We start from the raw sequence: 72,089 nt of genomic DNA, 5'->3' as shown, positions 1-72,089 counted from the left end.
TGGACCATAAAGAAAGCTGAATCAAAATTTCTAGGCTGAGCAACTGAATGGATGCTGACAATTTTAACCAAACTGAAATGCACTAAAAAGAAAGAATCAAGAGGTCACAGTTTTTGTAAGACACAGCAGCAATTACTTGAAATTTAAAAACTAAATACTTGACATTTAATTTTTATTCAAATAGTTAAATCAATCAGCTATATTTTCTCACCACAATGAAAAGCCATATGAGGCCATATAAAGGGCCTGTTTAATATTCTGTTCCTGGCAACTTCTTTAAGACATATTTGAATGTAGCCACACTTTAAACAGACAAAAGATGGGATATACTCTAGTTTCCCTAACTTCTTGTAATGAAGCCAGACAGCATGCAGCTTATTTCCCAATCCTGATGTCATATTCCGTGTAAAGAGATATTTCTTTAGCTTCACACTCTTATCTCTCTCCTCCCCCTCACTCAGTCTAGGGGAGATGGGCAGAATTACCTAAAAAATCGTTGAGTTTGGAAGGTATGCCAGCTCAAGTCCTCTGTAAAGCTGATGCAAGATGGGATTAGACACACAAGAGGTTTATTGAAGGAAATGCCCAAGAAGGATGAAGGGAAGGGGGCCAGGGAAGGCAGGAGAGAGCCTTCATAATGCAATGCAGGTCTGATACCTGCTAAGGAGAATCAGTAAAATTCTCAGACTGAGGTGTCATTCTGAGAGGTTTGGCAAGGTCAATGGGGCCCTCACATGTAGGTTGCCCACTAAAAAAGTCTGAGGAATGAGTGGCATTAGTCCCTGAGCCTTGCTCAGTCACGGTGTGGGAGCAGCCCTAGGTGCTTCAGAGCAATTGCAGAGTTGGCTCCAGAAAGGGCAGAAATTGGGGCAGTCAGTCAGTTACGCTCCCTGCTGCAGAAAATGTAAGCACTGCATTTTCCTGGTCGCCACAGAAGGAGAAACTGAACATGTGTTATCTGGCACCTTCCCCTCTCCTTTTCTTGGGAACCAAACTCACCACAAGATTATACTCTTTATTGTTCCAGGTCAGGACATAAGATTTACCCTATGGTGGGTAAGGAGGCCTGTTTTTATTTCCAAGGGAGGAAGTATCTGGTACATGGGGCCAGGGTCTTTGTAACAGAAAAGATAATTAATATTTGGGGACTGACATACACCAGGAGTGACTGAGGTTTCTGGGGTAGCTATGATCTATGGCTTCAGTTTTTTAACTTTGACCACATGTAGAAATATTATCAGACTATCTTGAAATGTACAATTATCCAATTGGTTTTTGTTAGTTTGTTTGTTTGTTTCTGCCCTGGCCTGAAAGACTTTAAGCCTTAAGCCTCATGGTATTTTTTCACTTGGTGATCAGAGCTTACAGTGGCTCCTTCTTTGGGGGGCAGTGCTACATGCACTAGGACTAATGAACAGGATGATAGACATAAGGAATGTGGGGTTGTGGGCTTCATCTAAAGATTGATGTATAGCTGACTTGGCAAGTTCTGGAGGCAGGATCCTGCTGCAAGACCTTGGACTACACAGGTGTAGCTTCCTAGGCATGTGTGGCTGAGACAAAGTTCAACTGTAGAAAGCACTCTTTTTATACAGAGGCCCTAAAATAAGACAGGAGGCAGAAATTTGCTTCTATTATGCTGAAAGGATTTATCTCATGCTATATCTGAGGATTTATCTCATGCTATATCTGAGTTTTGCCACACTACACTAGTAAGTGTCTAGGTTTAGATTTTCAATGTCAGTCACAGATAAACAGTACAAAGAAGAAATGCAAAACTAAGAGGCTTTGACTATGGGATGGAAAAGAGGGGCTCCTCAAATAAGATTTTCTGTCTGAAGCTTCCACCATTAAAAATTTCTAAACTTTGAAAAACAGCAGCCAGTTCTCGAATGCAAGATCTGGAAGACATGGCACACAGAGGTGGATAGCTCCCCATATAGGCCTAAAGGAAAAACTAAGCTTTTACTGATTTCTCCCATCTGAGTTTATGAATTCTGGACCAACTGGCATAGACTGGCATTACAGCAAAGCTAGATCAAGAATATTTTATCTGATAGGCAGTTGAGAAACATAAAGTCAATTTATGCTTTGGGTAGATAAAATCTGTAGGAGTTCAGAGAAAAGAGTGATCAAAGAAACCAGGAAAGAACCAAACATTAGAAAATGTTCTAATTGGAAGAAATCTTAGAATTATCATTTGGAACATCTACCAATGTGGAATCCTTCTTAGGTCATCTCTTATTTCTTAATGGATAAAGATCTCTAACTTTTTTTTTAAGTCAAAATCCTTCTTTTTCATACTCCCAACACTAGATCCAGTTTTATCTTCTGGGAAGGCTTCAAAATTTAGATATTTTAATGTTCAGAGATTTTCCAAAGAATGAAGTTTAAAATAAATACATTAACAAAAATGAAAAAAAAAAAGAATATTTTCTCTGTCTTCACTTAGATATCTTTGAGCTAATACTGTGGTCTTCGACAAATAATATTTGGGTAGATGAAATCCTGGGTTCTGGATTCTGGAAATATGATTTTGTCTTGTACAACTGTTCTAGGGACTAGGGATTGGCTCATTTCAAAAGTTACTGTGTGTGTGCCTAGAGCTGATACCATCTGATGTGCCTAGTTATCATTTGGTCTCTTTAAAAGTGTAGCTCACAAAACAAACATTTGGCATTAAGCAAATACAACTTCTGAGGCCCTGAAGGATCTAGAGCCATTGCAGAAGGAGATAGCTCAGCCTGCAGCTTTTCAAAGAAACCCAACTCTGCCAAGCACTGAGCAATGACTCTAGCTGAGACTGAGCAGAATATTAAGTTAAACAGAATGGATTTTGCACTTAAATTTCTTTGGCATTTTACAACACAAGGGCAACAGAATTAGATTTTGGACTTTATTTCATTAGCACTTTTTCTTACACTTGGATTTACGAGCTGGTTCTTTTCTGCTTGCTCCCCCAGATCACTCCGTACACTTTGTGCCCCAGAGCCTGTGCAGGCACCTGGCCCTCTGACTCCCCACTGAACTCAACCATTGGAAAGCACCAGTAGGATAAGAGGAAAACTAGGTCAGGGTGTTTATTCCCTTTGTTCCTTCCCAGATCACCACGAGTTAACTTTCCTCCCTCTATTTAAGGTAGCCCTCTCCATACAATTACTTTCTCCAGAATTTGAGGATCTCTCCCTCCTTGTGCCCCTAAAGACCCAGGGTGTTGTCAAGTACTCCCTCTTGATAACCCCACAACATTGTCCATCCTTCTTTGTTTCCCTATATCCTGTCTCCACTGGTGTAAACAATTCTTTTATTAAACTCTTCTTTATTGCCCAGTTTGAGCGTGCCATCTGCTTTCTACTAGAATTTAATGGATACAGCTTGGAAGGGGAATTAAGTTTACAAGTTTCATTTCTCCCTGGGAATTTGATAATAAGAAGAGGATTGTATTTTTATGACTTGTCATCTGTTCTCTTTGAAGAACCTCTGATAGGCCCTTCTGGATTCGTGGTTGTATACATTTGGGAGGTGAAGTAACATGTAAGTGAACTTCAGCCTTGAATACAGAGTGGCCTTAGAGGAGTTAATTTAATTGGTTATTGTTATGACCTATTTTAGAGCCTTTTGGGTGTAAAATCTATACTGCCTACTAGTGGTCCTAGTAGGTACTCAATGGAGCAGTGACTAGTATTTGCAGAGCAGCCTCAGGGGAAGGGTCATCCTGAGAGACCCCTACTTCCCTTTCCCAGTGGCATGGCTCTAACTTTGGCTGACCAAAGATTTAATAGCTAAACCCAATGGATTAAGGTGCAAAAAACCAGGAAATGTGAGTGGTGAGAGATGCTTATTGGCCATCCTGATATTTCCTTTGATGCAGAGGGAACCTCATTAGTAAAACACTCCTGGCCTCTCTCCACCCCCTCATTCACAATCTCCTAAATGCCTGTAGGTGACTGGTGAGTCCAGAAGGAGAAAGTGAGTATGAAAACCCTTTCCTCTAGGCTGTGCATTCTCTTAGGAAGGTCCTGCCCACAGTGAGTGGGCAGTCTGTTCAGCTCCAGCCACAGATTCCAGCCCTTTGGTTTGTGATGTCTGTGCAGAAAGTTGCCTTAATCCATACAGTTATGACTTTGTGAGGAAATTGGTCTAATTCCAGAATTCAGTACTAAGAAACACATTTGTATACAAATGTAGGCCACCTTCTGACATATTAGCTTTGTGTGGAATAGAGATAATATTTGGACTTCCATCAGCCTTGCTCCCTGGGGAAGAGAGGTAGTATTTATGTGTCCCCCTCAATGATCCCCAACAAATACTAAGTTAAAAGTTTCTCAGACCAAATTCCATATTTGCCAATATAATTTCCTTGTGTTTATTGCACACTGCATAAAGTATAAGATTATTAATATCAGTAACCTACCACCAAAGACTAACTTGTGATTTCATTATTTGTTTCACAAGCCAGGTAGATAATATAATGCCCAGCAAAGATGCAAAGCATTAAATTATATGGCAATCAATGAAATAATAAAAATCATATATCTGCCATTGTTTGGAAGATTTCAATTTATTTAGCTAAAATGAGTATGTAATTCTTAAAAAAACTGAATTATAGTAAATGGTAGAATTTATTTATTCAGATAAACCAGTTTTGTTTCTTCTTCTTTGTCCTCAGTGTGTAGAACAAAGGTCAAAATCTGAGTGTACATCTCTGTGGTTAACTATGAGTACAGATGATGGCGTCTGGTGAAATAGCTGCTGACACCAGGTCAGCTCGAACGATAGAAAAAAACATTGCACTGATAAAAGAGTAAGACCTTCCTTGTTTTGTGTCATGTTTGATATCCAATGGAACACACACAAAAAGTGTTGGTTGACAAAGATATATTATTATGTGAAAACTAGTAGAGTTGAAAGGAGGAAATTTATACTTGAGAGGAATATTTCTGTGTTAAACAAATTGAAGAATTGCCAGAGCAGGCCACTGAAGTTCTATTGACACAACTGTTCAGAAAAAGATAAAGCTGGTGGGGAAATTTCTTAACACAAATCCCCAGGAGCCCAGCATTAGTATTGGTGATTTTGTGACACATCTCTTGTGGATTTCACTTCCTAAACAAATTTTTCACCAATATTTGAGCCGACCTGTGCTTGATACCAAGAATACAAGACTAACTTGTGCCAGAAGGGAAGGTATGTCACAACGTAAGCAGCACACACCAGGAGGAAAATGCTTTCAGTAGACCAGGAGGCAACACGGCCCTGCCAAGAGAACCCAGAGATTCATGGAACGTTATTCTACACATAAACTATGTCTTACAAGGAGAAAACAATATTTGAAGAAGGAATGGGTATTTCATAAATTAGGAGTGTTTTGTGTTTCTGTATCACCCCACACTCATCAACCACAAACTGTCATTGAATACCGTGTCAGGAACTTTGCTAGGCAAAGGAAATACCTGCTCTCAAGGAACAAACAGTCAAGTTGAGAATACAGAACATATTTATGAAAAGGCAAATAACATAATAAAGTAGCAGATACTATACAACAGGTAATAGTGAATAAAGCTAAATATCCCAGTTTTAGGGAAATATACCAATGTCAAGCTATTAGAATTATTTTAACAAGAGAATAGAACAGACCACATCCTTGAGTACTGGGATGGTTTCCCCAGAAAGGAGGAGTGTTCCTATTGTCAGTCATCCAAAAAGACTATTGTCTTTTGTTCCTGTTGTCAGTCATCCAAAATCCCAGAGAGCTGGGATTGGAAGTGGTAGTGTTGGGGAACTTGGGTATATAGGATACTTGTCTCTTTCTGGGCATTTGATGCATGAAGATGACTTAGAATTCTAGAGTGGTTCTAACGGTGAGGTTTGAGCTGTCCCTGGTCAGAGAAGACAGGCTAAAAGTAAGGCAAAGAATGAGCCTATAAGTGACCATAGGTATGAACACAGGTTTGAGCAGTGATTGTTAGGAATTCTCTAACTTAAACCTCTCTACTCCTTTCTTTTATCCATGATGTATTAGTAAAGCCTAAGCAAGAATTATCATGGTCTCAGTTGTATAGTGGATCATTAAGAAAGGCCTAGTGCATGCATTGTGAGAAGGAATGATACAAGTGGGAGCAGTTCCTCCTCTCCAGAGCCTGGAGAAGGATGTGAGTATGAGGGTCGGGAGGGGTAACCTAGGGAGTCAGTGGGGTTGGGCAATGTAGGAGCACCAGGGGGAGTGGCTATCTAGTAAGGATCAGTGGTCAGGAAGGCAGAAGAAAGCCCTAGGATCAAATGAAGAAGACTGAACAGAAGAAACTGAGGTGTTTGTGTCTGAACAGGTGAGATGCAGTACTCTGGGAATGGCCAGAAATAGCTGAGACACATAAATTGATGGGAGATTTTCCATAATAGTTTGCATATAAAGATAAAGTATGCTTTGATTTGATAATAACAGATTTGATAACTTAAGGCTGCACTATTCATAAAGTAACCATCTGTCTCTTTGCCCAAGTCAGTCCCAATTTATACCAGTTGTCACAGTGTAATTATCAATGGTACTCATTTTCACTATCAAGAGTCCCAGCTTGAATAATAAATAATGTGGTTGGTCTAACTAATAAGCACAGTATCAATGACAAAGAAAAAAACCATGCAACTTCAGAAGGGTAGACATTACTGAAGAATGGAGATTTGATCTGAAATATGTCTTGAAGGAAGGGAGGGCTTAAGTAAATAGAGAAAAAAAGTAATGATTTTATAGGAAAAAGAAATGGTATGTGAAAATAAACTCAAATCTGCCATTTTTTGCTGACATATATTGAATCCTTTCCATGTGTCATGTACAGTTTTCTGTGAATTTTATGTAAGAACATATTATTTCTCATAATAACCCTATGAAATAGGTACTATTATTAGTTCTTTTTTAGTGAGGCACAGAGCTTAATTAATTTACCCAAGCTATACAATGAGAAGGTAGTAGAGCAGGAATTAAGTACAGACAACCTGGCCTCTCTACACTGACTATCAGAGAATAATGAGCAGATTTATTTTGCTAAAGTTTCTGATGAGAGAATAGTTGTAGATAAAGTTGGCAAGATGGATTAAAGAGTCTGCAGTGCCTCGATACAGCATTCGTACTTCATTCTCTACACGGTATAGAATTAGTGAAGAGTTTTAAGATATTGATTTGAGAAAGTCTTATTTTCAGAAGATTTATCTTTGACAGCAGCATACAGAAGGACTAAGAATTAGACTTATGAGGTTGTTTTAATCACACTAGTTTAAAATCTCAGATTTATTATGTTTGTTACCCTTACTCTGCACATTGGTATGAGCATAGGTGACACTTTTAAGAATCGTCTGCAGTTGAGATTTGTGGAGAATAAGGTCAACAATCAGAACACAGAAAAAGAAAGTTACCAGAGTGAGGAGGTATATACAGATGTTTGAACATATAAACATTTCTTGTTTAGAGATATGTATCTAAGACAAAGCCCCAAAGCTGAGTGTGAAACCCTGTAGGAGAGGATTAAGTTAAAGATGAAAGGAGAAACAAACAGTAGGACTATGAAATGAGATCAGGGTTTCAGGAAAGATTAGGCATGCTGCTCGTTAGTAAAAGTGAGTACAATGGACAGAAGTTTCAGTTCAAAACAAGAAGGAATTTTCAAACAATTACAACTTTCCAAGTGTGATTCTATGAGTATTTGTTCCCAAACACCTATATTCTAAAGGTTAATCTATTGAATGTTATACAAAAATGGAAAAGAAAAGAAATGTAACTGACACGGTATATATACAGAAGAAACTAGTACCTGTTTAGTAGAAGAAAGAGTAATATACATAGTACATGTACTGTAGGTAAGTTGGTGAGATATGGACAGATAGATCCATAGAATAGATAGATATTAACTAGATAAATGAATAGACATGCAAATGGGCAGATAAGTATTATTACATTGTTTTATCAAATTTCCCAGTCTCCAAAATGTGGGAACCCAATCAAGACTCCAAGCGTTTAAGGGCTATGCCTGAATAATGATTTACATGGTCCATGTACCAGTAAATGGGAAAAGGAAAATGATTGAAGGCTTTAGTAATTATTGCTAACATCTGGATTTGGACAATTAGTGTTTGTTCTTGAGGTGAAAATTGGGTGCTATTTCACATTATTAAAAATCTAGCGAGTATTGGAGTTTGGGGAGATCATTTTCCCTAAAAGGTAAAAAAATAGCTCAAAGTATTCTTTCAGCATGTGAGGAAAATTAATTCATCATGCTTCTTTTATAAGCATCAACATTTGGGGCATCCTACTATATCCAATGTAGTGTTTTTTTCATGTACTGGGATTGTGTATGTGTTTGTGTGTATAATATAAAAATGCAAATTATATTCCTGAAAATTTAAATTATATTCATCTCAAATAGTAAACTTAAAAATGAATTGCTTGAAACTTCTATGAAAGCAAATCAATTAAAATCATAAATATTTACCTACCCTAATATATATGTATGATATATATATAGTTTCACTTCCTTTGCCTAGGTAGTTTATATCTCCTGGTGGCCCAAATGAAAGTTCCAGTACAGAACCAGACACCTGTCTTCTAATGTTTATATATTATTTTGAAAAAGAAAGAATTCTGCAGAAGAACAAGAATAAAAATATTTTCATTTTAAAATCATTTATTTCAGTAGAAAGATAACTAAAGGGTTTTTTAACTTATATTTTATAGGTTATATAATGAAGTCATTATTTCCAGAGAATAATTCTTCTTTCCAATTGCTTGAAACCACTGTCACAATAATTCGATTTAGATTAAAGAAACAATCATAGTCTCCTTTGAATTAAGAGACATATTTCATTTTCCAATACCTCCATTCTCTTCATTTCTTCTAAAATTCATTATAAACCAAATAATTTCATTCAGACCAGGCAACTACCGGAAACACAATCAAGGGTTACAGTATAAATGTGAAATTTTAAATTTTGTCCTTTATCTTTTTCTTGGGAACATTTTACATTAACAGGTAGAAACTTGAGCTTTTAAAATATTTCCCTAAAGTAGTACATTTGCATGAAAACAATATATAGGAAAACTATAGCTTTTCTTCAGGATTAGTATGATATAGCACCATCAAAACATACTTTGTAAGACACAAATGTTATCAAGAAACAATGATTGCTCTATGGTCAAAGGGAGTAATCAAAAGGAAGTTTTAAAAAAACTACAATCCCAGGTGTGTGGATTTTTAAGTCAAGAAAATCAAAATGCATTCTTCATATATATATATATATATATATATATATATATATATATATATATATATATATATTTATATATGTGTGTGTGTATTTAATTTAAGCTATAAGTTCAGAAAAAATGTTCTTCTGAAAATTTACTAATCAAGCAGGACTTTGTAATAAGATGCATAAAGGCCAAAATAGGGCTTATATATTCAAGTAATATATTTAAATAAAAATTTGATTAAGGAAGGGAAAAATAATTTAACTATAATTCTTAGCTCCAAGAATTTCACCAAGCACTGTACATATGTAGTTATCTCATTAACTCTTTCAACAATGCAAGAAGGTTATCATTGCCTGTATCTTATGGATGAAGAAAGTGAGGCTGAAAAAAAAAGGAGTGATTTACTCAAGATCATACAACTAGTTTGTGGCAGAGTAAGAATTTCAAACCAGATATCAATTCAAAATCCTTCTGTTGGGCTTCCCTGGTGGCGCAGTGGTTGAGAGTCCGCCTGCCAATGCGGGTTCGTGCCCCGGTCCGGGAAGATCCCACATACCGCGGAGCAGCTGGGCCCGTGAGCCATGGCCGCTGAGCCTGCGCGTCTGGAGCCTGTGCTCCGCAACGGGAGAGGCCACAGCAGTGAGAGGCCCGCGTACCAAAAAAAAAAAAAAAAAAAAAATCCTTCTGTTATTGACATGAGGATTCTTTAATGTTCTATACAACAATTTTTCTAGAAAACGCACAACAAAGTCAGCACTGAAAAGATGTAGGAAAATATTGGTAGAAGTATATTCACATAGCCATTTAAGAAAGTAATTTTCTAGCAGCTATCAAAATTTTAAACATAAAAAAGCATCTCCTTTCATCCAGTAATTCACTTTCAGGAATTCATCCTATAGAAATCTTGCTATGCACAAGTACGCCATTGTAACACTATCTGTAATTTCAACAACAGAAAAGTAGGATCAACCTAATGTCCAGAAATAGGGAATTATTTCAATATAATACAGTGTGCCCACACCACAAAATTGTACATAGCAATATAAGACTATGGTAAATCTACATGTACTTACATAAAAAGATCTCTAAGATATATTTTTAAGAGTAAAAGGAAAATAGAATATTACAAGTAAAATGGTCTTATTTATGAGCTATGTTAAATTACAGATAGATAGATGATAGATAGATAGATAGATAGATAGGAAGAAAAACATATTGAGAAGATCTTCCTACCATCCAATGATCTTGTGACCATGATTTATCTTTACTCCTAGAAAACAGTTCATGCTACTTGTCAAAGACCAAGAATTAAAATATCTCCCTCACAGGTCTATTGGAGCTCCAGGACTGAATTCACCACTACCATATTCACCATAAAACACATTTTTTGGCATTTACCATTTTAAAGCACTTTCACTTGAATTACCTAATCTGGTCCTCACAATACTAATAATCAAAGTATCCCAGAGCAGTTCAACAAAAACCAAGTTATACTATTCTGCCATTTTATGCTAGTAAACTCATATTTATTCAGTTAACAAGCATTTATTGAGGGTTTACTATGAGCCTGCTTCTCATAATAGGTAGAAACACGAATCAAATTAGACAAAGATCCTACAATGAAAAAAATGAGCAACCAGAGTATATGTGTTGGGAGATGTGGTGAGTTATAAGATATATGCACAAAGAACATAATTTAAGGTAAAAAGTGAATAGGTAGCATCAAAAGGGTACCCAAAAAAGTACAAACTATTGTCTCAATGATCTGCAAATCATGAAGCCTGGGGGTCTTCCGTAAGAATCAAAACTCTGAACTCAAGTTGTTCAAGTGACTTTCTTTGCTTATTTATTCACAATAGTTCTTTTAGGATTGTACTGATCCTACAACACTCTACTGTGCAATATGACCAAGGGGCAAGCACACAAAGTCAGAGACAAGTAAATCAGAGCAGCTGGGGCTGCTCCACTTACTAGCTGTTTGGGAGAGTCATTTAACCTCTCTGAGCCTCTGTATGGTAAACTGTATTTTCTAAAAGTGACCATGTCAACATTTCTCTTCAGAACCTTGTCACTCCTCCATTAAGAGGAAAAGTCAATGTCTCCTCCTCTTGAAATTGGGCATTCCTCATAGTCACATAGTCACTCAATGAACAGAATATGACAGAAGTTAATGCTACAGTGATTTCCAAGGCTACTCATATAAATGATCTCATTCTCTCCCTCTCCCTCTCCCTCTCTCCACTCTTAATACTCACCTTTGAAATCTGTCCACCATGCTCTTAGGAAGTGCAAACTAGTCCATGTGAAAATATCACATGCAGTTCGTCAGCACCTATCAGCATCAACCACTCAACTTGTGAGTGGATGAGGTTTCAGATGATCACAGACCCAGTCTTCAAGTCTCCCAGCTGAGGCCTCAGACCCTGTGGAGTAGAGAGACAAGTCATCTCTATCTGAATTCCTGATCCACAAATACGTGAACCTAATAAATGGTTGTTTTGGTGTAATTTGTAACAAAGATAGAGTAACTGGAACATTCAATTCCCTCATCTGGAAAAACAGGAGGAGAACAGTATTTAGAGTGTTGTTTTGAGGATTAATAGAGCCAATATAAAGCATTTAGTAAACTACCAGGCACACTGCCGATAATAAATGGAAATTACTGTAACCATGTTAATCCCTCTGAAAGATTGTCCGCTCTGCTACATGCCACATTATTTTGCCTCCTCTCTCCACCTCCCTGGTAGAAAAGTCAATCCTCATTCTGAAACTGCACCCCAACCCAACACATATTCCAGAATTAAACCAGTCTTTAGCTTATGAGCAGCTAGGTGCCTTTTAGCAGGCAGTTTGTACATCCCTAATCCCTTGCAGTAAACTTTAACTCTGAAGGTGGGAATTAACAGAGATGGAGTGGATGGAATAGCCAAGAACAGACAATGCAGACAAAAACTCTTTGGTGGTGAATCTACTTTCTAATTATTTTCTGCTGTCACTTAGGGCAGTATGTACTTGTGTGATATCTCACACACACACACACACACACACACACACACACACACATTCACCATTTGAAATGAGCACTTGTGTGATCAAAAATCATGCTGGTTGGTATTCAAAGCATCAGCTTAAACATTTCATTTTTCTGTTCATTCATTCATTCATTTTACAGACCTTTACTTAGCACTTTGTACACTCCAGGAGCTATATAGGTACTAGGACTTCAATGATACATCCTACATGGTCTGTACACTTGAAGATTTACAGTCTAAAGGTAGAACATATACGAGTTCTATTTGGTTATTGCGGAGTTCCTTCTTCTCCCCCAAAATCTTTAATAGTCTGCTTACACTAAAAATGTGTTTTAGTTAAAGAGGTCAAACTTTAAAACAAATAAGTTGTATATTAAGGCATCTTCAATTTATGTTGATATTCTTCTCTAGTAATTTACATTATCTTCATCATTGGCACACCTATGAACCAACACAATATTTCAAGTATATCTGTTTTGTCTTCTCTTCAGTTAATGAACAAAGCTAAATGATCATGGTATTGCCATATGGGTACAAATATTACAATGCACATGTTGTACTCGTGAACATAATAAATATTTGCTAAACAAGGCAATGAAAGTGGGGTTCTGGTAAAAACAGACTTAGTGGAAATAAAAAGAATCTGACAAGCTTTGCACAAGTTCCACAACAGCTGCCTGAGGGAGTCATGTTGCCCATCAGGATCAAATCCCTCTGAGAGGACTTGAATGAGCAATAGCCCTATCAACTGTCATAGTTAATGCTTCCTAGAAAAGCAGCTGCACTGAAAACTACTTACTGCTTAGTAAACTATTCAGTGTTCATAGCCCAAGTGCTAAGTATACATCCTCCCATCGAGCCTATCAAGACTAACTCCATTTTGTCATATATTCCTACTTCATCAAAAGTCCAAGCCCCCATGTCACCCTTTATCTCATAACCAAAGTGCTTTCTACATCCTCATCCAGTTCTCCTCCTTTCTCCTTCTACCTAAACCCCAGATTTTCACATGCCTGGTTTCCTCTCATTGTTCAGGTCTCACATCAATTACCGTCTTCTCAGAGGCCTTCTCTATGCCATTAAGTAAGTCTGTTATGCTGTATTACAGCACTATTGACTTCATTCACAGCATTGTCACAAGTTGTAATTATAACTTATTTTTTTTTTCTTTACTTGTTTCATAACTTCTTTACTTACTTATTTACTTGTTTATCATATCTTTCCAAATTAGGTGATAAGGTCCATAAAAGTCAGGGATAATACTCATATTGCTTACCACTCTATACCAAAAGACTAAATCAGGCACTAGCATGTGGTATGTGCTCAATTAATATATGCTGGATGAAAAAATAAAAACATGAAATACATAAATATCTAACAAGAATGTATCATTATATTAGCAGAAACATATACTTCGCTCCAATTCCACTATACTCATGCAGGTCAACGTCATCTCTTAATTGATTCAAACAACTTTTAACTGGTCTCCTAGCTTCTGCTGCTTCACTACTTCTTTCCCTTCTATTTAGTTTTGCAGCTTTTTTATTGATGCATAATGAACTAAAAATATTATATTAGTTTTAGGCATATAACACAGTGATTTAATATTTTTATACATTACCAAATGATCAGCACAATAAGTCTTGTTACCATCTGTCACCACACAAAGTTATTGCAATATTATTGAATACATTCCCTGTGCTTTTCATTACTTCCCCATGGCTTATTTAAAACTAGAAGTTTGTACCTCTTAATCCCCCTCACCTATGTCACACGTCACCCTACACCCCACCCTTCTGGCAACTACCTGTTTGTTCTCTGCATCTATGAGTCTGTTTTTTTCTTATATTTATTCATTTGTTTTGTTTTTTTCTTTTTTTTTGTTTGTTTTTTTGTTTTGTTTTTTAGAGTCCACATATAAGTAAAATCATATGGTAGTTATCTTTCTCTCTCTGGCTTATTTCACTTAGCATAATACCTTCTAGGTCCATCCATGTTGTTGAAAAGGCAATATTTCATTCTTTTTTATGGCTGAGTAATATTCCATTGTATGTGTATATATATGTGAGGTAATATCTCACTATGGTTTTGATTTGCATTTCCCTGATGATTAGTGATACTGAACATCTTTTTATGTGTTTATTGGCCATCTGCATGTCTTCTTTGGAAAACTCTATTCAGGTCTGCTCATTTTTTAATCAAGTTTTTTTTTTTTAATTATTGAGTTGTATGACCTATTTATATATATTGTCTATTAATGCCTTTTCAGTCATGTCACTTGCAAATATTTTCTCCCATTCAGTAGGTAGTCTTCTCATTTTGTCAATGGTTTCCTTTGCTGTGCAAAAGCTTTTAATGAGATATTACCTCACTCCTGTCAGAATGGCTATCATCAGAAAGTCTACAAATAACAAATGTTGACAAGGATGTGGAGAAAAGGGAACACTTGTACACTACTGATGGGAATGTAAATTGGTGCAGCTACTATCGAAAACAGTAAGGTGGTTCCACAAAAAAGTAAAAACAGAGCTACCATATGATCCAGCAATTCCACTGCTGCATATACATCCGAAGAAAATGAAAACAGTAACTTGAAAAGATTCATGCACCCCAGTGTTCATAGCAGCATTCTTTATTTACAATAGCCAAGATATGGAAGCAACCTAAGTGTCCATCAACTGATGAATGAATAAAGATGTGATACACACACACACAATGGAGTCTTAGCCAAAAAAATGAATGAAATTCTGTCATTTGCAAAATCATGGATGGACCTAGAGAGTATTTTGCTCTGTGAAATAAGTCAGACAGAAAAAGACAAATTCTCTATGTTATCAATTATATACATAACCTAAAAAATAAAACAAATGAATGTATATAACAAAACAGACTCACAGATATATGGACAGAGAACAAAGTGGGGAGAGGAAAGGGGGGAGGGGCAAGATAGTGGTATGGGAATAAGAGATACAAACTATTGGGACTTCCCTGGTGGCACAGTGGTTAAGAAGCCGCCTGCCAATGTAGGGAACATGGGTTCGATCCCTGGTCCGGGAAGATATCACATGCCATGGAGCAACCAGTCCGTGTGTCACAACTACTGAGCCTTTGTGCCACAACTAATGAAGCCCACACACCTAGAGCCCATGCTCCGCAACAAGAGAAGCCACTGCAATGAGAAGCCTGCACACTGCAACGAAGAGTAGCCCCCACTTGCTGCAACCAGAGAAAGCCCGTGGACAACAATAAAGACCCAACGCGGCCAAAAATAAATAAATTTATTTTTAAAAAAAAGATACAAACTACTATGTATAAAGTAGATAAGCAACAATGATATAATGTATAGCACAGGGAAATATACTCATTGTTTTGTAATAACTTTAAATAGAGTATAATCTATACAAAATATTGAATCAGTATACTGTACACCTGAAACTAATATAATATTATCAATCAACTATACTTCAATTCAAAAAAATTATTGAGATTTGTTTTGAGGCCTAACATGTGATCCATCCTGGAGCTTGTTCCATGTACACTTGATAGTATTCTGAAGTTTCTGAATGGTATGTTCTATAGATATATATTAAGTCCATCTGGTCTAATGTGTTGTTTAAGGCGAATGTTTCCTGATTGATCTTCTGTCTGGATGATCTATCCACTGATGTAAGTGGGGTATTAACGTCCCCTACTATTATTGTATTACTGACAATTTCTCCCTTTACATCTGTTCACTTTATATATTTATTCACTTAATATATTTAGGTGCTTCCATGCTGGGTGCATAAATATTTACAAATGTTATATCCTCTTCTTGGCTCAAGCCCTTTATCATTTTTTTTTTTGGGGGGGGGGTATGCGGGCCTCTCACTGCCGCGGCCTCTCCCCTTGCGGAGCACAGGCTCCGGACACGCAGGCTCAGCAGCCATGGCTCATGGGCCCAGCTGCTCCGCGGCATGTGGGATCCTCCCGGACCGGGGCACGAACCCGTGTCCCCCGCATCGGCAGGCGGACTCTCAACCACTGCGCCACCAGGGAAGCCCAAGCCCTTTATCATTACGTACTGCCCTTGTTTTTTGTTACAGTCTTTGTTTTCAAGTCTATTTTGTCTGATATGAATACTGCTATCCCAGCTTTCTTTTCATTTCCATTTGCATGGAATACCTTTTTCCATCCCTTCACTTTCAGTCTTTGTGTGCCTCTAGATCTGAAATGAGTCTATTGTAGGTAGCATATCCACTCAGCCTCCCTATATCTTTTGACTGGAGCATTTAGTCCATTTACATTTAAGCTGATTATTGATAGGTATGTACTTATTACCATTTTGTTTATTATTTTCTGGCTGTTTTTGTAGTTCTTATCTGTTCCATTCTTCTTTTCCTGATCTTTTCCCTTGTGACTGGATAATTTTCTTTAATGTTATGGTTGGGCTCCTTTCTATTTTGCATGTGTGTACCTATTGCAAATTTTGGTTTGCAGTTACCATGAGGTTCATATATATATCAACCTATATGCAGTAGTTTATTTTAAGCTGATAGCTGCTTACGTTCAAATGCATTCTAAAAGCACTACATTTTTACTCCCCTTTCCCACATTTTTTATGTCATATTTTATATCTTTTTATTTTGTATCACTTATGTACTTATTGTATAGCTGATTTTATGACTTTTGTCTATTAACTTTCATACTAGGTTTTTAAGTGGCTAAACCACTGCCTTTAGTATATATTTGCCTTTACCAGTGAGATTTTGTTTTCTTTCATATATTTTCTTTTTCCTAGCTATGGCCTTTTCTTTCCTGCTTAAAGAATACCCTTTAAATTCTCTCATAAGGCCATTTTAGTGGTGATGAACTCCTTTAGTTTTTGCTTGTCTGTGAAATTCTTGATCTCTCCTTCAATTCTGAATGATAACTTTGGCAGGTAGAATAATCTTGGCTGTTAAGATTTTTTTTTTCCTTTTTCCTTTAAATACATTGTGCCACTCCCTTCTAGCCTGCAAGGTTTCTGCTGAAAAATTAACTGATAGCCTTATGGGGGTTCCCTTGTATGTGACTAGTTGTATTCCTCTTGCTGCTTTTAAATTTTTCTCTTTAACTTGTGCCATTTTAATGACGATAAGTCTTGGTGTGAACCTCTTTGGGTTCATCTTATTTGGTACTTTCTGTGCTTCCTCAACCTGGATATCTGTTTCCTTCCCCAGGTTAGGGAAGTTGTCAGCTATTATTTTATCAAATAAGTTTTCTGCCCCTTTTTCTCTCTTCTCCTTTTGGGACCCCTATAATGCAAATGTTAGTACACTTGATGTTGTCTCTGAGGTCCCTTAAACTATTCTCATTTTTAAAAGTTCTTTTTTGTTTTTGCCATTCTCATTGGGTGATTTTCACTTGTCTATCTTCTAGATCACTGATCTATTCTTTATTATCTAATATGCTGTTGATTCCCCATGGTGTATTTTTTGTTTCAGTTATTGTATTTTTCAGCTCTGACTGGTTCTTTATTTTCTAAATCTTTGTTGACGTTCTCACTGTGTTTCTCCATTTTCCTCCAAAGTTCAGGGAGCATGTTTATGACTATTACTTTGAACTCTTTATCAGGTAAATTATTTATCTCCATTTCATTAGGATTTCTTTCTGGGGTTTTATCTTGTTCTTCCATTTGGAACATATTTTCTGTCTCCTCATTTTGTTTCTCTGTTTGTTTCTATGAATTAAGCAAAACAGCTACCTCTCCCAGTCTTGAAGCTGTGGTTCTGTATAGGAGAGTACCCTATGTAGACTGCATGTGTTGGGTGGCTTTGGCAGGCTGGCTGGAGGTGGAGTGGGTGCCAGCTGAGGGTGGGATCCAGGGGTTGCCTTGGCAGGACAGCCAGAGCTGGAGTAGGTGCAGATTAGGGGGGGCCCCAGACTGTACCACATCAGGGCCACCTTGGCAGGATGGCTGGAGTGGGCACACACTTGGAGGAGGCCTCAGAGCACACAATGCCAGAGTCACCTTTGGGGGACAGCTGGAGCTGGTTTGGGCCAGGGGCCTGGGGCACACTGGGATGGCCCTGGCAGGCCTGCTAGAGCACCTGAACCATGTTCCTGCTTATACTATTAAGGTGGAGGGGGAAAACAAAATAATGGCGCCCTCCAGTGCCTCTGGGTCCCAAGAGAATTCCAGCAGGTCCCCTTCTATATGGCAGATGCTCTAGGGTTAGTAAATAGATTTCCTTCATGTATAGTCTAGGTGCCCTTTAAACCACTCTTCTTTCCCCATACCCCAGGACAGGCAAGTCTGCATGCAGACCCCTCAGTGATATACCTCCCTACTGGAGGTCACCACAACAGGGGTGGGATTCCTGCTGATAACTATGTCTCCATCTCTCCTACCTGTCTGTATGTGGTCATTCTATTATTTGTCATGCAGAAGCTGTTCAATCAGCCCTTAGTTCTTCTTCAGGAGTAACTGCTCTGATAAGTAGGTGTAGATTCAATGTGTTGTGGGAGAGGTGAATTCAGGGTCTTCTTACACTGGAACCTATTCCCTTCCCTTCTGAATCTGTTCTCCACATAGTAACAGAAGTGATTTATAAAAAGTAAATTTGAAAACAGAAAAAGTAATTTGAAACTTCTGCTTCAAGAAGGAAAAGTAGATCTTCTTCCCCCTATTTCTCCCATTAAGTACACCTGAAAACTCTGGAAACTGTATATAAAACAAACATGACTCTGGAAAGTGGAGAGAAGGCAAACCAGCTAGGGACATGGAGACCCAAGGAACCACAAGGTGGTGAGTTACTTGTGTTTTCTTTTAACCTCACATATTCCAGATTTGGAGTTGAAGAACTGGCAAACCAGAAATGTCAACAGACATAAGCAAAAAGACAAACAAAAGCCATACTCCTTGGAGGTTTGAGAGGGATAAATATGCTTGGAAATGAGAAGGGAAGCAGGAGCCACAGAGGGTTTTATTAGTGAGGAGAAGCAGCATGTCTCAGTGTTTTCCTTTTCTCTTTTTTTTCAATCTAACTCATCTACTCCTCTTCCCTCTGGACTATATTTTAGATTGCAGATCTCCTTGACACATTTCCATGGCAATACTAGACCATTACTACCTGTCTCGACTCCACCACTATCAGACAGGAATCAGATTTTCAGATGAGATCTGGGGAACAGGAATAAAGGAAATGAGAAGTGGTAGGAGAACGGAAGGGCAGATAATAAGATGCTGAATTAACCTCTTAACTTATAGCAAATATTCAAAGTGTCAGTGGAGAAGGAGAGAGAGGAAACTCATCAATGGTGTGGCATTTCATACTTCAGTACACATTACAAATACTCACTGAGAGTTTCAAACTATTTACTACCACATTGAACTAAATGGGGAAGGTTTTATGGAAGACATGAACATGTGAGAATCAATTGAAAGACGGATAATTCAGTGAATTGCTGGGATGTAAGAAAGAAATTTAGGAAAAACTGCAAAGGTGTCAATGTAATAACTGAACCAAAAAGGAAATTTAGTATTCTTGATTATTGATACATGAATACTATACATGAATATATTATGTATATTATATACATAATAATACTATATATTGTTATGTAAATATATTGAAATATATAATAAAATTTAAGCTGTATTATCATTAAATATTAAGAAAAATATCTAATTGAACATACTTTTTAAGTTTCATTTTTAGGTCCAAATCAGTGCTGAAACAGTGTACTAGGAAACAACTGAAACCTTGAAGCAAGCATTTTAAATATAAATCCATTAGTGCTCTTCATACACTAATGAATTAGTCCATACACTAATGAATTATTCTAATCTAGGCTTTTTGAATTCTCAGTAAATACCTTTGGATAATATTTGCTAATGTTAAAATCAAACCATGTATCTCAGAAACGATATTAAGTGACTTGTATATAATATCAATACCTTTTGTTTTGCTAGTCAATGGATTCCTTTTAAAGCTGCTTATAACTTTTTCTTTAATATATATAACAGTGAAGTGCTAAATTTTACTACAAGGTGGCTCTTCCTAGATTCTAAATTAACTGTATCATGTAAGTAGCACTGAAGGGCTTCCCTGGTGGCACAGTGGTTAAGAATCCACGTGCCAATGCAGGGGACACGGTTTCAAGCCCTGGTCCAGGAAGATCCCACACGCCGCAGAGCAACTTGCTCAAGTGCCACAACTACTGAGCCTTCTCTCTAGAGCCTGCAAGCCACAACTACTGAAGCCCATGCACTGTAGAGCCTGTGCTCCACAACAAGAGAAGCCACCACAATGAGAAGCTTGTGCACCACAACGAAGAGTAGCCCCCGTTCGCCGCAACTAGAGCCAGTTTGGGAAAGGAGAAAAAAATGTAGTATGTACAACTACATGCTCTTTCAATGATTTTTGCGTGTATATGTGTGTGTGTATGTGTGTGTGGGGGGCCGAGGGGTGTTGGAAATCCACGATTTAACCTATTTCACTTGTACAAGAGTATATCTCCCATTCAATGACGGATACAGGATATGAAATGTCAGATATGAAATAATTCACTTAAGGAATGTCTTTATTAGCATTTGAGGGAAGCCCAAAATACAAAACATTCATTCATTCAACAAATATATATTGGTCCTGACTATATTCCAGATTCTGTAATAGACAACATAACAGAGTGGTTAAGAACATAGACCCTGGAGCCAAATTGTCTAGGTTCCAATAGTAGTCCACACACCCCCGTCCCCACTATCTGTGTCCTCTTAGGTGAAATACTTAACTTATCATACCTAGATCTACTCACGTGTGAAATGGGTCTAATAATATAAGGTTGTCATGAGGATCAAATACTCAATATAAGTAAAAAGTATAAAAGAGTGCTTGCTATGTTTAAGTGCTTGGTAAGTATTAGCTATGATTATTAGGCACTGTGGTTGACTTAAATCACATCAGCAAACTCCTTGACACTCCTCCCATCAAAAGTCTAATGTTCTTTTCTTTAGATACGAGCTAGCCTTAGTGATGCATTCACAAAGAGCAGAAGGCAGTGACTTCTGAGGCTAGTTTAAGAAAGCAATACAACCTCAGCATGGCCCACTCTTTCTTAGGATGCTCACTCTTGGAACCCAGACACCATGTTGTGAGGAAACAAGGAACAAGACACAAGGAAAGTCCAGGTAGAGGCGTCTGGCCAACAGCCCCAACTAAGGTTCCAGGCAACAGTGAGCATCGGCTGGCAGACTTGCCTACTAATGAGCCAACAGGTGGTTCCAGTCACAGCCTTCAAGCCGCCCTAGGTGTGGCTGAGTAGAGCAAAGCTGAGTTGCCTCTCCCAAGCCATGTTCCCATTGCAGAGGCATAAGCAAAATAAATGTTATTGTTTTAAGCCACTAGGTTTTGCCAAGTTTAGTCACTCATTAATAACCAGGACAGGCACTGAACCCATAAATAAGAAGACCCAGCTTCTTCCTTCAAAGAATAGTATAGTCGAGTACACAGGGACAGTATGATCTGCTAAGAAAATTTATGGACTTTGGAGTCAGATAATCCAGAGTCCTAACCCTCTCTGCTTACTGCCAAACACCTCCCTAAGCTCTGCTTCTGCATCTGAAAAATCAAGGTAGTAATACTTGCCCTCAAGGATTTCTATATATCCTAGCAAATCACCTCCCTGCCTTGAGATTTGCCTCTCTATTTCTTCTGGACACCAGAGACAGAATAATCTGTCTGAAATTCAAATCTGATCCTGGGTTCTTTTCTCTGTCTTCCCATTGCCCATTCCCGAGAGGAAACTTCTATGCTCCTCAACCTTGCTTTCAAGGTCCTCTGTGACCTGGTCATCCACCTCCTCAGCCTCATCCTGAGCCTTCCCAATTCTATGATTTGAGGTATTTGCTCTGTGGACTTCTTCTATTTCTCTTCTTGCATTCCCTTCTAAAATCCAAAGAATTCCCAGTCAAGTCTCTATGTAGTGTTCCAGCCACAGAAACATGAGCTTGTCTGAAAGCTTGAAGGATGGGGTAGATCTTAAGTATGACGTTCTTAAAGAGGTGAACCAGGAGTTTCATGCAGAATTGCAAAGAAAGCTACCTAAGCATTACCTTTATACACGTTTCCTTCCCCTGAAGGTTTTCCATTCTGAGCAGTTGGCAAAAATCTTTTTCTCCTCATGGCTCTCTTATAGTCAGGTAGCTCCACCCTCCATTCTATCCCACCTCCATCACGTACCAATCCTGGTCCTCAATCTTCCACCCAAGACCAGTAGCTAAAGTAATCCATCCTAGAATGGTTTAGGACACACAGAGAACCTAGCAGTCAGACGTCTAGACTTCTCTCACGTCCTCAGAAAGGAAGGACACATGGAACTTCCTGGGAAAGGCAATCTCAGCTATCCTCTTGGTTGCTTTACTTATATAAAAAAAATCAGCCCATTACTACATTATGCAAAAGACCTAATAAGTAAGATTGACTCCTTTACTTTAAGGTCTGGGGTGCATGGAAAATTGTACATATTCATATACTCATAATGTTTTGCCCCTAATACACTTGACTCTACCATGCTGTTTTTCACCACCAGACCTTAGGAAATACTGTCCTGCCTGGAATGCCCCCCTCCCCACACTTCCAATCCCCATTCCCTTCACCTGTCTAACTTTTAATAATCCTTCAGATCTGAACTTAGATGTTATTTTCTCCAGGAAGTCATCACTGATTATCTACTCCACGGCCTGGGTTGGCCCACTTCCTTCGTATGAACACTCTCTACTTGACCGAGTTATGGTTCTTGCTGCTCTGCATTGTAATCACCTGTTTGGTCTGTTGCCTTTGAACTATACTGTAAATGCCATGAGGGCAATAACTAATTCTGATTTTAATACCACTGTGTCTCTTGGGTCGGAGTATGGCAACCATAAGTGTTCAATAAATATCTGTTGGTGAAAAGAATAAATGAGATAATACATGTAAAGTGACTACCACTGAACCTGACACTTAATCCCCAACTCCAAGTAAAACTGCCTCTCTCTTCTTTATGTTGATCAGGTACCCTGTTGAGAGATCAATCCTAGTGTCTAGAACACATTCATATTTATTGATTTAAATGCCTATCTCTACTTAACTGCTAACTGAAGTTGTTAAGTATGAAGTGTTTATCTTTAAATGACCAGCACTTGGAATTATGCTTCACACACACAAGGTACTCAGCAAACGTGGGCTGACTGAATGAAGGGGGAGACAAATATGAAAACAATTTCAATACAGTGTGATAAAGGCCAAAGTTTACACTAAGGACAAACAGGAGCACAGAGGAAGAAATGCCAGCTAAGCTTGGGAAACGTATGAAAAAACACATGAAGGATTTAAAATGTAAGCTTTATGAATGGACTCTTTCAAAGGAGAGAGAAGCGGCAGCATGGACCAAGGAGAGGAGGCATTTCACATTTACAACAAGTGCTTCATCCGGTATAGGGGCTAAAAAGAGAGAAAAAGAAAACCAGGAATGAGGAGATTAGAGTGGTAGGCAGGGGGCAGATCATAAAGTCCTTTGTGCCAGCTGCCAGGCTAAAGAGTTTTGTGTTTTATCTCATAAATGATGCTTAATAATAAAGGATTATGATGCATGTAGACCTATGTTTCAGAATTCTCACTCTAGTAGCAAAAGTGGAGAATGAAAGTCTGGTGTCAAGGATACCAATGTGGAGCCAATTGTATTGGTCCAGGGTAATATATCGGATGCCCAAAGGAATGTATTTGTAGTGATAAATGAAGAGAAAACAGTTTTGAAAGATATTTTAAAAAACAATTGATAACTGCTTCTGACAGGGTATAAGGATGGAGAAATAAAAATCTGGGACAGGGCTTCTCTGGTGGCGCAGTGGGTGAGAGTCTGCCTGCCGATGCAGGGGACACGGGTTCATGCCCTGGTCCGGGAAGATCCCACATGCCGCGGAGCAGCTGGGCCCGTGAGCCATGGCTGTTGAGACTGTGCGTCCGGAGCCTGTGCGTCCAGAGCCTGTGCGTCCGGAGCCTGTGCTCCGCAACGGGAGAGGCCACAACAGTGAGAGGCCCGCGTACCGCAAAAAAAAAAATCTGGATCAATTCTTAAGTTTTCTGCTTCAGGTGATCTAGTAGTAGGAATGTTGTCACCAAAAAAAGTAGAGAGGGGAGGGGAACATCAAGGTAGAGAGGAGGGAGACAATGAAGAAATAATGACTTTAAAGTACTGATGGGACATTCAAGTAGGAATGTTCAACCAGCTTTTGGGACTAGGCCTAAGTGAAATGCTCCTTCCTTTTCTGTTCTCTTCACGTCTAGAAAAGGAAAAACTGGGATTGGGGGGTCAGCTTTACCATTTTTCCAGCTGGACTGTTGCTGACAGGCAAACACTTCTCATCACTCAGCAGCCACAATGAAGTGGGTGCTTCTCCCTGTGGATCGCTAGAGGGGAAGATACGTGACCTCAATCTGTACTAGACACCACCTAACCTGACTTTCCATAAACCAATAGAGATCCACTGGAAGTATAAGCTGATCTTTATTGAGGAAGAATCCTTGAAAACCATCCCAACCTTTCTCTAAAGCTATACATCTTTACCCATTAATTGGGACACCGTCCAAGTTCTTCTGCCTCTTATTTAGGATTTACACATATCCTCATCATTGATCACCTCTGATTATGTCATTAACTACCCTCATAGAGAACATTATTGATTGTTTTTCAGCATTCATGTTCCATCCTCCCCTCCCAACAGCATCCACATTGTTATGCTGACATACACCCCCTCCCCCATGCAACCCATGTTCTTTGCATAAAGCTTATTCAAAGTCACCTACTTCGGGGCTGGACCTTGGTTGATTTAAGCCAACAAACATGTTCTATTCCCCTGGCCACAGTCACTGCTGCATTGTTGGGTTTCTGACTTCAACTGTCCAATCAGGATAAATCTCAGGAATCTGCTTGGAATATTCAGATGGAAGTTCTTTTTCCCACAAGAATTAACGAGGAGACATATATACTTCATTACTACCATATATACTTCATTACTACCATTACTACCGGCTTTTTAGCCTAACACTACAGAAAACAGAACAGAACCATTAAGTCATCAGATCACCCAACTTAAAATCCATCCTACCTCTGTATTTTCAGGTAATTTCAGGTGTCAATATATTTGATTATTAATGTTTCAGCAAGTGTGAGCCGTATTTTCTATTACTTATACCCCCAAGTCATACCAACCAATTTAGAACCTGGTATTAAAATGTGAAGTGAGCTGAATGAGAGAAGCATGGTCCAGCACATATCCCAGGCTGAGGAACTGGCCATCCTGATAATAAGGTTGAAAAATTGTTGGTTAAACTGTTAGCTGTTGTGATGGGAAAGAAACACTGTATTCACAAATACTGAATTCTCCAGGGCACCTCATCCTCTCTCTTCAGGCCTTCTCAAATATTACCTGGGTGATGCTGGTGGCACATCTCAATAATTCTCTGAACTAGCAGCCCTCAAGAAGAATTTTGGAGAAGTTTGCTGGCTCCACCTACCTGTGTACTGCATCCTTAGAACATGGAGTACTTAGCAACTTATATCCTCATCTTTGGTACTTAGCTGCCATAGGTGATAAAACTCATGTATCAGCCAGTTGCATATATTTATGTCTATCTATATCTACACCCATACCTATAACTATATTTATATACATGCTCATGTGTATATCTATAAAGCATATATATACATATGTCTAAGTCTATATATCCAGCTGCATACATAATAGTACGTTGTTGTAACATTTAGGGTGGTTATAGCAATTAAAGGAGCTCAATGGGTATTTGTTGAATGAATAAAAAATGCCTGCAACGTTTTGCATTCTCAGTAAAGGCTAGACATTATTATCTGTATTTATTGTATAACAGTAAAGGTAGTAACAACAGAAAATCCCAAGGTAAGCTTGCTTATCAATAAGGAAATTTATTACCTCAGATAATTTCAAGACCAGAAGCAGAGCAGACTCTAGGCACAGTAAATTCAAAGGCACCATCATGTCATCAAGATGCTTACCCCCCTTCACTCTGCCATCCTTATACCGGCTCCATCCCAAAGTGATTCCCTTGCAGTTGCAAGATGATGACCAATGGCAGTCAGGACTCTTTGTGCTTCCTTGTTCATAGCTAATTGCGGAGAAGAAGAGAATATTTCCCCCCAAGAACAGAAATTAAACCCTTCCCTTTTTTGGCCTTTCTCTTGATCTTTCTCTTCACTTGCCTATGTGGCAAGCAGCCCTAAGGTGGCTCTGTCCAATTTAAGATAAAAGAAAAATTTTAAAGATATTGACTAGCCCACAGAACCTCTAGGAACTTGGGGACAATGCCGCCAGGAACAAAGCCTAGAATCAAACCATAAAACAAGTCTTGTGAGGATGCTTCTGTCACTGAGCTTTAGATGCTCTACCTCAGACGACCAACACAGCCGGCATGGGAAAGGATTCATCTGATTGGTAATGCAGAGGGCATATTCTGTACCCTAGCTGCAATGGAGGCTGAGAAAGCAAGTATACAGCAATTTAGAATTTTATAGGGGGAAATGGGCTCTGACCTCTCACCCAGATTCATAAGACTGGAATTCCCCAGACTCAGAAAGACACTCAGAGAGTTGGCATCCAATAAGGTCTGCTGCAGAACTGTTACAGGAGCTTCTGTCAACTCAGCCACCCACATGGTATGGAGCTCTCTGGGGAAAAGAGGACTAGGTGAACAACACTCAAAGGGCTTGCTTGTCAAACTGTGTACAGTATTCAAGCAAAAGTGAAAGAAGGTTCTCCGTTTCAATTGGCAGCAGGCTGCCGTCCTGTGGGTCTCCAGTCCAGCAGGGGCAGGTAGCATTACTGGAAGATCTCCAGCTTGCATCCGTGGTGTAAGAGTTTGACTCAAGTGACACTGAATGTCTCAGCTCTGTTAGTGGAAAGGCTAGTGCAGAGCTGTCAATGCAAGCATGACTCCATCAGTGGCAAAAGCAGTGACAGCAGCTCATCCAGCAATGGTGACAGGGAGCAATGACCAAAACAGATTCCCTGGAGCACAGAAGATATCTCTTGGGGAGTTTAAGGGTATGTAGAAAAGGAAAAATTTACAAGAGACTAGAGCTCCTTAAAATGAAGTGGGAGCTTGAAACTAGCAAGATTTGGGTATTAATGTTAACATCCAATGTCTCAGAGACATATGGTTCACATATGCAATTGGAGAAACATCTGGCATCTTACTTCCTGGAATTAGAGTTCTTAGGAAAAGGAAAAGGGCGTGCTTTTGCTAACTGGTTTCCTTTTTCCTCCTACAGAACATAGGAAGCAGCTTTCCTAGAATGCTCTGCCCCCCCCCCAATGTCTACAAAGTTGTTTTCTTCTAGACATTCACATTCTCAGAGAGGTCCGATTTGATGCCTCAATGGATAATTGCTGCACGTCCCCCTACCCCAACCACTCTGATCATATTACTCTATTTTATTGTCTTCAAAGAATATAAATTCCTAGGTAAATTCTTAAAACTTATTTCTTGTTATGTCTATTGTCTGTCCCCACGTAAACATTTATCAAATGTGAACTCCATGAGAAGAGTTGGCTTTGCATATGTTCTTGCTGATAAATTCCTGGAGGCTTAGAACAATAACTGGAACATATGGTAGGCAGGCAACAAATATTTGTTGAATGAAGAGGAAGATCTGGCTCCTCACAGAGTTGAGGCTATTTGTTACCACATAAAAATTAAAACTGTCTGCAAGTCTTTATTTCAATTCAAACAACTTTGTCTCTCATTATTAAGCAATCTCTACATAAAATCCTCTACCTTTTCTGCCTAGGATACTCCTTTTCCCAACTATATCCCTCGCTTCCCATCCAGACACATCCTTCACCTGGTTAATTCCTTCCCAATCATTCTGGTCCACCCAGTCTTTCAATAAGGAAGATGAGAGAAGTAAGAACTCAGAACCAATATCAAAGAGCAAATCAGAATAACAGTAAAGCATCTGAGGACAGAACAGGCACATGAGAACATCAGTGTATCAAGACAAATTATTTTAGGAGCCAAACCTAGGATGCATGAATTATACTAGAGCTAGGTAAGAGTCAAAGAAAAAAGAAATGAAATCATCTGAGCCAGCTATCATACTGTTAAATGAAGTGAGGAACCCAGGAATTCCTGGAACTAAGTCCAAATACTTTGTTTTCAATCTATGTCTTGCCAAGTATGGCCCTCTGAGGGTCTAGGTTCTACTACCTGCAATGACAGAGAAGGAATGGCAGAGGAGAAATCTGAGCTTGGGCTTCAGAGACAGACAGAACTGGGCTTGACTCCTAACCTTTCTGAACAAGATAACTTCTCAGAGAATAACTTTTCATATATAAAGGACAAGCTATTTGGCCTTTCAGAGACTCAATCTGTAAAGGATCAATTATGATAATAGTACCTGACTCGTGGGATTATTTTGAGGGTTAAATACGTTAATGTACATAAAATCGATAGTGCAGTTCTCTGCTCATGGTTCATTCATTCATTCAACAAGTATCTACATACATTACTATTAATATTGTCTATCTTCTTAAAGTAGTTGACCTACCGAGTTGACTCAAGATAATAATAATAGCTATTGTTCATTTTGCCAGGCACTGTACTAAGCACTTACCAAGCAAGATCATTTTTTTATTTTTCACAATAACCCTACGAGGAAGAACTATTATTGTCGCATATTACAGATGAAAAAAGTTGGAAGTAATCCAAACAAAAGACCACAGGAAACCCAGATGATTTAAGCCCTCCCTGAAGAGGCTGATATCCCACATAGGAGATGAACAGGAATCCTGGTATTGATGGATCAGACACTTGCTACTTCTGCCAAGGCTATACTTTTTCCCCTGAAAACTTTTTTTTTTTCCTTTTTGAAAGGATCTCTTGCGCACTGGGATGTTGAAACCTGGCACTGGGACCTCAGAAACCAGAATTCCTTCTCTGTGTTTATCCCAGAAGCTGCAGCATATCTCAAACTTTATTAAGACAAAGACTTAAATGTACAATAAAATCTAATCCATTGGTCTGTTTAATTTCGGTAGTTTAGCTTTTTTTGGTTTTCATCTTATTTTTGCTCTGCATAATGCCTTTTATAGATCTTAACCAGGTTGTGATACTTGTTTGGTTATCTCCTTAAGGTTTCAAATGATACACATAAACTCATAAAGCATTAGATCTGAAGTGGACCTTAGAAATCATCTATCTAGTCCAGTGATTTACAAATTACTCTGAGCAAATGAAGGAATCCTTTCTCTTTAGGCAGAGTTGTTTCACTTTGTTTCATAGAGCAAATTTCCCTTTAATGTCTCTTTGAAACCAAATTCCACTGAGAATGTTTGTATGTGTGTCTGTTTCTCTTAAACCACCAAGCTGATCCAATAAGACAACTTTAGTCACCCATTTTCATTCATTTATTCAGTCTAGCCCCAACATACGCCAGAGGTTCTGCGAGCCAGTGGAGAAGAAAAAGACATGTCCTCTGCCTTAAGGAGCACATGTTCTAGTCAGGAGGGCAGTCATATAGGGCTAACCAGTGGGGGCAAGACCACAGCAGAAGCTTGTAGAGAGGACTGTGGGCACATGATGAAGAGGGATTCAGACAAGCCTTTGCAGAGCAGGTCACCTAGAGCTGAGCCTCAGAAATGGGACGAGAGGAGTAGAATTCCAGGCAAAAGCTGCAAGAAAGACTAGCAAGAGAAAAAAATGAAAAGCTCAGACTAGGAAATAATTGATATAGCTGGACTTTGAGATTCATTGCCTGTGATAGGTACTCAATAAATAGCTGGTTAATTAATTTACTAATTAATTAATCTGGAGGAAATAGACCATAAAGGAGAAAAAAGTCATTACATGAAGAGGCTCATGGGCCTACTCAAAAAATTTGGATTTTATTCTCTAAACTAGGAATTGAAAATGCAAAAGTCTAGAGGGATATTATAGGAAATGTGAATAAGTAAGATGGGCCAGGTATAAAAAAAATTATTATGGAGACTTTACATGAAGTACCTGCCTTATTCAGGTATCATATAAAATGCTGTCAACACATGGATGTCCAATATATAATCCTGGCCCTTAGGCTGCACACATAACAAAGTACTCAAAAATAATGTGATGATTGTCTCCATTCATGTACCAAATACAAATACAATGGGGTCATAGAGGCAGTGCTTAATTCCATCTGAGGAAATCGGGAAGGTATTACTCATGAGATCATATTGGAGATGGACTTGAGGGATGAGTAGGAGCTCATATCTCTATTTCCAGCTACATCCAAAGACCCTTCAATCCAATCAGGTTGGTCTCCGCAGTGTCCCACAGCACCCCACATTGTTATGCCCTTTCTCAAGTTTTTGACTTTGCCTAGGGTGCCTTGCCTGCTTCCTTTACGTATTCAATTCCTAGCAATCCTCAAAGGCCCAATGCAGGCCTTCCTCATGAATAAAATACATGAAGATTTCCCATGGGCCCGTGAGCCATGGCCACTGCGCCTGCGCGTCCGGAGACTGTGCTCTGCAACGGGAGGGGCCACAGCAGTGAGAGGCCCACGTACCAAAAAAAAAAAAAAATGTTAACTGAGAATGTACCGGGGCAAGACACTATTGAAATGGTGAAAGATATTTAGGACACAATGAGTGCAAAAGTGCTCAGAAAAGGGCGTCTTACTATGCATGGTAAGAAGTTTACCAGTTTGGGAGTCAAGAGTTCACTGGCTCTGGGATTGATTACAGGCAGAACTTTTTGCTTCTGTTTTCCTCAGTAGTCTTAGCTCTAAAATGGAGGCTTATCTTCGTGACCATTATGGTCCCTTTCAGTTCTAAGACTGTAACTGTGATTTGGTGAAGAAATTTGGTCTCTGTTGTATTTCCAGTAGGATTTCCACACATGCTTTCAAAATCTTCCTTATGTAATATGATGAGTGGAAAATCACTAATCAATGGTAGCAGTATTGAAGTCTCTTCTTTGTCCCATTATAAATGTCATGTAATTCCTACCCTGGATTTAGGAAATTGCATAGGTCACAAATTCATTGTAATAAAGTTGGCTATCACGCTGCCCTGTTACAACTTTGGTCACTTCCTGTTACTCTAAGAACAGATCACTTGTGGTTCATTTTCTGAACTCTTACAATTTCATGGCAGGGAGAAAATAAAGGGCAGGCGGAGTACAGATCCTGAATATTAAGATTACAGAAACACTGCCTATGGAAAACAGCATACATGAATTAGGGAATTCATGAATATATCAAAGTAATAATTGAAAAAGAGTCATTTTATGTTTTTTAGTTATTATAAATCATTGAGAAGGACTTGCTTGCATTTTATCAGCTTTTACTTTGCACCTTCAGTTTGCCTCATTCCAACTTGCTGTATTAGTTGTACTCTTGATTATAAGCAAAATAACCAACTCTGGCTAGATTTAAGTAAAAAGCAAATCTATTTGAAGAACACTAAGTTACTCATGAACTCTAAGGAAAAGTGGAGAATGGGGAAGAACCAGATCAACTCCAGGGATCTTAGCCGTGGGACTTCATGGACCACAGAATTTCCCTTAGTCTGACTTTAGCTCCTGTGACTTCCAGCCTGTAACCACACCACCCACCCTCAAAATAATTTCTAGAAGAGAGCATCATTTGGACACAACTTGGGTCAAATATCCTCTTCAGATACAATCAACTATGACAAAAAACTTTTGTTATAAAAGTATCATATTACAAACATGGCCACGAGGGCCCCAGTCTTGTAGAAGAGGGACAAGCTTCATAGAAGGGGGAAATGTTGGGATCTAGGAAGCTACCTCAAGAGATGTCTGCCTATTTCACATACTTTTTCTGTTGTGTTTTTTTCTACCTTTCCTCTCCCTGCCCCTTAAACCCACTACCACCAAGTACCACTGTCGATATATCATTGTATAAAATAGTACCTCGAGTGGGCTCAATACATCCTGCTAGGTATATATCTTTTATATAAAATTAAAGTACTGAAAGGGCAGAAAAATGGTCTTTACAAATTAAAGACCTGTTACTTTACAAATTAAAATGTATGCAATTCAGTTTGATTGTGTGCACTGTATAGAGGCATCCAAGCTTAACTATCAATAAAATAGTCCATGCATAGAGATTAGCCATTAGATGTTGTCTGTGATAATACAACTTTTACTCTGACAACCACAGGATATTCTTTCTTAATTATTAAGGATGTTCCTGAGGCCAGAAATAAACCCATGTATATGTGGTCAATTAATTTTTGACAAAGGGGCCAAAAATATATTATACAATGAGGAAAAGACAGTTTCTTCAATAAATGGTGTTGAGAAAACTGTACAGCCGCATGCAAAAGAATGAAACTAAACTACTATCTTACACCATACACAAAATCAACTCAAAATGGATTAAAGACTTGACTGTAAGACCTGAAACCATAAAACTCCTGGAAGAACACATGGGCAGTAAGCTCCCTGATGTCAGTTTTGGCGATGATTTTTTGGATCTGACTCCAAAAGCAAAGGCAACAAAAGCAAAAATAAACTAGTAAGAACTACATCAAACTAAAAAGCTTCTACACAGCAAAAGAAACCATCAAGAAAATGAATGGGAGAAAATATTTGCAAATAATATATCTGATAAGGGGTTAATATCCAAAATATATAAAGAACTCACACAACTCAATAGTAAAAAAGCAAACAACCCAATTAAGAATGGGTAGAGGATCTAAACAGACATTTTTCCAAAGGAGACATACAGATGGCCAACAGGCACATGAAAAGATGCTCAATATCACTAATCCCCAGGGAAATGCAAATCAAAACCACAATGAGATATCACCTCACACCTGTTAGAATGACTATTATCAAAAAGACAAGAAATAACAAGTGTTGGTAAGGATGTGGAGAAAAGGGAACCCTCTTGCACTGTTGGTGGGAATGTAAATTGGTGCAGCCACTATGGAAAACAGTACGGAGTTTCCTTAAAAACTTAAAAATAGAACTATCATATGATCCACCAATTCCATTTCTGGGTATTTATCCAACGAAAACAAATACTAATTCAGAAAGATACAAGGCACTACCAAGTTCATTGCAGCATTATTTACAATAGCTATTATATGGAAACAACCTAAGTGTCCATCTATAAATGAATGGATAAAGATGTGATACACACACACACACACACACACACACACACACACACACAAAATGGAACACTAAGCAGCCATAAAAAATGAAACCTTCTCATTTGGGACAATATGGATGGACCTTGAAGGCATTATGCTAAGTGAAATAAGTCAGACAGGGAAAAAACAAAACAAATACCATGTAATCTCACTTATATGTAGAATTAAAAACAAAACAAAACACCAAGCTCATCAATACAGAGAACAGACTGGGGTTGCCAGAGGTGGGAGGTGTGGGTGAAATGAGTGAAGGGGGTCACAAGGTACAAACTTCCATTTATAAAATAAATCAACCATGGGGATGTAATGTACAGCATGGTAACTATAGTTAATGAAACTATATTACATATTTAAAAGTTGATAAGAGAGTAAGTCTTAAAAGTCTTCATCACATGAGAAAAAAATTGTAACTATCACATTAGAAAAAAATCGTAGTTGTATGGTGACAGATATTAACTAGACTTACTGTGATGATCACTTCACAACATATACAAATATTGAATCAGTACACTGTACACTTGAAACTAATATAATGTTATATGTCAATTATATCTCTTTAAAAATATTTTAAAGAAATATTCAGTTCATTTTCTAAAAGTAAAATCTAGACATTAATCTATACCAGATATTCTGGAAGATAAAAGTTACATATAGTATGTATATCCTGTATGCTCCTTTCAATAATTAGTGAAGGAAGTTCTTTTTGGACAATTCCAATGATTTTTCCTAGATCTTTTTTCTCCTCCTAACTGGGATATCTCTATGCCTTTACTTCATGAAAGTTTAATATTCCTCAGCTTCCTTGATATTAGATTATCAGATTTCCCACATCAAAAGTATCTTTTGCTACCACCTGCAGTCCTGACCACAAGTGAGGAAAATATTGTAAAGCTCCTTTTTCTTTTCTTTCTATACCTTTATTAACTTACAGAAATCATGGATATAACTGCCACCTCACAGCCAAGACTCCCAAGTCTGTCCTGAAAACTACCTCATGTTTTAGTCTACTGTTTCTACAGAATTCTCTTTTTATGTCTCATTCACACTGGAAGAGCAATATTATTAACCCAAAACCACTATTATGCCACAAGCCAGATTAGCTTCCTATGTGCATTTTGAAATTATGACTATCAATTTTTCCGAGTCTTCGTAATATTCCAAAGCCTTAGAAATCATGGAATGATTTTTATATCAAATTGCTCAATTCTAATGATAAACAGACCTGCAGACTGGTCTGAATTTCAGTATTTGACTATCAAAGAACGACTTTCCTGATAATCTTCAGCTCTTTAAATGTGCACGTCTAACAAGCCTAATACCATATTATTTGAGATAAAATTGCTCTCGAGATAGTAAAAAACAAACAAACAAACAAAAAACCCACCACTAACACACTGAAGAATTTCAGGAGTTCTCTGCCAATGAGGAGTTCTGAATTATGTAGGACGAATAGGCTGTAGCGGAGCATTCTATCTTCTCACTCAGAATCAACTGTCATCCCTTAAAGCGCTGTTAACTCTGGAAACTATTCTGTAACCTAGTAGAACAAGCCCAAACTGGTGATGACTACAAGTCCCATGATGCAGAGCAGAAGCCCGGGCCAATGTTGGCCGCAGTGCCTCCAAGGAATTGTAGTCTTCTCATCACCTGTTGGGCAAACTAAGGACCGTAGTCTGCATTTCTCAAAAGTTAATTTATAAAAATAAAGCTGTGGAAAAGAAGTTAAATTCTTACCACAAAACTAGTTTCAACCTAGGTGCCAAAGACCCCTAGTCCCACAACTCCCGCCTGCGCCTCTGGGGGCCGGCGCACTTTGGCGTGACGTCACTTCCTGGAGTGGCGGCCCCGCCCAGCCCCGCCCTCCACCTAGCCGGGATCCTGCGCCCTGTGGCCCGGGCGGAGGCGGGCAGAGGCAGGGAGCAGCTGTTTTCTGGAAGGGGGGTCACGTGAGGCCTCTCGGTGTGGTGGGTGGAGACGGAAAGCTGCGGTTAAGGAGGGTCGGATTTAACCGTCCCAGGGAAGCGCGCCCGAGCTGGATCGCGGAGCGGACTAAGGTAGGGACCGGGCAGCGGGCGCTGTCCTGGGCGCTCGTACAGTGACACCTGCGCCCCCGCGGTTGGCTGGCGGCGGGCCGGCTCCCCAGGAGAGTGGGCGTACGCCGCAGGAGCTCCAGGCCAACCTCAGGCCACCGCCAACTCCACCCGGCGTCTGGGAGGCGCTGGCTGCGCACCGGGCGGCGGAGGCGGGACCGTCTTGGGGCCCCAAGGAGGTCCGGGAGCTGTGAGTCTTGCCATCCACCGAGCCGAAGACCCTTGGCCTGATCAGACACTCCTGGGGTCGAGCTAAGCCCGGGCTTCTGCACTTTGCTCTCGCCACCGACTTCTCTCGCCCACCGTGTTGCTCAGGCTCGGGACACTTCACCTGCCCTTGGTTTTCCAGAGTAGCACTGAGATGTTCGTCCTCAGAGCATGTCGATGCCAAGGCAAAAGTGGAGACACTCTTAATGAGCCCAGTACGTTTTTCTAACGTTTGGGTAGCGCTCACGTCTTTACAAGGTAAATGGCTGTATTGGTCTGAGCGCCCCCCACGCCAGCCCTTTGGCCTCAGGTATTCATTCGAATGGCTGGAGGCGGGGCGACCTTACAGGCGGTGAGGAGGTTGAGATTTCAGACTTTTATTTACTTCTTTTTGGGGAGGCCATCTGGCGGAACCGAGGAGCGGTGAATCAGCAGCTCAAGTTTCCTGAATCTTTGATGATGGGGAAGGTAGCCCAGAGCCACGTGCTGGGTTAAAAATTTTATTGCAGCATCTGTCAGAGTCTGAGCGGCTTGTTTCCTACCTTTCTCACCAGTAGGGTTGCGTAGATGTAATTGGATAGGCAGACCTCTTATGTGACATTTCCCTGGTCTGTAGTTATCTCCATTTCTTAGTTTATTAGTTAACAACTTAGTGGTAAAGCTTTTTTCTTCGTATCATTACGAAATTATTCTGAGGCAAGATAAACTCGTCCTTTTGACAACAGAGCTTACCGAGTATGAGTTTTGAAGATTTGTTACGTACCTGCACTTTATGGCGTAGCAGAATTAGTGATGATCTACAAACTGAAGAATATTTAAACTTTTATTCATTTAATCTTTTTGGACATAAGTTTAATGTTCTTTGGGGTTTATCTGATTAATGTAATTTGACTAAGTTTTTTTAAAAATCCATTTGATCCTGGGTTTAATAAATCGTTGCTTTAAGAACTGTTATTAATCTTACAAGGTGTCTAAGCTTCTGGCTCACTATCATTACTCAGCGTAATTGTTCAGTTTCACTAATTAAATCAGAAGGAAATATGAATAATTCTTCTCCCTTTCTTTCCTTCCCTTTACCCTTCCCTCCCTGTACTGTATTTAGTAGTGTCAGGATCGTAAGCAGAGAATAAAGTTTCTGGACGGTCTTTATCACTTTTCCTCTTTGCAACTCATATAGATGAGATCAGGTTACAATGGTCGTTATAGAAATCCATCACGAAGAAATAAAGTGGGTAAAAAAGGATCAAGGTCAAGAAAAAGGGTGCAAATACTTCTGCTCTCCTTACCTTAAAAACGGGAGTTCTTAGAGATGACATTTTGGGATTAAAGGAAGAGGTTTGGGGCATGTTTTCATTCCAAATAAAGTAATAGAGTGTCACAAAATTAAAAGAAATGGATATGAGCATTTTGGGTTTTTTTGGATAATGCTCCCGATTAAAGACTAATCTTTCTATATGTTCTTCTCATTTTTAGGTAGTGAATTCCTAAGAAGAAAATAATGGATTGCATATTACTAGTTCTCTAATTGTTTGAACACAGAAGTGTGCAGGTTTGTTGCAAAAGCCAAAAGAAGATGGCAACTCCTTATGTCCCAGTTCCTATGCCAATAGGGAACTCTGCTTCCAGTTTTGCAACCAACAGAAACCAAAGAAGTTCTTCTTTTGGGAGTATCTCAACAAGCTCAAACTCTTCCAAAGGCCAGTTAGAAGACTCAAATATGGGTAATTTTAAACAGACAAGTGTACCTGATCAAATGGAAAGCACTTCATCTGTCTGTAGCAGTCCCCTCATTAGGACTAAATTTACAGGTGCAGATTCTTCCATTGAGTATTCTGCTAGACCAAGAGAAAGTGAAGAACAAAATCCTGAAACAGTGAATTTGGAAGATAGACCTTCTACACCTATTATCCTGGGTTATGAGGTGATGGAAGAAAGAGCTAAATTTACTGTGAGTATTGACTTCTGCGGTACATCAGTAGAAGATGAAAAATTGATTAGCCTGTGTTCTAAACTTGTGTTAAGTGATGTTAGCCTATACTTGTAATTTCTTGAACATAAAATTCAAATGGTTTATACCCCTTAAGTTGTCATGCCGTAGTGAACTTTTGCTTTACTTGAACGAATTTTCACAAACCAGTCACAGCTGTGAAACTAGCACACAAATCAAGAACAGACCATTACAACAGCCCAAAAGCCTCCCCCCATGCTCTCTGTCAGTCAATACCCACTCTCCTATTAGCCTAGATTAATTTTGCCTATTTTTGTACTTTATGTAAGTGGAATTATGGAGTATGTACTCTTGGGTATGGTCTCTTCAGCATTATGTTTGTAAGATTCATCCTTGATTTTGCATGTAATTGTAGGCAGCTCATTTTTATTACTGATGCTGTTCCTTTATGTGAATATACTACAGTTTATCCACTGTTTATCTACTGTTAAGGAGCATTTAGATAATTTCCAGTTTGGGACTCTTACAAATACTACTGCTGTGAACCTTTTAGTACTTGTCACTCAGTAAACACATGAACTCGTTTCTTTTTGATAGCTCCCTAGGAGTAAAATTGTTGGATCATCTGCCCAGCTTTAGAAGATACTGATGAACAATGTACCAGAGTGGTTGTACTAAGTTATACTCCTTTAAGTAGTGTATGAGAGTTCCAGTTACTCCACATCTTCCCCACATGTGGTATTTTTCTGTCTTTTTCATTTTAGCTATTCTAGTGGGTAGAATGATACCATATTGTGGTTTTAATTTGCATTTAAGACTTTTTTTTGGGCCATTTGGATATTCTCTTCTGAAGTGTCTGTTTGAGACCTTTGTTCATTTTTCTTTTAGAAAGCCTTTTCCACTTTGATTTGTAGTTTTCTTTGCATTTTGGGCATAAGTCCTTTTTCAGAACGTGTATTGTGACTATCATCTCTCCCTCTGTGGTTTGCCTTTGTTAATGGTGCATTTGATAAACAAGAGTTCTTAGTTTTAATATAGTCCAGTATATTAAATTTCTTTTACACTTAGCACTTTTTAAAATCTGCCTCAGGCTTCCCTGGTGGCTCAGTGATTAGGAAAACGCCTGCCAATGCTGGGGACACGGGTTCGAGCCCTGGTCCAGGAAGATCCCACATGCCGCAGAACAACTAAACCCGTGCGCCACAACTACTGAGCCTGTGAGCCACAACTACTGAAGCCCGTGCACCTAGAGCCTGTGCTCCGCAAAAAGAGAAGCCACCACAATGAGAAGCCCGCACACCACAACGAAGAGTAGCCCCCACTCGCCACAACTAGGGAAAGCCCACACACAGCAGCGAAGACCCAACACAGCCAAAAATAAATAAATAAAATAAATAAATTTATTAAAAATAAATAAAATAAAATCTGCCTCCTCTTAGGTTAAAAATACGTTGTCCTATGTTTTCTTCTAAAAGCTTTATTGTTGAACCTTTCACAGTTAGTTCTGTAAACCATCTGGAATTGCTTTTTTGTCCGTGGTGTGAGGTCAGGGTCAAGACACATTTTTTTTCTCCCTAAAGTCAAATTTTTAATGAAAAGACAACTCTTTCTCCTCTGCATTTACTCTGTTGCCTACGTCATAAGTCAGGTGACCATAAATGTATGGGTCTGATTCTGTGTTCCATTTTTCCCTGCTTTACCAATTCCACACTGTCTTGATTACTAAAGCCTGATGATAGTCTTGACATCTGGTAACTTAATTACTCTAGCTTTGCTGTTCCTCTTCAGGATTGTCTTGGCCCTTTGCATTGGGATTGTATTGAATCTATCTAGGGAGAACTGACATATTTACAGTACTAAGTCTTTGAATCTATGAACCTAAGCCATTTATTTAAGTCTTTAACATTCTTTTAATAATATTTTGTAGTTTTCAGGGCAGACGTCTTACATCTTTTGGTAAGATTTATTTCTGGGTATGGATGTCATTTGAGGTTCTTGACATAATGTTTTCTATTTGTTCTTTGCTAGTTTATATATTTTGGTCTCATATGTTATTATATATTTATGCATCCAGTGACCTTGCTAAATTAAATTCATTTATAAACTTATTCTTTCAAACTGTTAGTTTTTTCTCTTGGATTTTCTTGAAGTAATGATTTCCTATTTATTTCAACATTTCATGCTGTAAATTTATGATAGTATGGAAGGACCGTCAAAAAACAAGTACTGAAATAATTTATGAAGAGGCAGTCTTTAGAGTTCAAATATTGTAAGACTGATGATATGATGGGAAATCTGCATGGACCTGACTTTTTTGCGAATGATTTTTTGGAAATTATAATAAATTGGTGGCTCGTTTCCTTACATTGACCTACCTTCCATACGAAGGAAGGAGCATTCATTGAGGTGACATGTGTGAAAAGTTCATAGGCAAATTGAAGGCAGTGATATATAAATATAAACTCTTTCAAGACAATACAGAGGAAGAAATAAGTGGCAAATATGAAATTAGTCATAGTCGTTTATTTGTTAATTTGACATTTTTGGAGTACCTGTTATGTGCCAGGCCCTCTTCCAGGTAATGTTGGGACAGCAACTCGACTGAGTGAATGAAAGATAGATAAGTATTTTTTTTTTTTTTAATGCTAGTATGTCACATGGTGATAAGTGCTATAGGGAGGAATAAAAGAGGGGAAGGAAATGGAGAGTTTCTTGAAACTGGAGTTGCAATTTAAATAGCGTTGTCAGTCATGGCCTCACAGAAAAGATGTTAGTACTAAAATGTTAGTGTGGGAATATCTGGGGGGAAAGCTTTCCAGACAGGTGGCATAACTGCCAAGACCCTTGTGGCTGACAGGAGAATAAGCGATGGGAAGAGATGTACGAACTGAGGTAACAAGTAAAGGCAGGTGAGTGTGACACCCGGATCAAGTAGAGTACCTAGCCTTTATAAGGCCTTTAGATTTTACTCTGCATGAGATGGGAATCTTGAAAATGTTTTAAAAGGAAAAGTCAGATGATCTGACTTAATTTTTTTAAAGGCTCGCATGAGCCTTTAAAATTGGCTGCTGAATTGAGATTAGATTTTTGTGGGGGAAGATTAGAGGCAGGAGGCGGTTAGGTTCCTGCAGTAATCCGTGGGAGACATGATGGTGGCATGGACCAGGTGGTGGAAGAGGTCCTAAGAAGTGATCAGATTCTGGATATATTTTGAAGGTAGAGCCTTGGGACGTGGTAGATGGAGAAATCAAAGGTGATCCCGAAGTTTTTGGTCCAAACAATGTGAAGAATAGAGTTGCCATTTAACTAGATGGCAAATCTTGAGGGGAAGATCAGGATTTGTTTTGGGAAGTGCTAGGTTTGAGATGTTTGTTAGACATCAAAATGGAGATGTCAGGTATGTGTATGTGCATGTGAGTGTGTACACACATATATGTATTTTATATCTCTATATATATATTCGGTATTGTGTTTAGGGTAGAAGTCTAAGCTGGAGTTACAAGCTTGGGAGTCTTAGGTTTGTAAAATAATTTTGCCTTGGTATATTTCTTTAAATTGATCTCTTAACTGAAGAAAGTATTAGGACAAACTGGCAAGATCTTATATAGAGAGTGTCAAACCTTTGAAAAGTGATTAAAAACAAAAAGTGACTAGGAGGGGTGGTGAGTCGGATCGGGAAAGAGTCATGAGGTGGACTTCTTTGGTAATGTTTTGTTTCTTGCTCTTGGTACTAGTTACATGGTGTGTGTACTCTGTGAAAATTCATTAAGTTATATACTTAAGATTTTGGCACTTTTCTGTATGTATCTTATGATTAGTGTATGCATCTACATTTGTTGTTGTTTACTTAAAACAGGGAGTACATAACAAGATAGACAGTACAAAGTAGTATATACTAAGTTTCAAATAAAGAGTAGAGACAATAACTGCTGTTAGAACATAGAGGAGGCAATGATCAATACGGTCCATAAAGTTTTCATTGAAAGCACTACTTAAACAAGTAGAAAAGTAGGAGAGCTTTCTAGAAAAGATAAAATGAAAACCTCTTTGTTTTTCCTAGAGAAACAGGAGTGTTTAGGGACCACTGCAAAGAGTGGCTGTTAGAAAAGGGCTCATTTTTTAAAACAGGAAAATAAAGTTGGCATGTATTATGTATAGATAAACCTAATTATCATATGAAGTTGACTTGTATCATGCATCAGTTATTCATAGTCAAAAGTTTTGAAGTCAATTTAAATTAGTAACTCCTAAAAAGAATGTTTTCTTTGTATCCCCTTCGTGACTATTTTACATCAGGGCTGTCTGGAGACTTTACAGGGTATCCAAATAATTTTCTTCCTCACCTTTAAATGTAATAAAGATAAATTACTTATGTTTTACTTCAAAACAAAGGGATTCATCCTTACCCTTGCTGACTCCCTTCAAAGCTGAAAAAGAAGTCTGTAAGGGAGAAAAATCAAATGGTAAGGATGATCTGCAGTCCCTAAATAATGAATTGTCTCTAGATCATCCAATAGGATTATGATATGAGTCATATTTGTAATTTAATACTTCCTAGTAGCCATGTTAAGAAAAAGTAAAAAGAAACTGGTGAAATTATATTTAGTAATGTATTTTGTTTAACCTAATACACTTAAAATATAATTTCAACATGTAACCAGTATATAATCATTTGAATGACATATTTTTACATCTTTTTTCATACTAAGTCTTTGAAATCTGGTCTGTATTACACTCACAGTACATGTCAATTTGGACTAGTCACATTTTGAGTGTTCTATAACCACATGTGGTTAGAGTGGAGTTCTAGAGCTACAATTGAAAGTTACTGCACAGCAGACTTTAAGAAAAAAAGTTACTCCTTTTAAGAGAGTTTCACTCATTCGATAGATAGTTACTGAGTACTTTTCATATGTCATGTATATAGTTTAGCTCAAAACACTGTACCGAAAACTACCAGATGTTTCTCTGAGATTCTGTTATAAGTAGTACTTCCAAAATTATACTTATGAAAAATAGGATCTAGCTTTTTCTTATATGCTTTTTAAAATATTGACTTGCTTCAACCAAGTTTTTCTATTCAATAACCTAGATAATTGTACATAATTATATAAATGTAAACTTTAATATGGGTATTTTTTACCTTGTATTTCAGCTTTGAAGATTAAAACATCATCTAATTTATTTGAAAACTTTGCTTGGCAGTTACTGAATTTAAAAATTAAGTTGACTGTATAAGAAGATTTTTCAAAGTTTTTTCAAGCATGATTGATTCTTTTATTCATTTTAGAATATATTAGCATAAAATATATTTTGAAGGCTGATAAGTTTATTTATTATTAGTGTTCAGCAAAAAAGCATTTTGCCTCAAATATGTCAGTCATGTTTCTTAAGAAAAAATCTTGCTTTTGGTACCTACATTAGATTATTTGAACATTTGATGGTCTTTATTTCTGATATTTTTTACATATTGTTATGATCTGGGTTGTCAAATAAAAGTTTTTAAATTATTTGGTTTGAATTTTTAAATATTTTTACATAAATATATTTTAAAACTCTCTGTTTCTCACTCTATCTGCATAGGTATATAAAATACTAGTAAAGAAGAGTCCAGAAGAAAGCTGGGTAGTTTTTAGAAGATACACTGACTTCTCTAGGCTTAATGATAAAGTAAGTACTTTAATAAATCTAAAACTGACTTTTCAGTTTTCAATTATTATCTGTTCCTGGAGTTCTGTTATATTTGTGTTTTTTCTTCCTTGTTAATTATTTGAGCGAAGTCAAGTCTTTGCTATTTCCAAATAAAATTGACTGTTTCATTTAACTGTAATAGTTCAAAGTCCCATCCCTACGCATAACTTCCTTTTATTGGAAACAAAAAATTATTTTTAATATTAAAAATGTGAAAACCTTAACATTGGCAACAGAGATATGTGATTATTTATATAATCTTGTGAGTTTGAAAAGATGTATATGTATAATAAGATCCCCTAAATCATATGACTACAAAAGAACAAGAAAGAAAAATTTAGCACATTGTGTTAGGTTTCTATTGCTGTATAACAAATTATCACAAACTGTGGCTTAAAACTTACCTGTTCATTATCTAGAGATTTGGAGTGCTCAGCTGGGTTTGCTGCTTAAGATCAAACAAGGTCAAAATCAAGCTGTTGGCTTGACTGGCCTCTTACCTGGAGGGTCTGGAAAAGGATCAGCTTCCAGTGTCATTCTGGTTGTTGGCAGAGTTTGGTTTCTCGTGGTTGTGAGACCAAGGTCCCTGTTTCCTTGCTAGTTGTCAGCCAAAAGTTGTTCTTGGCTCATAAAGACTGTTCTTCAGCCCTTGCACATGGCCCTTCCATCTTCAAAGTCAGGAAGAGATGGTCAAGTCCCTCTTGTGCTTTGAATATCTCTGACTTTGTCGTCTGTCACCAGCCAGGAAGAAACTTTTACCCTTATAGAACTCATGTGATAAGGTTAGGCGCACCTAGATAATTTTCCTATCTTAAGGTCAACTGAATAGTAACCTTAATTGCATCTACAGAATCTTTTCCTGTGTAAAAACAAAACACAGAGGCAACACCAAGGGCAAAGGTCATAGGGCCATCTAGAATTCTGCCCACTGCACGTGTGAAATAGACAAAGACGATAATAATAAACCTCAGTATACTAAGTACCCTTAAAAATAAGTAACAGAAAAAAATAGAAAATTCAGCAAATGATATGAATGGGGTAATCCACAGAAGAAATATAAATGACCAATAAATTACTATCACAAGTACTCCAAGAAAAGAAAATTAAACAATTTTTCAAGTTGACAGGCTTTAAATGGTATTATCCATTGTTGGAAACATGAGTCTTCCTAGAGGACACCCTAAAGCTGAGCATAATTTTGACACAATCCCATTTCTGGGATTTATCCTATATAATAAATTATGGATATGAGCAAGATTTAGCCCTAAGGATACTTATCATGATGCTTTATGTATTGTTGTTTTCTTTGTTCATGTTTTATTTTGTTTTTAATAGTTAAAAAATTAGAACCAACCTAAATTTCCAACACTAGGGAATTCACTGAGTTAATTGCAGTAAGAGTTCAGTAGAAAAACAGCAGCTGAGGCGTTCACAGAGCTGGAGAGAAATCAGGTGGGGCAGGTGGGGGTAATTGGTATTTAAGAAACCAAGAGAAAGAGCATTTTTCCAAAAGAAGCAAGTGATTTATGATACTTCTGAGAGGCCAAGTAAGCTGAACTTGGATCACAAATTATTCCCTAATTTTGACATATGTTTAGTAGAGGAATCTTTACTGGTCCTATTCTTTCCCATCTGCCACCTCCCCCCACCTTCTTCCTGGACACTCAGAACTTCTCAAGTTGGTATATTCTTAAAATGTTTGGTGGTGGGAAACTCCATTTATGTGACTTTGCAACTGCCCAGATGCCAAAAAGTTTCTACCATTTCTGAAAACCTCAGTTTGAATGAAAAGATAAAATATAAAATGCTAAACTATTTTAGCCTTAATTAAGGTATTGTTAAGATGACTTTTTGCAACATGTCAAAATACTTAAAAGTATTATTTCTAATATATTTCTACCATTATATGTAAATTTTATTTTCTATTTCTGAGTTCTTCTTATATTCACGATTTTAAAACCTGTAATTCTTTACTTCTGTTTATTTTTTTTAATGATTAAACAAACAAGAAGACCAAAGTAATTCATGAGGTTACCAGATACTAAAGTGGAATTCTTAGCTTTCTTATGAAATTGTTATAATTTTTGTTCATACAGTTTCTAATAGTTTCAATTTTGAGCTATTTCATCCTTTATGACTTCTTATTTTTCTTTTCAGGACTCAACTATTATTTAGTGTTTACGTCCCTTGGTCTCTCTAGATTCATCTTTATTGCCAAAATATTCATCTTAGGCAAGCTGAGATTTAGATAGCTCTTAAGCTTTTGAAGAAAGATGTTAGTAGAAGTTTAATTTAAATCTAGTAAATATCTCCTTGATACTCTGAGTTGGGCACTTAAAATTGATAAGTGTCTGTGTCAGTCTTCTAGGTACCAGAAAGAGCTCCACCCATCACCTGATTTTACTGGCAAGAATCAAAAATGTGTGTCAAGCACCAGCAGCCACACAGTTTAAATGGTAGTTATTATTTCTGTAATTGTTAAAAATAAAGTAACATCTTAGGATCTTTCATTTTATAAAACCAATCATGAAGTATTTGTGAAATGAGAGTTCAGCACTGTGCTAGGAATTTGGTATTATATAGAAACTATATAGATCTGATTCTAACGTTGAAGAGTTTATGTTTTCCATTTATCTATACTAGGAGGAAAAAAATAGTCAATTGACAATATGAAAATTATTTAACATAGTTAAAATAACACTGTTTAGGAAGAAAATTTTCTATAGAACGCTAGTCTTTTTTTTATTCCTCTTTTTTTAATCTCCTGGGTTATAATCTGGCTTCAGCTTCTCTAGGAGTTTTTAAGAGCCTCTTCTGGGAAAGTCAGAGGGCAAAGTCATGAGCAAGATCTGGAACACATAGAGCTTTTCAGAGTTGAGGCATCTGGCAGGGTTGTAGGGCAGGCTGGTGATGAATAATTTGCAGAAATATGGCCATGAGAGTAGGGTTTTCTCTATATTTTACTTAAAAGCTCGCTATTTTCTACTTCCAGGTTGCAGAGTAGGTCAAAGCTGAGTATTTCTGTGAGGTAAAATGATTATTCTCAGTTGGTTCCACACAGCAGAGCATAGGCAGGGAGCAGAACCATTATCAGCTCACTGTCAAGACAAGCCAAGCTCATATGAAAATCTGGGCTAAGCTCAGCCAAGTATTTGATCCTCTCATTAAAAAGAAATTCAGTGGTAATCCTCAACATGTCTGTCTCTTGGGTCACACTGTCCTGGACTGTCCTGAACTGATTGACATCAGGCAGTTCATAAGTAGTGTCCTAAGTTCGCCTTTTACTGTCTTTCTGGGGATTTTTTTCACTTTTTTCTTTTGTTGGACTTTATTTCCTTTATCTCATGTCTTCTTTCTTGAATTACTCTTTCCTTTTAGTAGAACTAATCCCCTAGTAGCTTCTTGAGGAAAATTACATGGGAAGTGATGTCTTTCAGACCCCACATGTCTCTAAATATTCTCATGCAGTTTTCATACTTGATTGAAATGTGGGCTAGGTATAGAATTATAGATTGGAATTTTTTTTTCCAGAATTTTGAAGACATTAAGCTATTTTCATCTCGCTTTTAGTGTTGAGTATTACCCTTGAGAAGCCCAAAGCTATTCTTGCTCCTGATCATTTGTATGTCACCTGTTTTTTTCTTCTTTGGAAGTCTGTTGAATCTTCTCTGTGTAATTAATCTGAAATTTCACAGTGACTTTTTGTAAAGTTCTTTTCTTCTATTATCTTGTACACTCTGTGGGCATGTGGTTCAGATCAGAAAAATGATTTTGAACTGCTTTATTAATGAATTCCTCCCTTCCGTGTTGTCAGTTCCCTCTTTCTGTAACCTTTCTTGTAAAACAGGCATTTGGGCTGGTTCCAGATCTTTTCCTCCCCTTTCTTTAGTACCTTTTTCTTTTTTTGCTATTTTGAAGGAGATTTCCTTATTTCTTTCTAAAACAACCTTTTTGTTCTCTGAATGTCCCTGTTTTTGGTCATTTTATTTTTATTTCTTGAATGTAGTATCTTAATCCATTGAGTGTATTAGTGATTGTTTTTATTTGTATTTTTATTATTTTATGGTTTTTTTCTCCTTGTGTTGTTTGTGTTCTCTGAGTTACTTTTTTTCTGTTTGTCTTTGTCTTCCATGTTAAGTGATAGTGTGTAGTAATTCTTTCTGGTTGTCTAGTCATGATTAAAAGTTGGATACTAAAAGCTGATTGGAATCTCTTACTCCATGGGTGAGGCTTATGTTGACTTTAAGACTCACTGTGTAATGGGGAAGGTGGGCTGTGTTGGAGAACTTCTGATGTCAGGATCTTAACGTCTTTCCTGTCGGATTGATCAGACTCTCCAGAGAAGTGTTTTCCAATCTCCGGCCTTGTGCTGCCAGTTTGTGAGCAATTTGAGGTCTCTGTAAGTATAAACCTGGTATAAATTTTTCTGCACTTTGGGTTTTCTTTACTCTCCTGAGTCAATTGCTACTCTCCTCTCTACTTTTTGGTTTCCAGTATGTTGTTTTATGTTTTTTTTTTTTTCCTCTTCACTGTAGTTTTAGCAGGGCTGCAGAAAGAGAGAATTAGATGAGTGTACTCAGTTCTCCAACTTAATCCAAAAATTCTGTGCATTACTTTTTTAAAGGCTTTTTATGGAAACATCAAATGCCTATTATGATGTCATTTCACAGGAAATCTATTAATGTTTAATTTAATGAAATATAAAAACTAGCCTTGGGCTTCCCTGGTGGTGCAGTGGTTGAGAGTCCGCCTGCCGATGCAGGGGACATGGGTTTGTGCCCCGGTCTGGGAAGATCCCACATGCCGTGGAGCGGCTGGGCCCGTGAGCCATGGCCGCTGAGCCTGCGCGTCCAGAGCCTGTGCTCTGCAACTGGAGAGGCCACAACAGTGAGAGGCCCACGTACCGCAAAAAAAAAAAAAAAAACCTAGCCTTTACTAAAGTTATTTCAAGCTAATGTATAGTTCCCAAATTTTTCTTTGTTCAAAATAAAGTTATTGAGTAAGCACTCATAATATAAACACTTTGTGAGGGCTCAATTGTGGAACAACTCACTCTTTTCTGAGGATTATTTTTTTAGGGGAAAAAAACCTAACCATGCATGTGGACATATGTGACATTTAAATTTTAAAGCTTGAAATTAATGAAAAAGACTATTTTTATTTTCTCCTTATGGCTTTTATTACTTGCATTGCATACACAGTAAACGACCAGACTCCAAGGCCAAAATTATCTGTTTACATCTTGAAATCAAATCAGGGTTTTCAGGATAGAAATATAGACAGAATTTTTGTTTTATATTTTTATTTCGCATTTTACCCTGTGAATTTTCTCTTTTGCTAGTCTTTTCTCTTACATTGTGATATTTTGTCTTATATATAAGTATAGAAATTTGAACAGTACATGATTTCATCTCATTCATTTATTGAACATAGATTGTTGGCTGCTTGTAATGTAGCAGGCATTATACTAAACATTGGGGGTGCAACTATGAATAAGACAGTCATTGCAATGTAAAATGATTCTAAGTCTTAGCTGTACTTTGGACTTCCCCGGAAAACTTTTTAAAATTACAATGCCCAGGCCATATCCCAACTAATTAAATGCAAATATATCAGAGATAGGACACAGTCATTAATACAAGATCCTCATTAATTATCCTCAGAAAAGAGGGAGCTGTTCTACAATAGAGCCCTCACAAAGTGTCTGTATTATGAGTTCTTACTCAAAGTTCCTTGGGTGATTCCAATGTGCAACCAAGGTTTAGAAGACTGGTCTGGTAGAAGAGTCCAAAATTAAATAAACGTTACTTAATTTACATCGTGATAAATGTCATTTAAAAAACAAATTAATGATTTGAGAATGTGTGGCAGATTGTCTTTTCTAAAAATGTATGCAGCAATACTCTCAGTCCCATATGCTCTTCCAGAATCTCGCCGCTGACTGTCAAGAAGTAGAATCTGTTTCCTCTCCCCCTTGAACGTGGGTGAGCTTGTGACTGATCTAACCAATAGAGGACAGTGGAACTGATGCTGTAGAATGATGAGGCTAGATCATAAGAAGCATACAGCTTCATCCTGGCTTTCTCTCTTGGGATGCTCCCCTTTGAAACCCAGACTTTATGCTGTGAGAAAGTCCAAGATACATGGAGAGGCCATGTTAGGCTTGTGACTGACAGCCCCAGCTAATGTCTCAGCCAACAAGCAGCATGATCCAGTATAAATACGTGGGAACGAACTTCAGTGGCTTCCAGTTCCCAGCTTCAAGTTTCCAGCTGAGGTTCTAACTCATTGTGACAAAACAACCCATCCTCACCATTCCCTGTACGAGTTAACCAGCCCACAGAGTCCATGGCCTAATAAATGGTTATTTTACACCACTGAGTTTTGAGGTAACTTGTTATCCAGTTATAGTCACTTGATCAGAGTGTATAAAGGGAAATCTAACCTAGCTTAAAAGGTGGAAAAGTCTTTCCTAAGAAAGTAAAATTTAAGCCAAATATGCAAAATTGATCATAAGCCAAAATGTAAAAGCTAAGACTATAAACATCTTAGGAAAAAACGGGGAAGAAAAATTTTGTAACCTTGGAGTGAGCAATGATTTCTTAGATAGTATCTAAAAAAACATAAACCATAAAAGAGAAGTGGATGAATTAGGTAACATTAAATTTTTTTAAATGTGCTCTGTTAAGACGGTTAACATGAAAAATCAAGCCACAGTCTGGGAGAATATATTTGTCATACATCTATCTGACAGAGGTCTTCTATCTAGAATATATAAAGAACTCTGACAACTTAAAAGACAAGTAACCCAGTTTTTTTAAAGCAGAGGGTTCAGAAGATTTACATAGATAATTCACCAAAGAAGATATGCAGATCCAAGCACGTGAGAAGATACTTAACACCATTTGTCAAGAGAGGAATGTAAATTAAAGCCACAATGAAATACTACTACACACCCACTGGAATGGCTGACATTAAAAAGACAGGCAGTGCCACGTGTTAGCAGGGACAGGGAGCAACTGTAACTCCTATGCATACACAACTGGTAGAAATCAAGAAATAAAACAACCAAGGCATAAAAAGCATAGCTGAATTTAATTCTTTTATTGTAAGCTTGTTACGTGAATAGTTTCACATAGTCAACAGGATAGATGTTGTAGAATTCATATAATTTAGTTGAACATTGTATCTTCTTTTTTCTTCTTTTTCAGTTAAAAGAGATGTTTCCAGGCTTTCGATTAGCACTTCCACCAAAACGCTGGTTTAAAGATAATTACAATGCCGACTTTTTAGAAGATAGACAATTAGGATTACAAGCATTTCTTCAAAATTTAGTAGCTCACAAGGACATTGCTAACTGGTATGTAACAAATTAAATAACAGATTATAAATGCATTCCAATAATTGGTTTAAATTAAAGAATAAATCTAGGACCATATATATTCAAGCACAGAAATATAAGGTAGGCGTGTTTATCTCTATTAAAGCACTAACTGTAATTTTCTTGCCTTTTTTCAGCAAGGACATTATTTGGTGTTTGATTTATAGTAACACCTCCAAAAAGTCAGCAAAGTTGAAAATTCAGTGTGCCATATATTCAAACCACCCAGCTATAAACTTGATTTTAGAATTTTAGTAATAATTTAAACAGAGTGGCTCACATACTGGTAGATTTTTAGTTAAATAACACCATATAATTTTGGTGATAATATTTATATGTCTCCAAAGTAATGCAAAAATATGAAAATTGTGAAGTCAGGTTAATTTATACAGAGGGTAAAGTGAAAATACCAGAAATCATTATAAAGGGAAAGAAAGGACCTATATGGGGTTTTTGTATCTGAATATATTTACAAGAAAATTGCTATATGATTTAATATCATCTGGGTATTTAATTTTGGAACTTACATTATCAGATAAATTAGAACCATTTTGAAAAAAATTACAGAGCATTTATAAAGAAGCAATAGCATATTCTATGGACACCTGTGTCTTTAACTATCTTTAGCAATTTTTCACATAAGAATGGAAAACAAATAAGAAAACTGCCCTTACTTTTTTCACCCTTTTTTCTTAGTCTTTCTTTTATGTATATCCCCATATATTACACATGTACTATGCATATACATCTTGCTTCTTTTTTTTTTTAAATTTAATTTTATTTTTTTATACAGCAGGTTCTTATTAGTTACCCATTTTATACCTATTAGTGTATACATGTCAATCTCAATCTCCCAATTCATCCCACTACCACCACCCGCCCCCCGCCAGTTTCCCCCTTGGTGTCCCTACATTTGTTCTCTACATCTGTGTCTATTTCTGCCCTGCAAACCGGTTCATCAGTACCATTTTTCTAGGTTCCACATATATGCATTAATATTCGATATTTGTTTTTCTCTTTCTGACTTATTTCACTCTGTATGACAGTCTCTGGATCCATCCATATCTCTACAAATGACCCAATTTTGTTCCTTTTTATGGCTGAGTAATATTCCATTGTATATATGAACCACATCTTCTTTATCCATTCATCTGTCAGTGATCATTTAGGTTGCTTCCATGTCCTGGCTATTGTAAATAGTGCTGCAATGAACATTGGGGTGCATGTGTGTTTTTGAATTATGGTTTTCTCTGGGTATATGCCCAGTAGTGGGATTGCTGGGTCATATGGTAATTCTATTTTTAGATTTTTAAGGAACCTCCGTACTCTTCTCCGTAGTGTCTGTATCAATTTACATTCCCACCAACAGTGCAGGAGGGTTCCCTTTTCTCCACACCCTCTCCAGCTTTTGTTTTTTGTAGATTTTCTGATGATGCCCATTCTAACTGGTCTGAGGTGATACCTCATTGTAGTTTTGTTTTGCATTTCTCTAATAATTAGTGATGTTGAGCAGCTTTTCGTGTGCCTCTTGGCCATCTGTATGTTTTCTTTGGAGAAATGTCTATTTAGGTCTTCTGCCCATTTTTTGATTGGGTTGTTTGTTTTTCTTAATTTTAAGCTGCATGAGCTGTTTATATATTTTGAAGATTAATCCTTTGTCTGTTGATTCGTTTGCAAATATTTTCTCCCATTCTGTGGGTTGTTTTTTCGTCTTGTTTATGGTTTCCTTGGCTGTGCAAAAGCTTTGAAGTTTCATTAGGTCCCATTTGTTTATTTCTGTTTTTATTTCCATTTCTCTAGGAGGTGGGCCAACAAGGATCTTGCTGTGATTTATATCACAGAGTGTTCTGCCTATGTTTTCCTCTAAGAGTTTAATACTCTCTGGCCTTACATTTAGGTCTTTAATCCATTTTGAGTTTATTTTTGTGTATGGTGTTAGGGAGTGTTCTGATTTCATTCTCTTACATGTAGCTGTCCAATTTTCCCAGCATCACTTTTTTTTTTTTTTTTTTTTTTTGCGGTACACGGGCCTCTCACTGTCGTGGCCTCTCCCGTTGCGGAGCACAGTCTCCGGACGCGGAGGCTCAATGGCCATGGCTCACAGGCCCAGCCGCTCCACGGCATGTGGGATCTTCCTGGACCGGGGCACGAACCCGCGTCCCCTGCATCGGCAGGCAGACTCTCAAACACTGCACCACCAGGGAAGCCCCCAGCACCACTTTTTGAAGAGACTGTCTTTTCTCCATTGTATATCCTTGCCTCCTTTGTCACAGATTAGTTGATCATAGGTGCGTGGGTTTATCTCTGGGCTTTCTATCCTGTTCCATTGATCTATTTCTGTTTTTGTGCCAGTACCATATTGTCTTGATTACTGTAGCTTTGTAATATAGTCTGAAGTCAGGAAGTCTGATTCCTCCAGCTCCATTTTTTTCCCTCAAGACTGCTTTGGCTGTTCGGGGTCTTTTGTGTCTCCATACAAATTTTAAGATTTTTTGTTCTAGTTCTGTAAAAAATGCCATTGGTAATTTGATAGAGATTGCATTGAGTCTGTAGATTGCTTTGGGTAGTATAGTCATTTTCACAATATTGATTCTTCCAGTCCAAGAACATGGTATATCTCTCCCTCTGTTTGTATCATCTTTAATTTCTTTCAGCTGTGTCTTATAATTTTCTGCATACAGAAAATTGTCTTTTGTCTCCCTAGGTAGGTTTATTCTTAGGTATTTTATTCTTTTTGTTGCAATGGTAAATGGGAGTGTTTCCATAATTTCTTTCAGATTTTTCATCATTAGTGTATAGAAATGCAAGAGATTTCTGTACATTAATTTTGTATCCTGCAACTTTACCAAATTCATCGATTAGCTCTTGTAGTTTTTTGGTGGCATCTTTAGGATTCTCTATGTATAGTATCATATCATCTGCAAACAGTGACAGTTTTACTTCTTCTTTTCCAATTTGCTTTTACATCTTGCTTCTTAATGTGTGCTAAGCTTAGTGACTGCTTAAGATCTCTGCCCATCCCCCCTCACTTTCCTCTAATAAAGGAACTATAAGCCAGACCCCTTTCTCATCTCCAGATTCACATCTGCAGTTGCCTCCTTGACATCTCCTTCAGACAAACCTCAAACCTAGGAAAGACTTCAGCGCTTACTCTCTGACCTTTCCCCCAGTATTCAGCATCATCCTCTACCTAAAACCCACAAGTCATCTGGACACATCCCTGCCTTTATACTTTAAACACTCCTCGAATCTCTCTACTTTTCTCCATTCCTGCCATCGCCACCTAGTCTAGCAGTTTTCTCTCACTTTAATTACTCCTTTCCCATCACTTATCTTCCTCATCGACTTTTATTTCTATAGCCCATTGGAGCCACAGTGATCTTTTGTAATGCAGTTTAAGTCATCCTTTCTGGTCCCTGACCATCTGCTTGTCTTTCCAACTTCATGTTTTGTTATTCCTCCCTGCCCCCATTCTCTGTACATCAGCCATCTTGGTCTTGTAATTTTTCGAAGTCGCCTGCTCCTTTGTCCCTTAGGACCTTTCAATATGCTATTCCCTAGAAAGGCAACATTTCACACTACTACCCTTGCTCCCCCAGCCCTGGCCTAAAAGTCACGTTTCAACAGAGACTTTTAGGTAACTGGCTCTCTGGACCAACCCCTCACCTACCACCACCACCAAAAACTAGGTCAGGTCTTTCTCAAAGTATCTTCTCTTCTGGTTCTGAAAGTCAGCTCCTAATGCCCTAAGACACCCATTGCATGTAATGAATTAACTTCTCATTACATACTTCTAGGATGCTACTAGCTATGTACCAGTCTTAAGAGAATGAGAAAATAGTCACTCACATCATTGTCAGCAGGGTTTAATCCTGTCATGGAATCCCAGCTGAGAAAGGCTGCTTTGTACTTTACTTATACAACATCTCAGTTTGTAACTATTTCTGTGATTATTTGATTGTGTTCTCCTACCAGGCTGTAAGGTGCATGCATAGTAGTAGGTCATGTGGCTGGTTTACCCACCATTCAGTGTGCAGTGCTTAGCACAATGCAACACAGAGTCCATGCTCGATAAGTACTTGTTGAATGAATGGCAGAGCTGTTGATATTTGCTGTTGTACTATTTATAAGAAAAAGAGACTGAAACAAATATGACAAAACTTAGCAACTGTGTGTTCCAGCCTAGATGGTGGGAAGGTGGATGCTCCCTACTTTTCTATAATTTTTTACATTTCTCCAAAGAAAAAAAAAAAAGGTTAGTGTTAATTCAGATACACAAAGCAGGAATAGAAACCAACAATATCTAAAATCATAGAGAAAGCCGTTGAAGAAAATATATTTTATACCATACCATAAAAGAAGACTTTTACAGCTAAGAAGTCAAAACATCATATCCCCTTTCTCTTATTCCTTATTCAGTAAACCTTTATGTCTCTGTATTGCAAATATGGTAAATTAAAATCAAATTTATTCTATAAATGACTATACTCTTTCTATTCAATGAAATATTAAATAGTATGAACCACGTTGATGAACTCATCTTGTGATTTCTTGATTTTTTTAAACATTAAAAGTGTATCTTAGTTGAGATGTATCTTTTTTTTTTAATTATTGTTAATAGATCTGTATCTGTATGGTAAACATTCAAGATCCTGTTTCTAAAACTGCAGTCCTTAGAACAGTGATAATCACGTTCAATTTATAGATAGGTGTTTCAGGGACAGAAAGATTCCTTGGTCAAGTAAGTTGGAGAAAGGTTTCATTTGACATTCCTAGAATATTAAAGGTTCTAAAAAGTGTTGCATGAAAACCTATTGTGCCTCACATTTACTTGCTTACTTATTTTTGTCATATATCTCAGACATTTAAGGAATACAAGTAAGGTAACTTAAAGAGAACTCTAAATAAGGTTTGTATACCTTGTTTGTTCTAGGGTACTATATTATTTGCGAGTGATGAGTAGCATTTTTTATTTCACAGTTTAAGCAGTTTCTTAATAAATTACTGTTTAAAACATGACTTGGCAGAGGGAAAAGTTATTAATCTGTATCCTAAGCATTTGCCCTTTGTCATACTAAGAAGGGTAAAAAGGAAGCTGAGGATATACTTACTGGACTTAATTCATTTGAAGAAATTAAGCTTCTGTTTGAACAAAATAATGGAGTTTATGAAGTCCTACTTGGCATGATACAGATTGTAAAAGTAAAAGGAATTCAGAGAAGGGGAAGATCAGTCCTGTTTGCAGTGAATCAAGCAATACTGAAGTAGGGAGTGGGGTTTGAGAACCTTGAACAATAGATTAAGATTATGGGTGGGAGGACAAATAATTAGAAAATATCCAGAAAGTCTGAGGTTGTCAAACAGCCACTTATGAATTCTTATAAGGGAGGAAAGGATAAAGACAAAATCCCAATACTTCTTTATAAAAACATGAAACTACATATTTAAGAATCACTACTTAAAATATCAGTGAGTTTACCTTACCTATTGGTATACCTGTTAGCATCCTGTCACAGTTGGAACGGCAGCATAGAAAATTACTATCTTTATATGGCCAAGTAATTATCTGATATTAATTCTTTCTACAGTTCTTTCACTTTCTGTTTTGATTCCTTAGCAGCTCATGACACAGTTATTTGTTAACCTTCATGTGGGCTAAGAGCTTGCCAGTACACAACTGGCAGCTCTTAATATTACAACTTCTCTAACTATAACAAAACAGAAGTGAAATAAGAACTGAAGGGATGTTAAGAATTGTTGGTTTAAATGTTTTAAGAGAATGTTATTTTCAGATGCATTTGGAGAATACAAAGTAAGAAAACAGATAAAAATGTTAATATTTTTATGATAAAGGATTTATTATTGGTTTTTGTTTGTTTGATAAATGTTTATTTAGGTCTTACTATATGTAAGGTATTACAGCTACACAAAGGTACGTTAGATGCTAATCCTTTATTCAAGAAAACTGAATAGGAAGAAGACACACCCAAAAGAACTATAATGGATAGAGCTTGATGTCTTTCAGAAGAGGAAGAGAGGGAACTTTTGACTGGGAGAATTAGAGGAGGCTTCCTAGAGGGTGATATTTGAGCTGGGTTTTAAAGACTGAGTGCTATTTGAACCGACAAAGAGAAAGTAAGGAAGGACTTTCCAAATGAGAGGGAATATTATGTGAAAATGCAGAAGCAAGCAGGCCAAGTCCTATACCCGAAACAGCATGTAACTCAGCTTGTCAAGGTGAAGCATGTGCAAAGATGGATAGAGGGGGATGTTCTCATATTGCATAATCTGTTATAGTTAAAATTTAGCTATTTATTGTTTTATTCTGGTTTGTGTTACTTTGAAATAATTACATCATTTAATCAGCACACCAAATACCTTACTATTCTCTGTTTTCAGAATTACTACACATATATCCTGATTTACCACATTTTTCTTCTTAATTCTTTAAAATACAAGGGTTAAAATTACATATTTTTCCTTATATTAGCATTCATCTATAAGGAGTTCCATGCCAAAATTCAGTGTTCTAAATTCTACATCTGTTAAAAGAAAAAAAGTGCAGATAGATCTGGATTAACAGCAGTTCATGGTTTAAAAAATATATATTGTAATATATAGTATCCATACATTTACATGAGGAAACAATTGAAAGAAATGAGAATTTACCCCTTGAAAAAAAAGTACTTGGAAGGACATGATAACCATCTTCACGTCTTTGAAAGATTGTGATGGGGAAAAGAATCAAATGATATTTAGCTTTAAAGCGGTGCTTCTCCAGCTATAGTGTGCGTCTCGTTCAAATGCACGTCCTGAATTAGCAAGGTCTGGAGTGGAGATTCTGCATTTCTAACAGGTTTCTAGGTGATGCTGATGCTGCCGGCCTAGGGACCTCATTTTGAATAGCAAGACTAACGTGTAGAACTAGGAATAAGTGAACAGTTAGAGGAAGCCCCCATCAGCTCAGAGAAAAAAGAGCTACATGTCATTTCAAGCTGTCTGGTATAAAAATGTTCTGCCTTTTGAGAAAGTGAGTTTACCTTAAGCATCAATATTTGAAGAGACTAGGCTAGATAACTATCAGTGGTATTAAAGAAGGAATTATTTACGTGGGATATATTGGATTAGATGACTTCTTATGTCTCTTCTAGTTGTAAAATTCAATAAATCTATAATTTTTGAACAAAAATATGTAAAGAAGCTATTTTTTATACATTTTCACATCTCACAGGAAATTTTATTAATGTGTAAGTTGTTTTTATATGTGAAGATACTGTCAAGAGAGGTTGGGTTAGTATTTTTATAAAAGAATTCAGTTACATATGCAATAGTTTATATAATGACAGCTCATGAGAATGAACACATTATTGCTAAGGTTGGTTGCATGATTTTTACTACAAAATATTAGTTTGGTGGACCTTCAGTTATGGACAGCTTTTTTAATGTAATAAAGCAAATATTTTGTATTCAGATACACGTAAACTCTTTTTTTTTTTTTTTTTTGCGGTACGCGGTCCTCTCACTGTTGTGGCCTCTCCCTTTGCGGAGCACAGGCTCCGGACGCGCAGGCTTAGCAGCCATGGCTCACGGGCCCAGCCGCTCCATGGCATGTGGGACCTTCCCGGACTGGGGCACGAACCCGTGTCCCCTGCATCGGCAGGCGGACTCTCAACCACTGCGCCACCAGGGAAGCCCCACGTAAACTCTTAACTAATTAAATTAGGTCTTAAAGACCTTATGCAAAATTCAGTTTTCTGGGCTTAGTAGTGAAATAATTTTAGGCAATTACTTAACTGATTTTTTTAAACGTATGCATTTATTTTTTATATATTAATTTATTTTATTTATTTACTTTTGGCTTCGTTGCTGCGTGCGGGCTTTCTCTAGCTGCGGTGAGCAGAGGCTACTCTTCGTTGCGGTGCACGGGCTTCTCATTGCTGTGGCTTGTCTTGTTGTGGAGCACGGGCTCTAAGTGCCCCGACTTCAGTAGTTGTGACTTGCAGGTCTAGAGCGCAGGCTCAGTAGTTGTGGTGCATGGGCTTGGTTGCTCCGTGGCATGTGGGATCTTCCCGGACCAGGTCTCGAACCCGTGTCCCCTGCATTGGCAGGTGGATTCTTAACCACTGCGCCACCAGGGAAGCCCTACTTAACTGATTTTAATTAGTGTTTCCAATTAGAAAATGAAGTAATTGGACTAAATGTTCTCTAAAAATCCACTTTCAGCTCTAAGTTTCTCATATGCTATTCCTTTCATTGTGCTTCTTTATAAATCTTGAAGGAGTACCATCAGAAACAGCCAGATTCTAACCTTCTTTTAACTCTTAAGACTTTTGGTCTTACATGTTGCTGTCCTAAGCTTAGTCCCTCGTCAAAGTAGGCATATCTATTAAAAACTAAATTCCATCTCAAATTTGGGAGTGTGCTGTATTATTTATCTACAACAGTGGATAGAAATTTATTCTGACGCTCTTAATAGTTTCATTAATTTTTTAAGAGCAATTAGCATAGCTCTTACAAATAAATTCATTATTTTTTGAATACTTATTCTATGCTATGCTAATTTATTCAGATTCTGTACAGCCCTGGAACTTGTCATCTACTTTTTGTTGAAGCAGACTGCTTGGTAAACAGAAAATACTAATAATACAGTGTAGTAAGTCCTATGAAAGGGATCTCTTCAAGGTAGTGTAGTAATGCATATAAGAGTCCTGAACCGAGTAGAGTGTAGGGGAGGGGGATTTAGTCAGAGAAGATTCTATGAGGAGATAATAGATGAGCTAAGTCATGAATGTGAAGTCTGAGTCAGCCAGCTGAAGGTGGGAAGGATGGGCCAGGGTGATAGCAGCAAGCATGAAACAACATGATAGGCATGAGGAAGTACTATTGCTGAAGTGTCAAATAAGAAAGGCAGTAAAAGCTTGAATGTACACAGGTGCTTTATGCCAACGCCAAGACCTTGGCTTTGTTCCCTCTTGTTAGAGGAGGCATAGATGGGTTTCAAGCTGAGTTGGACATAAAACGTTTGCTTTTGAAGTATTTTTGTATTAGAAGAAATAAAACTGAATGTAGGGACACAAGTGGACTGAAAGTAACTAGGTGAGAGATAACCAAAATATAACAGCCTTGCCTGCATATCCAGCACAGGAGGGTAAATGTGAGCCCTTCAGCTTCACACCCAGCAGCCCATCTCCCTCACCATGACCCTCACTGTCACCAACCTTGATCCCTGAGTCCCTATCCTCGGGGTTGTATTTAATGTCATATTTTTGTTATTTTCTTTTTACTGGTAGAGAATACTGAAGAGAAATAGTAACTGAAATTTCTATCTGAAATCCCTCAATTAATATTTTCATGCAGTGACTTTTTGTGCTTAATTTGGTTTTGACAGAAGAACTATCTAGTATTTTTAGTACTTTTTTTACTTAGTTCTTTATAGACCTTTTAATGAATTGTAAGCATTAGTTTTAGCTTTTTTTAATATAAATTTTGAGATAAAGAGCTCATTTAGCTATTAAATTACTGGTCTTTTTAAAAAAATTGTGGAATGTAAACAAATACATACCCATGAAAGAAAAAAAGGAAGGTATATTATGAAGTAAAAGGTGAAGATTCACTGGATGAAATAGTTTTTTAAGAAGTTTGAAAATTACAGTAAAACTCTTCTAAAGGAGACTTTTTCAAGAGACTCAAAGGAAGAGTTTAAGATATAAGGCAAATTTGCTCTGATGAAAACAATGCTGAAGGGTACCATCTCTGGTTTCCTTATATTCAGGCAAGTTAAGTCAACTGATCACAATTTTAAAATAGAGATTTCCCAACCACACTAAGAAGTTACTCTACGTGATAAACAGAAAGATAGTCTTTCCATACCTTTCAATTCCAGATTGTTGGATTTTCTCTTAGATAGGTTTCTCTCCTAATTCTGATGTTTTTCTTACCTTCATTATCATGGTCAAATGGAAACAAAAGTATTAAAGATCAAATACAGAAGAGAGATTGGGGGTTGTATTGAACCTATCAGTGAACAAGTAAATAAATAATATTTTTTTAAATTGACTTCTATTTAATCCATAGACCATTTAATAATATAGACTTTTTGGTACTTATACTTTATTTGAATTTACTTGATTTGTTTATAAATTATACATTGATAATATATAAGAAATCACTGAGCAGAGCCGTGGCACACATAGGCAGTCAAATATTTATCAAATCTAAATAAAGTTCTCTAGTCAGTGATTCGCAAGAAGGGGTAATGGCTTCCTTTTCTACAGGGGGAGAAAAGGTACCTGAATTTTTGAGAAAGAAATTCTTTTCTCAAACACTACCATCTGCCAGACATTCTTGTGTGTCCCTTTCCTTGGATGGGAAAAGAGTTTAAGAGTATTAACTTTCTTCCTCCATCAACTGAGTCCTATTGAATCAGAAGAAATGTATTGAACCCCTGAAAAAAGTGTTTTGTCAATCACAGTTGTAGTGCCAGTTTTAAATTTCACTCTTATGCTACAGATTAAACAAAATAGGGCATGGAATATAACCTTGGAACTGTAGTGAAAAAAAATTTAGAGAATCCATTGGATTTCATTTGCGTAGAACTCTAGTGAGCCATAAATCATAAAGATTTTTAGGGAAGGAGAATGAAATGGAATAACTACTCTAAAAAAAATTTCCTGCAACTAGGTACATTGTCAACATCACTGTGGATCTTGGGCTGAATTTCTGCTTTAAACCAAAGGTATAAAAAGAAATACATATATCCCTTTACCCCCTTTTTCTTTCCTAGCAGCAGCATTCCAATAATTAGAGTAATGGTGAACATAAAAATGTTACTAAAGAATGAGGAAATCTGAGTATAAACTTATAAGAAATAATGTCACACATTAAGTTGTCATACACTGAAAGTATTAAAAAGACTCTTCCATAAACTTCTTAGCACTTTCCTTTTCAGCCTTAAAGGCTGTTCTCTCAGCGTTTCATCCAAACTTTTTTTTTTTTTTTTTTGCCGTACGCGGGCGTCTCACTGCTGTGGCCTCTCCCGTTGCGGAGCACAGGCTCCGGATGCGCAGGCTCAGCGGCCATGGCTCACGGGCCTAGCCGCTCCACGGCATGTGGGATCTTCCCAGACCGGGGCAGGAACCCGTGTCCCCTGCATCGGCAGGCAGACTCTCAACCACTGCGCCACCAGGGAAGCCCCCATCCAAACTTTTGGCCTGTCAATCCCAAGATCAGTTTATTTCTTGTGCCTCATTCTAATAGTTTTCCGATATACATAGTGGGTGGATAGAAAGTATAATACCTAAACCAAAAGAACGTGTGGTGGTCCTGTCCTTCTCTATACTGTTAGACCAACTGCAGTATTCTAGAGACTTTGATTAACGAAAGATACAGAGAAATTGAATGTGGTCAGAAAGAAGTGGTCAGCAAGGGGAAAGAATCCAAATGAACCAAAACATAAGAGAAAAGAGTTTAAAGGTAGAAAAAGGCACATATTTATACTCAGAAGACAGATTTAAGGTCTAGCTCTACCACTTGCACTAATGACCTTGGGTGGGTCATTTTACCTCTCTGAACTTTATTATCACTTGTTCAATGGAGGTATAATGCCTATCCTCACCTCACATGATTGTTGTGGAAATTGAGTAAAGTAGGGTATGTGAAAACCCTGTGTGTGTAATGTACTTTGAAAATGTTAGAAATGGTAACCATGTGAGGTGATAGATATGTTAAGTAGTTTGATTGTACTTCATATTTCATAATGTATGTATATATCGAGTCAAGTTATATAACTTAAATATATATAATTTTTAATTGTCAATTATATTTCAGTAAAACTGGAAAAAATGTTGGCTCCATGAATGCAGAAGACCATATAGGCTTTAAGTACTCACTAAATTTTGTTACATGAAAAAAGAAAAGGAAATGTTAGTGTGTTAGTATTGCTTGCTAGAGGTATAAGGTTAGAGTAAACATAATATTCTTGACATATTTTTAGGGTTATCATGTGAAAGAAGACTTAGACTTACCTGGAAGGGCCCCAGAAAGCCAAACTAAGACTCATGAATAGAAGCTTCAGGGAGAAAAATCCAGCTCAGTGAAGAAATAATTTTCTAGTTTTCTGTGTTATTCAAACTTAGGATGGTTTATTTTGATGGTTTATTTTAAGAGACAGTTGTGGTCCCTATTTCTGGAGGTGTTTAGACATATTCTTGGCTGAACATATAAAAGGGATAATATAAGCAGCATACTATGGATAGTTCAACTAGATCACATTTACGATCCCTTCCATCTCTGTTATTTCATGATTATGAATACTCAAGTTTTATCTCAGTTTCCCTGAGTGTATGGTTTTTTATTATCTATATTATCAAGATTTTATAATCCAGAAACTTGCTCCTCTTTTTTCTATTTTTGGGATCTTCTGGATTACTTTCTTAACACCACTTCTCTATTTCATTTTTTCCTTTGGAATGATTTTACTAAAGATCCCATTTATCTCTTTATCACCACCCCCTTCATCATCATCCTTTAAGTCTCCACATTTTTGTTTTAACATACATATAGAGCTGTCCCTCAATCCAAGATTACTTTTTAGAAAGAGGAGTATTTTGTAACAAGGAAGTTCAGGTTTCTACCTTCTTAACCTGTTTCTGGTAATTGAAAAGTATGAGTATAACAATATCATATTATTTCATTATTTTGAACTTTATGGTAATTCAGAAATGGGAGGATCAGAATTCTTTCTCTTGAATTCTCTAGGGAAAACATTTAAGTGAATTAATATAATAAACATGATTGTAAGAAAAATCTTTAACTTGCTTCATAGTAAATACTTTAGTTACTTTAGAATCATCTCCTGAAGAAGAAACAAATGAAGTATGAATTAGAACTTGTATTTCTTCATAAAAAGATAATGACGTTTTTAGACTAGTTCAAATTAATATTTCTTTGAAAATAATACTGTCTTTTCACCATTTACGTTGGTTTCCTGTACCATTTCTGATTTATGTTTTATGTCGTGTAGTTTTTATGTAACATAAATTCACAATCTTTTTATGTTCATAAGATCATAGAAATAACCTAAAATCTTAGTATCTTCTATAGATTTTATATTTGTATTTTGTTACTTGTGTGAAAATGCATACGCCATCTTGCTTATTTTCATTTATCAGCAGAACCAACTTGCTTAAAACACTATAGCTAGCTTCAGAGTAACTTTTGCTTTCTGCTATCTTGCTCTCTTTTGTAAACTTATTTGTATCCCAGCTAATTTTTTTTTTTTCCTTTGAAAGCCTTGCAGTGAGAGAATTTCTTTGTCTGGATGATCCACCAGGTCCATTTGATAGCCTAGAAGAAAGCAGGGTAAGTGCTGTATTATATATCACATGAAAAGAGGAACAAATAATACCGTACAATAACTACATTGTTTCTTGAATGGAACAGCAAACAGCAAAGTTATAATTTCGGACTATGGTAGTTTTGCACAGAAAGCTTTTAATGTTTGAGTCAAAGCTTTCTTTCATTGAAATACATGAACATAATTCAGTGAAAAAATAAAAATTCGTACATGTCCTATAGTCTACGAAGCCCTAAAATTAAATTCTACATTTATTCTCTTTATTTATACCGTTTCAGAAAAAAGAACATTACTTGTAAATTTATTTTACATTTAAAAGTAACATTTGCATGCTGAGTTTTCTTCCATCTAAGTATCAAAGTAAAGAACCTACAGTTAAAATCAAATTAAAAAACTAATCTTCAGAAGTAGAAGTTATTGTCTTGTTATCAATTCAGCTCAAGCTTAAGGCTACTCAAATTACACTACTTGACGTGTTAAAGTAGCCTACTTCTTGAAGCAATTGGCTAGATTCACAGACAGATTTGGTAATAATAGATTAGCTAGGATTTATGCAAGTTTTTCTTCCAAATGTTTAATAGTGTTTAAATGGAACAGATTTAATTGGTAGATTTGTAATGTTTTCAGTTAAACTGAGTCAGTTCTTTGTGTTAGAGGAATGCCATAGCTTTTTTTTAAACAGCTTTATTGAAGTAAAACTTTCATCCATAAAATTTGCTATTTGCTATTCCATTGTATATGTACAATTTAATAACTTTTTAGGAAATTTGTAGAGTTGTGTCTCCATTACCATAATCCAGTTTTAGAAAATTCCATCACCTCAAAAAAAATTCTACAAGCCATTTTGCAGCCATTCCACACTCCCAGCCCCAGACAACTACTGATCTGCTCTCAGTCTCTGCAAATGTGTCTTTTCTGGATATTTCATATAAATAGAATCATACTGTGTGTGTGTATATATAATGTGCATATAAGTGTATATGTGTGCCTATATATATATAATCTCATATATACAATACGCATAATATTGTATATGCATAATATATACAATATGCAATAGTATACAGTATATATAATCTTTTCATCTAGTTTTGTTCACTTAGCATAATGTTTTTGAGCATCATCCATGTTATAGTCTCTCTCAGTATTTCATTACTTTTATTATTGAATGGTTTTCTGTTGCGCACATATACCACATTTTGTTTATCCAGTCAACAGCTGAGGGATATTTGGATTGTTTCCAGTTTTGTGTTATTATGAATAATGCTGCTATGAACAATTTCAGAGAAGGTTTTTTGTGGACATATGTTTTCATCTCTCTTGGGTTGATCCCTAAGAGTAGAATGTTTAGTTATATGGTAAATTATGTTTAACTTTTTTAAGAGACTTACAAAGAGTTTTCCCAAGTGGCTATGCCATTTTACATTCCCACAAGTAGTGTATGAGAGTTCTAGTTTCTCCATGTCCTCACAAACATTTGATATTATCTGTCTGTTGGATTATGGCCATTCTTGTAGGTGTGATATGGTATTTCATTATAGTTTTAATTTGTATATCCGTAATGATTTTTATGTTAATCGCTTTTTCATGTGCTTTTTTGCCATTTGTATGTTTTCTTTGATGAATTGTCTGTTTGAGCCTTTGGCTTATTTTTTTAGTTGGGTTGTTTGTCTTATTGATTTGTAAGAATTCATTATTTTGAATACAGGTCCTTTATCAAATATATGATTTGCAAATATTTTCTCATTGTATGTGTCTTTTTACCTTCTTAATGGTATCTTTTGAAGTGCTAATGTTTTTAATTATAATGAAGGTCATTTTATCATATCCTTTATGGCTTATGCTTTTGGTATTGTATCATAAGAACTCTTTGCCTAACACAGGGCCACCAGGATTTTCTCCTACTTTTTTTTCTAGAAGTTTTATAGTTTTAACTCTTACATCCATACTGAGCTAATTTTGTATAAGGTGTGAAGTGAGGACCTTAAGTTTCTATAGATACTAAAATGTGTCAGTACCCTGTGTTGAATTGTATTGGCACCTTTATCAAAAGTCAGATGAACATGAAAGGAAGGGTTTGCTTCTGCACTCTTCTCTTTCAGTGATCACATTACCTAGCCTTATACTGCACAGTAGAAATGAGTATAGAGAGTAGATGAGTATAGCGAGATGTTGATGAGGCAGTGGGGGAGGAGGAGAAGGGGAAGGTGGAAAAGACTGGGTTACCTGGGGCATAGAAAGTAGCGAAATGCAGTGATCTAAGATGTTTGCCTGGTGGCTTTGATGATGAGGTGGTAGTGCAGATGTACCGTTGGGAGTGCATTTTGACTTACCATTGGTACATACAATTGAAGGGGACCAGTAGGCATATGAATGATATCTATGTACTCAGGAAAGGTCTGGGCTGGAGATGAACAGAAAAAAAAATTGGAAGTCGATAGCAAATAGTATAGGTTATAGTTGAAGTGATAACAGTAATTGCCCAAGGATGAAATATAGAGCAAGAGAATATATAATCAAGGACAAAACTCTGATGAATGCCCACATGCAAAGAACAAGTAGGAATCTAAGAAGTAACTGTAAAATTAGGGGAACCAGGAAGTTTCACAGAGCACAATAAAAGAGGATTCCATTAATTTTTTTTTTTTTTACTTTTTAAGTCAGTAGTGACATGCTATGAAGTTGAGAAAAACAGTACTTTGGATTTGACAGAAGTCATTCTTAGCATTTGCCTGGGTATAATTAGTAGAGAAAAGCGAGTAAAACTCCTAATGATTTTAGCCATGAATGAGGAAGCTAAATTTGGATGATAAAAACTTTTTTCCTGGAAATCTTTTTTATTTTGAAAAGAACAAGATGAGTTAGTAGCTAGAGAGACTCCTATCAAGGGACCGGTGGATATGACTTTGTTTTTATGTGGAGAGATTTTTAGGTTTGCTGAATCAACTTCAGTCAACTTGATTAAATAAATCTAAGGGCCAAAAGAGAGGGAAAGGTTGAAAATTTAAGAGAGAGTGTATGGGATAGGGCAGGCTTCCAAAGGAGATTGGGCTTAACTTGAAGAGACACATATTCTTGAGGACAAGAACGGAATGCAAATGTAGTTAGGATTCTGGGAGAGTAACTTTTTTTTTTTCTGGTATAGGAATAAAGATCATCTGCTGGGCTTGGGCTCACCAGTAGTAACATATTGTAGGGGATTTGCCAGGGGTGAAGGTTTAACGTAGTCACAAAGGAGACAGGGAATGATAGATAATGATAGATAACTAGGAACAATTAAAAGCAACACTGAAAGCCTCATCAAGGTAAGTGACCCAGATTTTTTTCATGACATCATTCTTCATGGCAGTATGATTTTGTTTTAATCTATTTCAATAGTGTTTAGCTTCCTGGGTATAAAGGATAGAATGTCTTTGAGTGAATATAGTAAAAGGAGAAGCAAGGGAAAATAATATTGAAAGCACTATGAAGGAAATCGTTATTATAGGATGTGTCTTCTGAGCTAATACAAATGGAATCAATAGCCACAGTTTTCTTTTTTTAATTTTTTTTCTTTAAAGTATAATCATCTAGGACTGGGCAAAAACAGGCTAAGGAGAATAGAAGCTAAAACAGTGATTATTAGTAATTTTTTTTCCCAGTTATACACTAGAGAGATATCACATATTCATTTCAGGCACCCTAGCTTACTACTTAATAATTCTCAAGAAAAGGGACTTGTATTTATTTATAAGTTCCCCAGTACTTATTTATAAGTTCCCCAGTAGGTACTAAGGTAGCAGAGACCTAAAAAGATGAGGGTGGAGAACAAATCATCTGGTTTGTATACACATTATTTTGGTTACCTATGTTCTTTGACTCTTCAGTTATGCCCTTGAGAAAGGTAATGCATAAGTAATTAATGTTATTCTCTTTCTGCATGTGTTTTTTATTTGCTGTTTGTTTGTTTTTAAGGCTTTCTGTGAAACTTTAGAAGAGACAAACTACCGTTTTCAAAAAGAACTACTTGAAAAACAAAAAGAGTTGGAATCACTGAAGAAACTGCTCTGTGAGAAGCAACTTCTTATAGACACTCTAGAAAACAGAATCAGGTATGTTGTGATGCTTGCATTGTCAGTCTAATTCAGCTCGATACTCTGGGCTAAATGCCCTTTGTATGTTACAATTTAGGAAATTTCTGACTCCAAAAGTCTTAGACTCATGGTGTACATCCTTGTAGATTGGGAAAATTGTCTGTTGTTTGCTTATTTATTTAGAAGCCTGAAAATTTGAAGGACGGGAAATATCAGGAAAATAAAGCTCTAGTTGTTCACCAAGACAAACATTATTTTAACCTATTTAAATAGTATCTTTGTTTCTAGGCATTTATGCCAGCTTTTCACATGTGAAAGTTCTAGTTTGCCTTCTTGTCAGCATATATCGAATTGATGTTAAAATCATTTTAAATTAATCATAAGTACTGATTTCACTGTTGACACCCAGAGTCAACAGTTTATTAGGTATATGACTACACTTAGAACAGCTGAAGGCTACTAAAGCTACATGCATTCAGAACAATAAATATATACCTATTTTATTCATAGAAAATAACTTGTTGCTATACTTTACCTTTAGGAACTTATGTTTGGAACCTGAAGAATCACTGATCGTGTCAGGAACAGAAGGTGGACAGATCCTAAAGGTGGAGTCCTCTGCACTTGAGGTTGATCAAGATGTCTTAGATGAAGAATCTAGGTATATAATGTTTGGTTTATTATAGCCTAATCATCTGAATAATTGGAGAGAAACAGTCATAATACTCTGTAGAGCATGTTTTTATGAACTCAGTGTTATTATATCATGAATCTGATGAGCAAACAGAGGAAGACTATAGATATTCTAGGCTGTCCCTAAAAATGAATCTTTGTCATCCAGCCTATAAATTTCATTACTTATTTTGAAGATACGTCTGAATTAACTGGGCTGTGACTCAGTTAATTCATTAATTTTGTAGTCTTGACAGATTACTTTAATCTCTTTCAATGTCAGTCTTTTCCATGCAAAAAGTGGGACACTGTAATAGCAACCACCCTGTCTACCTAATAGGAATGATGGAAAGATGGTATATTTGAACACACAAAGAATTTTTATTACATATAAATCCAAGGTCACCATTAATACATTAGTGATAGTGGTTAAGCTATAATTATGAGAACAAATTTTCTGTTGGTTAAAGGTCATTACAAACTAGATTTTTATTGAAAAGTGGTAGTTCAGAGAGCTGAGAGAGTTAAAAATATAAACTAGATTTTTATTGAAAAGTGGTAGTTCAGAGAGCTGAAAGAGTTAAAAATATATCTCCAAAGGTGTTATCTGGCAATGACAACTTTAAAATATTAAATTTCTGATTGAATATTTAAGTGTTCCTTTTCATTAAATATTTTTCCATTAAATATTTAAATATTCTTTACATGACTTAAAAAATGTTTACGGTAATAGTGAAGTGAAATAGCATGCATCCAGTCTCTTCATTGTGTTTCTCTTTTTTTTTCAGAGCTGATAATAAGCAATGCTCAAGTTTTAGTGAACCTGAAAATTCCACATCAGACATAGAAGTAGCAGAAGTGGCATATAATGCGGAAGACGACTAATGCATCTCAAGTGGTTCCTTCCATTTTTACGTTCCTGCAAATTTAGAATAGAGTGGCAGATATTTAAAAAGAAAAAAAGAGACTGAAGCATTTACAGAAAACAGCAAGATTGCACATGTATAAAGTTTACATAAAGAAAAATTTAAGTTATTGGTATAGGAAATATATTCACTGTTGCTTTACATTGTCTTTTAGCCAAACTTTGTATTTAACACACTAAAAAAAATCTGGAGTTCTGTCATCAAGGCCCACATCCTTAAATACTGTGCATAAATTATTTTGTTGTTTTGCCAATATATTGCTCCAGACTAACGTGGGTATGCACACTTTGTGTGTGTGTGTGTGTGTGTGTGTGTGTGTGTGTGTGTGTGTATGTGTGTTTAAATCACCAGTTACATTAGTTAAGTGGACATAAATTGCATGTTGCTGTCTGTTATATACTTCTTGTGTCTCAGACATGATATATTTTCATTAATGGTTTAAATAAGTGGTAGAGATGAATTGAGTTTTAAATGTTGACATGTTTATCATCTCTAAATAAAAGTTGCTTATTTGGAATGTTACTATTTAAAAGAAGAAAACTTTCTAGTACCAAAGGAAAACTCTTTGAAAGAGCTGTAATAACATAGCTAAAGTGATAAAATAGCCTTGATTTTAAAAGCAAATTCGCTAATATCAAAATACTATAATAAATGTTGTACCAGTGTATTATATGTTATACTTGTATATTTTCCACATAATCTTTATCTTAAATCTCTACCTATAGAATCAGTGGGTTTGCCTTTGTCAGAACACTACCTCTTTTTGCTAATCAAGGCATACTCTTTAAAAAATATAGATTGTAAGCAAATAGGCAGTTATACAAAAAAATAAAAGAGAAAAAGCCATATATCCTACAAAGTTCCTATGTCAGCTCCTGGCATTGCATTTTTATTTCTGTATATGTGAATATGTTGCTATAATGTATTGATGCTGATTTTCTTCTTAATATATTTAGCCAAGTGATGCACTTTATGACAATTAAACTCTTTTGTGCCAAGTTTAATTGGTGAATTTCTTTAGTAAGTGGAGTTAGGAAAAAGAATTATGTAGTGCCTTCACTATTTCACTCTTTACAGAAGTCTCCTAGAGTCTTTGAGTCCGCGTTATGAAAACAATGTTTATCTCAGCTTTGCATATAGTTGTTGAAAGTGCCTTGTTTCATTTTTATAGTATGAAGTTATTTATTTTATATTTCTATTGTTTTGCATATTGCTGTTAATAAGCACTGTAATCATGCTGGCATTTTGAAATCCCAGTTGGTATATTGAACTGCGTATGCTTTCTAAAAACTGAAGGAAACTTATTGGGGAAAGAATAACAGTCTCCGTGTTTTTCTTTCACTAGCTAAAAGCTTATCAGTATCTTGATGTACATATTAAGATGTGGTTGTTTAAAATTCTACGGACGTAGATTAATAGATACAGTGGCTGTTGTCAACCTTTGATCTAAAAAGGAGACTGCTTTTTACCAAAGTACCAAAATTTTTTAAAGTCTTCATCAAAATGGACAGGTATGCTCTATCTCAATATTTTCCACAAACTATATTTGAAATGTGTGTGCTGTCCAGGGAGACCGAAAGAGTATAATAAAATGGTCTACTTGTTCATTTCAAAATATTATTCTAGGCTTTAAAAGGTTTAAAAAGAACAATCATTTAAATTAATATCATTTTTAGTCTAATAAAACAAGATGATAAATTCCAGATATTATAGTGCTACATACATGTCTGTCTTAAAGTGAACCATACACTTTCAAAATCTGGCCTTTCAGAAGACTGTATTTAAAACTTTGAATGGGTGAAGAAAAACTCTTGTTAATTAGGAAAACCACTGTTGTTTATATTTAGAATTTACTTTTATAATGCATCTTATTCCCAGTATTATACTCATTTAATAAATTATTTTTTCAGTACAACAGTAGCTGTGTTGTTCAGATCTTGAATACTATTTTTCTCCTCCAGTTTCTATGTTCTTCCTATCCCTTACGATTATTGTAAATTTAATTACAGTTAACTGCTGCATTTCACAGATGTGGAATGAGTCTGTGATTTTCGTTTTAAGTTTACACTTTATATTACTGATCATTTTAAGTCTTTGTAAATAGGTGCAGTGCACTTCAAATGTAACCAGTATTGATTAAAAATTTGAACGTAACTGAAACAATTTTGTAGATAATCTTTTAACCTTTTGAAAATTAAGTCCATGTATAAGAAGTACAACCATAAAATTCAGCATTTTAGAATGTGTTCTATCTACTATACTTAGATTAGCCATTTAA

General features: G+C 36.9%; 1 protein-coding gene across 3 annotated transcripts; it reads left to right on the top strand.

Moving 5' to 3' along the window:
• Nucleotides 1–35,356: 35,356 nt before the first annotated feature.
• On the top strand, nt 35,357–71,731 carry SNX16 (sorting nexin 16). 3 transcript variants are annotated; one of them, XM_019926299.3, is made up of 9 exons: nt 35,357–35,523; nt 37,240–37,487; nt 37,575–37,714; nt 43,298–43,384; nt 50,617–50,765; nt 64,076–64,145; nt 68,095–68,231; nt 68,755–68,874; nt 69,674–71,731. In XM_019926299.3, exons 2-9 carry the CDS (start codon nt 37,340–37,342, stop codon nt 69,768–69,770), a joined length of 948 nt encoding a protein of 315 aa, XP_019781858.1. In that variant the 5' UTR covers nt 35,357–35,523; nt 37,240–37,339; the 3' UTR covers nt 69,771–71,731. The 3 variants fall into 3 exon arrangements, with proteins under 3 accessions (XP_019781858.1, XP_004319649.1, XP_019781857.1); XM_004319601.4 differs by having other exon boundaries at nt 35,358–35,523; nt 37,240–37,714; XM_019926298.3 differs by having other exon boundaries at nt 35,358–36,024; nt 37,240–37,714.
• Nucleotides 71,732–72,089: the final 358 nt, after the last annotated feature.

This window comes from Tursiops truncatus, chromosome 17, assembly GCF_011762595.2.
Source record: "Tursiops truncatus isolate mTurTru1 chromosome 17, mTurTru1.mat.Y, whole genome shotgun sequence".
Taxonomy (NCBI): Eukaryota; Metazoa; Chordata; class Mammalia; order Artiodactyla; family Delphinidae; genus Tursiops; species Tursiops truncatus.
This window is presented reverse-complemented; position numbering and strand designations above follow the sequence as displayed.

Excerpts from the sequence above, each read along its gene's own strand:
- SNX16 (XM_004319601.4), top strand. The coding sequence starts at position 37,340 with ATGGCAACTCCTTATGTCCCAGTTCCTATGCCAATAGGGAACTCTGCT. Across the intron at positions 43,385-50,616 it reads TCTCTAGGCTTAATGATAAA|TTAAAAGAGATGTTTCCAGG; the intron begins GTAAGTACTTTA and ends CTTCTTTTTCAG. Across the intron at positions 68,232-68,754 it reads ACTCTAGAAAACAGAATCAG|GAACTTATGTTTGGAACCTG; the intron begins GTATGTTGTGAT and ends CTTTACCTTTAG.